The 72,089-nt window shown below is 37.3% G+C and overlaps 2 protein-coding genes across 2 annotated transcripts; one reads left to right on the top strand and one right to left on the bottom strand.

Annotated features, from left to right (window-relative positions):
* Positions 1-19,000: 19,000 nt before the first annotated feature.
* On the top strand, positions 19,001-21,345 carry LOC131178375 (uncharacterized). Its single transcript, XM_058143333.1, has 2 exons — positions 19,001-19,650; positions 21,329-21,345. Exons 1-2 carry the CDS (start codon positions 19,050-19,052, stop codon positions 21,343-21,345), a joined length of 618 nt encoding a protein of 205 aa, XP_057999316.1. The 5' UTR covers positions 19,001-19,049.
* Positions 21,346-52,963: 31,618 nt separating this feature from the next.
* LOC131178374 (uncharacterized) lies at positions 52,964-55,793 on the bottom strand. Its single transcript, XM_058143332.1, has 4 exons — positions 54,909-55,793; positions 54,527-54,611; positions 53,044-54,080; positions 52,964-52,987 (listed from the first exon to the last, which is right to left on the bottom strand). The coding sequence occupies exons 1-4, from the start codon at positions 55,791-55,793 to the stop codon at positions 52,964-52,966; spliced, it is 2,031 nt and encodes a 676-aa protein (XP_057999315.1).
* Positions 55,794-72,089: the final 16,296 nt, after the last annotated feature.

Below are 72,089 nucleotides of genomic sequence, written 5' to 3'. Positions count from 1 at the left end.
ACTAACCTTTGTGTGCAGAATTTTCTCTTAGCTACCTTCAATTTTTCCTTCACTTTCTTGGCAACCAATCACCTTAGAAAGACTCTAGGACAATTTTTAGCGTTGGGACTTAGAGTTTTTATGATGAAAACCTAAGGGAAATTGAGCTAAAGAAAAAAAAAATGGTGGATAGGAGAGAGGGATGAGTCTCGTCTAAAGAAAGAAGAAAGAAGGAAAGCAGAATTTTCTTTTGATTTTTCAGCTCTTTAACTCAATTTAAGTGGTTTATAATGAGGTGTCAAAATATGATTGGGTGGGAGTGCTTAGTGACATAAGCATAAGGTCAAAATTACAATTTTAATTTATTTTCTTTTATTTTCTTTTTTACTCATTTTCAATTTAATTTTTAGCAATATTTATTCACATTTTATGTCACATAAATTATTTATTTAATTGAACAAGTTGGCCAAAAATCATCTTTGAAGACGAAATGACTAAAATGCCCTCCGTTTGGCTTATTGAACCAAAATCGTCTGTACCGATTGAAAAAATTTTCTATGCCTTTTCTTGGCATTCTAATGCCATCGAAACCTCAATGACTCTTATCTGGAGTCTCAAAAATTATTTCATGAATTTTCTCCTGAGTTTAGGGCTCCTAGCTACGAATACCGCAACTTCCTACTTGGTTACCCATCGCTAAGGCACCAGCTCATTTAACTTGGTTGTATTTTATTTCTAAAATTTTTCCTAAATTTTCTTATTAATATTTGAGTTATTTATGACTCCTCACTCTAATCTAAATATTTTTCCAGATGTTCTAGCTATCCGGACCAACACCGATCAGCAGAACAGTAGAATGTACGGAATTGCTATAGTGAGTGTGTTACAATTCTTCCCCTCTAACTAAAAATTTCGTCCTCGAAATTTACTCAGTGTAAATAGTCGAGGAGCTGCTGCTTCCTTAGTTCTTTACCTTACCATAGAAAACGGATTTGCATTAGTGTCACCTCGACTCATATGAATCCAATGCATGTTATGCACACTATCCCTTTCCATTTATCTATGCCTTGGAACACCTAAATCGTGCTTTAATACCAATAAATGTGACACCCCTCAGCTAACTACAGTGTAGCCGAGCGAGGCGTGCTACATTCGGTGCCGGAGCACCCTATCTTATCTTAATTTATTTTTTTAATCATTTCAAGTTATTATCTTTTAATATCAATTATTTTTCGATGGAGAAACTAATAGAGTTTCCCCTATTTTATGATCGTTTGACGTGTTTCACTATTCACTTATTTGAATTTCAATAATATTTTCACAATAAAATCTTATCCATACTAATAATAATTATCTCATCAATCATTCTCATAGTCATCTCATATTTCAAATCTCATCCATATATTTCAATTTCATAATCATTTCCATATATTTCCATTCATACTCAAATCACATAAGCAAAATTTTTAAATTTCACTAATTTAAATAATTTACAAAATTATTACATAATCTCATAATTTAAATAATGTATAAATTGATTACATATGAAATAGCCAAACTAATGTGAGCCCTATTTACATGCATTGCTGAGGAGGTGACAACTTTGAATACTTCAGACACTTCTGCAAATCAGAACTTCAAAATCTCTGTTTAATATTCACTGGGCTTTACCTTCAATACCTGCGCAAAGGAAATAAATCCATCGCGCTCAGCATTTCTGCTTAGTGGTGCAATAATATAATAAGAAAATAATATACAAAATACAGATAAAAATAAAACATGGTTCAGATAATTTAGATCTAATTATGCTTCAATAAGATTTCTAAAATTTAATATCCCAGTAACATCCCCATTTTCATAGTCCGTACGTCCTACTGTTCCGACGGCTAATGCCTACCCCGGAAAGTCGGAATGTCTGGAACTACACTTAATTGACAGTGAGGAAGCATAAAATAATGAAATATGTGATGAGAAAAATTAAGGAAAAATAAAAGAGACAAAAATGTGACTAAGTTAAACGAGCCAAACCCGTAGCGATGGCTGACCGCATCGGGATGTTACGGCGAGGACCGTTGACTAGCCCTGGACGGCGGGAAACTCGGGGAAATATTTTCGGGACATAATTAAAGGTCTACTAAAGTGTAATTGACATTGGAAATGTCAAAGAAAAATTAATAAGTTAGTATAAATAAAAAATGAAAATTAAAGAAATCAGCGGTACAATGAGTAAATCAGTAGTACCAAAAAAGTCTGAATTTGACCCGAAGAGGGTATTTTAGTCATTTGACACCTAGAGTTGACTTTTGTTCTAAATGTCCATGAAAAATAAGTAGTATTATATTTTAAAAATTTAATGAAAAATGAAATTCAAGATAACATGTAATTTTAGGGAATTGGAGGGCATAATTGCAATTAAAGGAAATCTTGAATTAATCTAATTTTTAATTGTGATTAGTGGGGTATTAGTGGAGTATATAAGGACCATTAGGATAGATTTTTCGACTAAAAGATTGTAACACCCTGAACCTCCGAATTATGAATAGTATAATTTTTTGTCAGTGACTAGGATTATTCAAAGACACCTTGAGGATCAAAAATAAATAGAAAAAAAATTAATTGAGATAGACATAATAAAAATTCAAGTGACCCAAAAATATAAGGATTCACCGGGTATATTGAAAAAGAGGGATTATGACCCGATAAGGGGCATTTTGGTCAATTCACCTCAAGAGTTGACTTTTGACCAAAATGTAAATTAAATTAAATGAAAATAATATATTGAATTATTAAATAATTTTCTTAGGAAAAAAATTCAAGTATAAAGTGAAAAGAAAATAAAAGAAATAAAAATCTAGAATTTTAATTCCATTTTGACCCAATTAAAATTTTAGTATTAATGGGCTTTGGACAACTCAATTAAATAAATTAAATAAATAAAAAATGGAGATAAATATATAAAGGGAAAAACCCTCTTCTCTCCCCCATTTAGTTACCACCCACTCTCTCTCCTTCTCTCTTTCTTTCTTTCTTCTTCTTCCTTCTTTCTCCATTGACACCCATTCTCAAAACTCAATTCCTTACTTTTCCTCCATGGGTTTTCCATCTAATTGGTAGAGAGCATCAAATTAATCTTTGATTTAGAGATTAAAAGCAAGGGAAAATAAGAGATTAGGAGAAAATTGAAGATTTGGGGAGTTGGAAGGAAGTCATCAAGAGGTAAGTTCTTTAATGCTAATTTAGTTATACAAACCTTAAATTAAGTTAGATTATGATGAAATTTCATAAGAAAATGAAAGGAAACATGCATAGAACCTAAACTAAGGTTTTGGCCAAATTGGAGAAAAATTAGGGTTTGATGTATTTCAATGAAAATGATGATGAAATCAAGCTCTATGCATGATTAGAGTAAAGAAATTGCATGAAATGTGTATAAATTTAATTATGCGAGATTAGGTTCATGGGAAAATTAAAGCTTTGGAGCTAGAGGGTGAAATTTGAGTGTGTAGTATTAAATTATGATCATTTGAGGCTTATTTAGTTTAAATTGACATTGGGTTGATGAATCGAGGTAATGAAATGGTAGGATTAGGGAAAATTGTAAACTTTGGTGTTTGAAAATTGTGGGGTTTGTGTTAGGAAGTGCCATTGATGTGTCAATACTAAATTATAGTCATTTTGGGTGAATTAAATGTGAATTGAGGTTGATTAGAGGGAATAAGTGAAGAAATGAAAAAAATTGAACTTAGGGCAGAATTTTGCGTACTAAATTCAATGTATTTGGAAGCCCATAACTTGAGCTACACAATTCCAATTGGTATGAAATTAATTGGAAACAAAACTTAAAACATAGGGCTAGAATTTTCGTGAAGATACCCTGCCCTGAAAATGACCTTAAGCTATCCGAAATGAGCCTTGAACTTAGAGACAAAATTCTGGAACCTGTAGAATTTGACCATATGAATAGTAAACTTCGCATGGCCATAACTCTCTCTAGAAAACTCTGATTTAAGCGATTCTTGAACCGATGGAAACCTAAGACATAGTAGAACATTTCATATGGAGAACATGAGATCAAATTATGGACTTAACCCAATCAAATTGCTGAGCAAATTTGAATCACTGAATCTGCAGAATTGTAGATTTACCATATGAACAGTAAACTTTGCATGGCCATAACTCTCTTTAGAAAACTCTGATTTAGGTGATTCTTTAATCGATGGAAACCTAAGACATAGTAGAATATTTCGTATGAAGAACATTAGGCCAAATTATGGACTTAACTTGATCAAATTGCTGAACGAAGTTGAATTGATAAATCTGCCAGAACTAAATCTGCAGCATGAATAGTGACGTGAACAGTAACTGTATTTTGGTCATAACTTTAGCTACACAGCTCTGAATTAGGCGATTTAAAAAGAAAAATAAAGTTAGGACCTAAATGAACAATTTTCATGTAGAATATCTCACCAAATTATGATCGAAACTAGGTACAAATTGGGTTCAAAAATTGGGGCACCAAGTTGTCCTAAAACCAAAATATTCTAAAATTTTCAAGGCTAACTTGGGATGCATTAGACATGCATGTAATGAGTTCTTAGCAGCAATTGAGATTGGTATTGAGGTATTATATTTGTGTTTTTTCAGTAGAAAAAGAAGTTGGAACGGACAAGGAGAGTAGGTAACAAGGAAGGAGAATTATTGAAGGTTTGCGCACAACTAACCTTTTTCTTTGTTTTAGCTTCGTAAATTGATTTGAATGAGTTTATTTGAATGAGTTTGATTTGAAATGAGTTTATTTTGAATGAGGTATGTTTTTCTCTTGTATTTGAGGAATTTGTGCGTTGCCACCCCTTTTATGGGTTTTATGATGATTTGAATATATTATTGTTTTGCAAACGTGATTATTAATTTAGAAACTCTTGAAAGTTGTTTTGAAACTACAGTTAGCATGACAGTCCCTTCGGAACTCCCCAGTAGTAACAGCTACTTGGGGTTTTATAATTGATATTGATTGTCTCCTATTAATAACAGTTAGTGGGGTAAGACTACATGAGTACTCATTAGCTAGCTAGCCTTTCCCTCATTAATAACGGTTAGTGAGGTTGAGATTGCTTTGTCGTGGTGTACAACAAGGCACTGATCCTGAAATTTTGTGTCATGGCCTAAACTGTGTGTTGATGTTGGCAACACTAATGCTTTGTGAATTGTGATTTATGAAGTGTGATTTCTCATTTGAAATGTTATTCCAATAAATGGCTCTTAGGAACTTAGAACTATTGTGATATTTTCATGCTTAAGAAGGATGTGATTTATTATGCTTTGACAAATTGTGTTTTCCCTTAAGTTTTGAAATTTTAGTTGTGCACCACTGAGTGATATACTCAACGATAGCTTCTTTATGCTATCGCAGGTAAGGGAAAGGAGAAGACTACCGTGTGAGACACTTGGAAGCAGCATTTTGGTATTGTTTGTGGGTATTTACGTTAGGTATACACTTGTGATTCCTTTGGATGTATTTTGTACCTATATGTATAGATGTACGGATATTGAGCAGTTTGTATTAAAAAGTACTGCATTGCTATCACATTTTGAGTTTGTAACTATTTTGTATTTTTCCTTAAGACTTATAAAAATGTAACTTTTGCAATATTTAATCTATCCTTATTTCCAATGAATGTTTACATGGAATTTTAACTATTCTCATGCAGTTTTCCACAAAAGAATTGATAAGATAAAAAGCTATGGTTTGTTTTAAAATCCTTTGTAGCATAACTAATGGGTTATCAGTAGGTGGAGTTCGGTAATTCATTAGGTATGCTACGAGAACATGTCGTGCCTTACAAGGGATAAGGTGTGACATGTTTTAGTGGTATCAGAGCTTTGGTTTTTATACAAGTTTTGAATTTGCATGTTTGAAAAATTTTGATAAGTACAACTACTCAACTGTTATTAATTGATACATATAGTGCATTACATCATAAATATAGACTAATGAAGGGAAATCACCTTGTGTTGGTTGTGCAGGGAGTAGAATTCTTTGTGATTCAGTATGGAAGAGGAGGATCACACAGTAGAGCAATCAGTAGCAGCTGAGGTATAGGGGGAAGCCCCAGCTCCTCAGAATGCCAGTGGATCGGCTGCACCCGTCCCACCCATGCAGTTTCTTGCTTAGTTCGCTCAGCAGATGGCTGTACTATTTCAGCAAATGGCTAGCAATATATTAGTCCAAGCTCCTGTGCAAGCACCTCCAGTGCAACCACCACCTCCAGCCAGACAGTATGAAAAGTTAATAAAGTATGGGGCAACAGAGTTCAAGAGTACAGTGGACCCATTGAAAGCTGAGCAATGGTTAGAACGGATGGAGAGAATATTCAAGAAACTGCACTGCACCTCGAATACTCGATCTCTCTACTGTATGGAGATGCATATGAGTGGTGGAAGACCATTCCCCACAGTTTAGTTGAGCCCCCTGTGTTGACATGGGATGACTTTCTCAGAGAATTTAGATAGAAGTATGTTCCTGACACATATGTAGATATGAAGCTACAGGAGTTTCTCAGTTTGAAGCAAGGGAATAGGACTGTAGCCGAGTATGAGAGAGACTTTTCCCGCCTCAGCCACTATGCTAGAAGCCTACTCACTACCAGTAGAGACAGATGCAAACGGTTTGAGGCCGGTTTGAGGCCTAGTTTGAGATTGCAAGTGGTTGGGTTTTGACATGACAACTTCTCTATGTTGATATCACAGGCCCTTGAATTGGAAAGAATAGAACTGGAATGGGCATCTGAGAAGGTAACCACTAAAAAAGAGAAGAGTAGTAAGCCTACAGGACAGAGTCCAAGTAACAATTCGGGTAAGAGGAAGAGCTTTGGGGGACCAAGTAACAGAGGATTTAGTAGGGGAAGATTATCAGGGCAGAGGCCACCTAGATCCGGACAACAGACATCTAGCGGTTCCTTTCCTACACGTACTTGTGAGACTTATAGCAGGACTCATGGAAGAGTATGTTATAAGGCCATAGGAGCCTGTTACAACTGTGGTGGAAGTAGAGATTGCACTAGTGCCCGCAAATCTGGGCCGCCCACTACCACTGAGGGATCTGTTCAAGTTCTGCTTTTAGAGGACAATAGACAATTAGTAGAGGCAGAGGCAGGGGTAGAGGTAACACTTCTAGCAGCCAGGCCACAGTGAGCCAACCAGAGCAGAGTGGTGCACCAGTCAGGGTGTACACCATGCGCCAGAGGGATGAAGCTGAGACATCAGATGTTGTGGCTGGTACTTTCTCCATCTTTGATAGAGACGTATATGTGCTGTTTGACCCTAGTTCTACACATTCTTATGATAGTGCCAACATTGCATGTTCTGTTGCCATTTCTTGCTTGAAAATGGATTATGATGTGCTAGTGACTAGTCCTGATGTGAACCTTCAAGTAATTGGTAACTTGAAAACCCACATTCAAGAATTAAATGAACAATATGGAAAGCACCAAATCAAGATGTATGAATTTGAATCTTTGAACCAGCACAATCAGATTGTTGTGTAATTCAAAGAAAATATCAGAAATGGAATTCTTGACCTAATTCATATGGAGAATGAATAAACTAAGAATATTATGCACATTAAACCTTGCAAGATAGAATCTCAGCAAGTTAATGAGCTTCACAAGAACAAAGGCAACAGCCAATTACTCACTAGAGGAGCAGAAACAATCTCTCATTAATATTCAAGTGTGTCCTCCACTCTCTCATTACACTTGTATTTATAGCCTCTTGGCTTCAAAGCTAAAGACAAAAATATCCCTACTTTTGTAACAGCTGTAGGGAGCTTTAAGTCCAAACAAAAATTAGTCTATCAAAAGACTAAAAACTCCTTACAAAAAGTAAATTTAATGCAGCAGCAAATAAGGGCATTTAAGTCCAAAAGAGAAGTGGTTATAACAGATGGAATATTCCTTGAAAAAGGTGCCAGCAGATACATGTACATGGGTTGGATCTGGTGCATGCATGTCCACAGGTTATTCCATGTAATCTAATGCTCCATATGACACCTGGTCACTTCTAAGCATAATTTTCACCAAATTTAATCCTTTACATTTTTCTTCATGCCATTCCAACTTATAATCCTTGCTCCTTATGATTTCACAAATTAAATTCTGAAGTGATTTAGCTCTAGCCCTAGTAATTGGACCTTGGATGAAATCCTTTGTTGTGGATGTAGCTTGATTCTCATCATTCCCCTCCGCTTCAAAAGGATTCATCCTCGAATCTGTTCCTGCATCAACACAAGGAGATAAATCAGCAACATTGAAGGTGGCACTGACATTATACTCACCAGGCAGGTTTATTTTATAGGCATTATCATTAATTTTGGTAAGCACTTGGAAAGGTCCATCACATCTTGGTTGTAATTTTGATTTCCTTGAGAGAAACCTTTCTTTGCGCAAGTGAACCCATACCCAATCTCCAGGTTGAAATGTGACTTTCTTCCTTCCTTTGTTGGCTTGACTAGCATATTTTTCATTGTTCTTTTCAATTTGAAGCTTGGCTTGTTCATGGATTTTCTTCACCAATTCTGCTTTTCTTTTTCCATCTAAACTAGCAAGCTCGTTCATAGGCAAAGGTAAAAGATCCAAAGGAGTTGAAGGATTGAAACCATACACAATTTCAAATGGAGAATAGCCAGTAGAAGAATGCACATTTCTATTGTATGCAAATTCAACAAGTGGAATGCAATCTTCCCATGACTTCAAATTTTGCTTAACAACAGCACGCAAAAGAGTAGTTAGTGTCCTATTTACTACTTCAGTTTGACCATCGGTTTGTGGGTGACAAGTGGTGGAAAATAACAACTTGGTGCCCAATTTTCCCCACAAAACCTTCCAAAAGTGACTAAGGAATTTAACATCCTTATCACTAACTAAACTCTTAGGTATGCCATGCAACCTAACAATATCTCTAAAGAATAAATTTGCAACATTTGTAGCATCATCAGTTTTATGGCATGGAATAAAATGTGCCATTTTTGAAAACCTGTCAACAACAACAAAAATTGAATCATGGCCTTGTTTAGACCTAGGTAATCCCAACACAAAATCCATAGACAAATGAACCCAAGGATCACTAGGGGTAGGCAAAGGTGTATACAAACCTTGTGGCAAAACTCTAGATTTAGCCTTAGCACACACAATGCACCTAGCACATACTCTTTCAACATCTCTTTTCATATTCGGCCAGTAAAAATGTTCCTTCAATACATCTAAAGTTTTGGCAACACCAAAATGACCCATTAATCCACCAGCATGAGACTCATTCACAAGTAATTCACGCATGGAACTCTTAGGCACACACAATCTATTTTCTCTAAACAAATATCCATCATGCCTATAAAACTTCTCAAAAGCATTCTTTTCACAAGCTGCATACACTCTAGCAAAGTCATCATCTTAATCATATAATTCTTTCACATATTCGAATCCTAATAACTTTGCATCAAGAAGGGCAAGAAGGTTATACCTTCGAGATAAGGCATCAGCCACCACATTTTCTTTCCCATGTTTGTATTGAATCACATATGGGAAGGTCTCAAGGAACTCAACCCATTTTGCATGACGCCTACTCAACTTATTTTGCCCCTTGATATGCTTCAATGACTCATGATCTGTGTGGATGACAAATTGCTTTGGCCAAAGGTAATGTTGCCATGTTTCCAAGGCACGTACCAATGCATACAACTCCTTGTCATATGTAGAATAGTTTAAAGCTGCTCCATTAAGCTTCTCACTCAAGGATTCTCTGGGTGTCTTTTCCTGCTTTAAAGCGGCTCCAATACCTATTCTGATCGTCACACTCAATCTCAAAAGTTTTAGAAAAATCAGTAAAGCCAACACGAGCGAAACATAACATCTCTTTAATTTTGTGAAAAGCATCATCTTGTTTTTGTTCCCAAACAAAATTAACATTCTTTTTGACAAGATCATTCAATGGTGCTGCAATGGTACTGAAATTCTTAATAAATCTTCTATAGAAACTAGCTAGTCCATGAAAACTACGTACTTCAGATGCAGTCTTTGGAATGGGCCAGTCTCTAATAGCTCTAATTTTTTCATCATCAACTTCAACACCATTAGCACTAATGACAAATCCTAAAAAGACAACCTTTTCCATGCAAAATGAACATTTCTTCAAGTTAGCATATAATTTTTCCTTTCTTAACACATCGAATACAGCCCTTAAATGATGCATATGTTCATTCATGCCTCTCAGTAAACCAATATATCATCAAAATAAACAACAACAAATTTTCCAATAAAAGCACGCAACACATGATTTATCAATCTCATAAAAGTGCTAGGAGCATTAGTTAGCCCAAAAGGCATCACTAACCACTCATATAGTCCATGTTTTGTTTTAAATGCAGTCTTCCATTCATCACCTACTTTCATGCGAATTTGATGATATCCGCTTTTCAAGTCAATTTTGGTAAAAACACAAGCACCACAAAGTTCATCCAACATATCATCCAATCTAGGTATAGGATGGCGATACTTTCTGATGATTTTGTTGACCGCCCTACAATCCACACACATGCGCCATGTGCCATCTTTCTTTGGTACCAAAAGGACGGGTACAAGCACAAGGGCTCATACTTTCTCTCACATATCCCTTAGCTAGCAATTCCTCAACTTGCCTTTGTAATTCTTTGGTTTCTTGAGGTTACTTCTATAGGCTGGACGGTTGGGAATAAGCGCTCCAGTACAAAATCAATCTGTGCTCAATCCCTCGAATAGGTGGTAGTCCAGTGGCATCTCCTCGTAGTACATCCTCATATTCTGCAAAGGGAGACAACAACACTAGGCAAATTGGGGTCAAGGTCGGATGTGGATAAACAAGAGTCCTTAAACACAATTAATAACATTTGCTTGTTGGCAAACATGGCATTCCTCACATCTCTTCCTTTAGCATACAAGCTTAATTTTCTCTCCCCTCTTTCCATGACTCTCCTTTTGCGCCGAAGATTCACCTTTTTCAAGCACTCTTGGAATGTTTTCTTTACTCTCTTTTCTTTCCTCACAACCACCCTTGTCTTGCTCACTCACAACATTTTCACTCAATTTCTTTTCACTCCTTCTTTTCTTCTCTGCTCTCTTTTCGGCCACTCTTGATTTTTCCTCACCTATTGCTTGCTTAAGCCTTGTTTGGTCTTCATAAATCTGTTTTGGTGTCATAGGTGCCAAAATGATTTTCCTTCCATTCATTTCAAAAGAATACCTATTTTTATACCCATCGTGGATCACCTTTCTATCAAATTGCCATGGTCGGCCAAGTAATAAATGGCCAGCTTGCATTGGAACCACGTCACACATAACCTCATCTTGATACTTTCCTATTGCAAAGGAAATCAATACTCGTTTTGTTACTTTCACCTCACCACATTCATTCAACCACTGCAATTTATAGGGTCTAGGGTGTTTCGAAGTCCTCAACCTTAATCTCTGCACCAAAATAGTACTAGCAACATTGGCACAACTTCCCCCATCAATGATGACACTACAAGCTTTGTCTTGGATAAGACACCTTGTATGAAAAATTGTTTCTCTTTGCAATTCATCACCAACATCCTCCTTTACTTGAGTATTCAATGCTCTCATAATCACTAGAGCACTTCCTTCAGCAGCATATTCTACCTCTGCATCCACCTCCCCTGAAGATGTGGAATCACTCACAATTTCCTCCTCTGTTTCTATCTCACCATTTTCTCTCATGACCATGACTCTCTTGTTAGGGCATTGAGAAGCTATGTGTCCACTGCCCAAACACCTAAAACACTTCACGTCTCTATTTCGGGTAGTAGTTGCAACCTCCTTTCCTTTACTTTCTACAAATTTCTTCTCCGCCTTCTTTTCCTTATCCTTATCCTCATTTTTCTTATAGTTGCTAAAAGCCTTTTCCCTATCCTCCTTCTTCCAGTTAGACTTCCAAGATGAAGAAGTACCTGCATTTCCTCCAAATTTTGACTTGCTTTTAAGTTGCCTTTCTACCTTCATAGCCATGTGGACCATATCCTCCAACTCAACATAGTGATGTAACTCAACAATATGAGCAATCTCCTTGTTTAGCCCATTCAAGAATCTAGCCATGGTGGCTTCTCTATCCTCCTCCACATTTGCTCTAATCATAGCAATTTCCATTTCTTTATGATAATCTTCAACACTTTTAGAACCTTGAGTCAATCTTTGTAACCTCTGATGTAGCTCTCTATAGTAATGACTAGGAACAAATCTCTTCCTCATTATAGATTTCATCTCACCCCAGGTTGCAATTGATTGCTCATAATTCTCCTTCTACTAATCAACACTTGATCCCACCATACCAAAGCATAATCAGTAAATTCTACTGCTGCTAACTTTACTTTCTTTTCCTCTGAATAGTGATGACAATCAAACACAGCTTCTACCTTCCTTTCCCATTCAAGATACACATCCGGATCATTTTTCCCTTGGAAAGAAGGGATGCTCATTTTAATACTTTTGATATTGTCATCTACCCTATTCCTCTCTCTTTCTTCTCTTCTTATCCTCCTATCCCCATTCCTCCTATCTTCAGCTCTTCTCTCATATCTACCCCTCCTAGGTCTTTCAACCTCAAAATCATAGTTATCAACCTCAACTTCATCAGATTCAACTACTGGAGGTACAAGATCCCTCCTATTTGGCCTTCTCTCATTTTGCCTATCTCTTTGCTCCAATCTTTCCAACCTATCTATGATTTCATTGCACACAACATTCATTCTTTCAAATTGTTGTCTGACAGCCTGCATGTAGAATGGATTTTCACCTTCCCCCTCACTACCATCACCCCTTCTAAACATGTTTTCAGACCTGCAAGAAAATGGTTAGTGTAAAGAAAACACCTCACTCACTCCCTTACGTGTTTACACTCAACAGAGGACACTCCACTCGTGTTTAACTCAACAAGGCTTTTTCCCTCTTATGAACTCACCACTCTGTGCCTTTTACCTCTCTTGGCTATGTCCACAAGTTCTTATCAAATTCAAGTAACTCAAACCAAGACTGTACCCACAAAAATTTAACACACAATAAAATTCTTGAACGTGACGGATCAAAACGAGTAATCAAGAAAACAATAATGTGATTCAAGAAGTCAAGAAAAGAAAAGCTCAAGTATGGAAATGTAATGCAATAGGAATCAAGAAAGAAGACACCAAAATAAAAGAGCAGTAAGCTGGAAAAGAGACAACCTAAAGTAGAGATATTAAGCTTAAATATCCAAGTTTGCCACCATCTTATCACAATTACCAGCAATTCACACAATACACCAAGAATTGCATAAATTTAGGATCACCAAGCAAATGAGTGTATTTTGATCTGAAATTGAGTAGGAAAATGCAACCCAATACTGACTAATTGCTGCAAGAATTTCACGCTTTTCTTGACAGACTTACTATGTAAATCAAATATAATCGTGTCTGCCGCAAATTTTTTTGTTCCCCACACAAACGATTAAATTTTGAGCTGAAATTTAATTTGAGAATAGCTCAAATGTGGCACAAATGGCCTGTAAATTTTCAGGAATTTCAGGGCTGATTTGCTATGTGAACTTAATTTGATCGGGTCTGCCGCAAAATTTTGGTTCCCCACGGATGAATTTTAAGCTGAAATTTAATTTGGGAACTACTGATATGGGGTATAAACACTTGGTAAATTTTCAGAAATTTCTGGGCATATTTCCTATGTGAACTTATTTTGATCGATTCTGCCGCAAAATTTTGGTTCCCCACACAAACGGATGAATTTAAAGCTGAAATTTAATATGGGAACTACTGATATGGGGTATAAACACTTGGTAAATTTTTAGAAATTTCTGGGCATATTTCCTATGTGAACTTATTTTGATCGATTCTGCCGCAAAATTTTGGTTCCCCACACAAACGGATGAATTTAAAGCTGAAATTTAATATGGGAACTACTGATATGGGGTATAAACACCGTGTAAATTTTCAGGAATTTCTGGGTCTATTTGCTATGTGAACATAATTTGATCGGGTCTGCCGCAAAATTTTGGTTCAGCAGGCAAACGATATCAAACAACCCCCAAAATTTACACCCAACGTCTTAAACACACCCAAATAATGCTGGTACAGTTTCAGGCCAAATTGGTAAGTCGAACTCAATGAACCAGATAATCTCTCATGCTTAATATCAAAATGAAGGAAGCAAAATGGATGGCTAGAATAATCGCTTTAGCTTGATTAACCCAAAACCCTAAGACAAACCCAACAAAACAAATTTTTAAACAAACAGGTCCAACTAAACCCCAAGAGCCAAACAGCAAATATGAAGAAGGTAAGAAACACAAAGAATAAAAAGCAAATAGAGAATCTACCTTGTTTGGACGTCCCTTTGCTCTGATACCAAAACTGATGTGAACCTTCAAGTAATTGGTAACTTGAAAACCCACATTCAAGAATTAAATGAACAATATGGAAAGCACCAAATCAAGATGTATGAATTTGAATCTTTGAACCAGCACAATCAGATTGTTGTGTAATTCAAAGAAAATATCAGAAAGGAATTCTTGACCTAATTCATATGGAGAATGAATAAACCAAGAATATTATGCACATTAAACCTTGCAAGATAGAATCTCAGCAAGTTAATGAGCTTCACAAGAACAAAGGCAACAGCCAATTACTCACTAGAGGAGCAGAAACAATCTCTCATTAATATTCAAGTGTGTCCTCCACTCTCTCATTACACTTGTATTTATAGCCTCTTGGCTTCAAAGCTAAAGACAAAAATATCCCTACTTTTGTAACAGCTGTAGGGAGCTTTAAGTCCAAACAAAAATTAGTCTATCAAAAGACTAAAAACTCCTTACAAAAAGTAAATTTAATGCAGCAGCAAATAAGGGCATTTAAGTCCAAAAGAGAAATGGTTATAACAGATGGAATATTCCTTGAAAAAGGTGCCAGCAGATACATGTACATGGGTTGGATCTGGTGCATGCATGTCCACGGGTTATTCCATGTAATCTAATGCTCCATATGACACCTGGTCACTTCTAAGCATAATTTTCACCAAATTTAATCCTTTACATTTTTCTTCATGCCATTCCAGCTTATAATCCTTGCTCCTTATGATTTCACAAATTAAATTCTGAAGTGATTTAGCTCTAGCCCTAGTAATTGGACCTTGGATGAAATCCTTTGTTGTGGATGTAGCTTGATTCTCATCAAGTCCCTTAGGGCAAGAGGTTAGGGTGAACAAATTGTATAAGGATTGTCTTTTAGTGATCCAAGGACATACATTCCTTTCAGACTTAATTGGCATGCCCTTTCGAGATTATGATATCATCTTGGGCATGGATTGGTTAGCCAGGCATCACGACGTGGTTGACTGTAGGCTGAAGATAGTCAATTTTGGTCTTCCCGAGTATGCAGACGTAGTGATACACGAGGGTGCAGGAGCAAAGTATTCCCAAAACTGCCTTTAGGACTCGGTATGGCCACTATGAGTTCTTGGTAATGCCATTCGGGTTGACTAATGTTCCAGCTGCTTTTATGGGCCTGATGAACACTATCTTCAGGCCATATTTGGACCAGTTTGTTGTGGTGTTCATTGATGACATTTTGGTGTACTCAAAGAATGCAGAGGAACCCGATAAGCACTTAAGGATAGTATTGCAGACTTTGAGGGAGAAGCAGTTGTATGCCAAACTGTCAAAATGTGCGTTTTGGCTAAAGGAGATTACTTTTGGGGCATATTGTATATGCAGAGGGTATCTAGGTGGATCCTAGCAAAGTAGAAGCCATTCTTAATTGGAAGCCACCTAGAGATGTCACGAAAGTTCGAAGTTTCTTTGGTTTAGCCGGGTATAACCGAAGGTTTGTGAAGGGATTCTCCATGCTAGCATCTCCACTGACCAAGCTACTTAGGAAGGATGTAAAATTTCAGTGGACTGATCGGTGCCAGGAAAGTTTTGATGAGTTAAAAAGGCATTTAACTGAAGCTCCAATCTTAACCTTGCCCACTTTGGGTAAAGAGTATACCATATACAGTGATGCTTCTCATAACGGATTAGGCTGTGTGTTGATGCAAGATAGGAATGTCATTACCTATGCTTCATGCCAGCTTAAACCGCATGAGAGGAATTATCCTACGCATGACTTGGAGCTGGCAGCCATTGTCTTTTTCTTGAAGATTTGGAGACATTGCTTGTATGGGGAGAGATGTTATATATACATAGATCATAAAAGTTTGAAGTACTTGGGCACACAAAAGGAGTTAAATTTGAGGCAGAGGAGATGGTTAGAGCTGATAAAAGATTATAATTGTTTGATAGACTATCAGCCTAGAAAAGCTAATGTTGTAACTGATGCTTTAAGTCGCAAGACTATGGCTGGTTTGAGGGTTTCTCCATTGTCCATGGTGCATGAGTTAAGGGCATTGCATGCTAATTTGGAGATTAATGAAGATGGGCAAATGGTAGCTACTTGGCAAGTAAAGCCAATGCTGGCAGAACAAATTAAAGCGGTTGCACAGAAGGATGATAAGTATGTGAGGTTAATGGAAGAGGCTTGGGATGACAAGAAACCAGAATTATCAGTAAATGATGAGGGCTTGTTGTTATATAAGGGTAGAATGTGCATTCCTGAGAATATTGAACTGAGGCAGACCATTTTAAAGGAAGCACATGATTCACCTTTTGCAATGCACCTTTTTCAAGGAATATTTCATCTGTTATAACCACCTCTCTTTTGGACTTATATGCTCTTAATTGCTGCTTTATTAAATTTACTTTTTGTATGGAGTTTTTAGTCTTTTGATAGATTAATTTTTGTTTGGACTTAAAGCCCCTTACAGCTGTTACTAAAGTAGGGATATTTTTGTCTTTAGCTTTGAAGTCAAGAGGCTATAAATATAAGTGTAATGAGAGAGTGGAGGACACACTTTGAATATTAATGAAATATTGTTTCTGCTCATTTAGTGAGTAAATTGACTGTTGCCTTTGTTCTTGTGAAGCTCATTAACTTGCTGAGATTTCTATCTTGCAAGGTTTAATGTGCATAATATTCTTGGTTTATTCATTCTCCAGATGAATTAGGTCAAGAATCTTATTTCTGATATTTTCTTTGAATTACACAACAATCTGATTGTGCTGGTTCAAAGAATCAAATTCATACATCGTGATTTGGTGCTTTCCATATTGTTCATTTAATTCTTGAATGTGGGTTTTCAAGTTACCAATTACTTGAAGGTTCACATCAGTTTTGGTATCAGAGCAAAGGGACGCCCAAACAAGGTAGATTCTCTATTTGCTTCTTATTCTTTGTGTTTCTTACCTTCTTCATATTTGCTGTTTGGCTCTTGAGGTTTAGTTGGACCTGTTTGTTTAAAAATTTGTTTTGTTCGGTTTGTCTTAGGGTTTTGGGTTAATCAAGCCAAAGCCATTATTCTAGCTATCCATTTTGCTTCCTTCATTTTGATATCAAGCATGAGAGATTACTTGGGTCATTGAGTTCGACTTACCAATTTGGCCTGAAACTGTACCAGCATTATTTGAGTGTGTTTAAGACGTTGGGTGTAAATTTTGGGGGTTGTTTGATATCATTTGCCAGCTGAACCAAAATTTTGCGGCAGACCCAATCAAATTATGTTCACATAGTAAATAGACCCAGAAATTCCTGAAAATTTACAGGGTGTTTATACCCCATATCAGTAGTTTCCAAATTAAATTTCAGCTTAAAATTCAACCATTTGTGTTGGGAACCAAAATTTTGTGGCAGAATCGATCAAAATAAGTTCACATAGGAAATATACCCAGAAATTTCTGAAAATTTACCGAGTGTTTATACCCCATATCAGTAGTTCCCAAATTAAATTTCAGCTTAAAATTCATCCGTTTGTGTGGGGAACCAAAATTTTGCGGCAGACGCGATCAAATTAAGTTCACATAGCAAATCAGCCCAGAAATTCCTGAAAATTTACAGGCTGTTTGTGCCACATTTGAGCTACTCTCAAATTAAATTTCAGCTCAAAATTTAATCGTTTGTGTGGGGAACCAAAATTTTGTGGCAGAGACAATTACATTTGATTTACATAGTAAGTCTGTCAAGAAAAGCCTGAAATTCTAGCAGCAATTAGTCAGTATTGGGTTGCATTTGCCTACTCAATTTCAGATCAAAATACACTCGTTTGCTTGGTGATCCTAAATTTATGCAATTCTTGGTGTATTGTGTGAACTGCTGGTAATTGTGATAAGTTGGTGGCAAACTTGGATATTTAAGCTTGATATCACTTCTTTAGGTTGTCACTTTTCCAGCTTATTACTCTTTTATTTTGGTGTCTTCTTTCTTGATTCCTTATTGCATTACATTTCCATACTTGAGCTTTTCTTTTCTTGACTTCTTGAGTCACATTATTGTTTTTTTTTATTACTCGTTTTGATCCGTCACGTTCAAGAATTTTATTGTGTGTTAAATTTTTGTGAGTACAGTCTTGGTTTGAGTTACTTGAGTTTGATAAGAACTTGTGGACATAGCCAAGAGAGGTAAAAGGCACAGAGTGGTGAGTTCATAAGAGGGGAAAAGCCTTGTTGAGTTAAACACGAGTGGAGTGTCCCTTGTTGAGTGTAAACACGTAAGGGAGTGAGTGAGGTGTTTTTCTTTGCACTAACCATTTTCTTGCAGGTCTGAAAACATGTCTAGAAGGGGTGATGGTAGTGAGGGGGAAGGTGAAAATCCATTCTACATGCAGGCTGTCAGACAACAATTTGAAAGAATGAATGTTGTGTGTAATGGAATCATAGATAGGTTGGAAAGATTGGAGCAAAGAGATAGACAAAATGAGAGAAGGCCAAATAGGAGGGATCTTGTACCTCCAGTAGTTGAATCTGATGAAGATGAGGTTGATAACTACGATTTTGAGGTTGAAAGACCTAGGAGGGGTAGATATGAGAGAAGAGCTGAAGATAGGAGGAATGGAGATAGGATAATAAGAAGAGAGGAAAGAGAGAGGAATAGGGTAGATGACAATATCAAAAGTATTAAAATGAGCATCCCTTCTTTCCAAGGGAAAAATGATCCGGATGTGTATCTTGAATGGGAAAGGAAGGTAGAAGCTGTGTTTGATTGTCATCACTATTCAGAGGAAAAGAAAGTAAAGTTAGCAGCAGTAGAATTTACTGATTATGCTTTGGTATGGTGGGATCAAGTGTTGATTAGTAGAAGGAGAAATTATGAGCAATCAATTGCAACCTGGGGTGAGATGAAAACTATAATGAGGAAGAGATTTGTTCCTAGTCATTACTATAGAGAGCTACATCAGAGGTTACAAAGATTGACTCAAGGTTCTAAAAGTGTTGAAGATTATCATAAAGAAATGGAAATTGCTATGATTAGAGCAAATGTGGAGGAGGATAGAGAAGCCACCATGGCTAGATTCTTGAATGGGCTAAACAAGGAGATTGCTCATATTGTTGAGTTACATCACTATGTTGAGTTGGAGGATATGGTCCACATGGCTATGAAGGTAGAAAGGCAACTTAAAAGCAAGTCAAAATTTGGAGGAAATGCAGGTACTTCTTCATCTTGGAAGTCTAACTGGAAGAAGGAGGATAGGGAAAATGCTGTTAGCAAATATAAGAGAAATGAGGAAAAGGAAAAAAAGGTGGAGAAGAAATTTGTAGAAAGTAAAGGAAAGGAGGTTGAAACTACTACCCGAAATAGAGATGTGAAGTGTTTTAGGTGTTTGGGCAGTGGACACAGCTTCTCAATGCCCTAACAAGAGAGTCCTGGTCATGAGAGAAAATGGTGAGATAGAAACGGAGGAGGAAATTGTTAGTGATTCCAGATCTTCAGGGGAGGAGGATGCAGAGGTGGAATATGCTGCTGAAGGAAGTGCTCTGGTGATTATGAGAGCATTAAATACTCAAGTAAAGGAGGACGTTGGTGATGAATTGCAAAGAGAAACAATTTTCCATACAAGGTGTCTTATCCAAGACAAAGCTTGTAGTGTCATCACTGATGGGGGAAGTTGTGCCAATGTTGCTAGTACTATTTTGGTGCAGAGATTGGGGTTGAGGACTTTGAAACACCCTAGACCCTATAAATTGCAGTGGTTGAATGAATGCGGTGAGGTGAAAGTATCAAGATGAGGTTATGTGTGACGTGGTTCCAATGCAAGTTGGCCATTTATTACTTGGCCGACCATGGCAATTTGATAGAAAGGTGATCCACGATGGGTATAAAAATAGGTATTCTTTTGAAATGAATGGAAGGAAAATCATTTTGGCACCTATGACACCAAAACAGATTTATGAAGACCAAACAAGGCATAACCAAGCAATGGGTGAGGTAAAATCAAGAGAGGTCGAAAAGAGAGCAGAGAAGAAAAGAAGGGGTGAAAAGAAATTGACTGAAAATGTTGCGAGTGAGCAAGACAAGGGTGGTTGTGAGGAAAGAAAAGAGAGTAAAGAAAACACTCCAAGAGTGCTTGAAAAATGTGACTCTTCGGCGCAAAAGGAGAGCTGTGCGGAAAGAGGGGGGAGAAAATTAAGCTTGTATGCTAAAGGAAGAGATGTAAGGAATGCCATATTTGCCAACAAGCAAATGTTATTAATTGTGTTTAAGGACTCTTGTTTATCCACATCTGACCTTGACCCCAATTTGCCTAGTGTTGTTGTCTCCCTTTTGCAGGAATATGAGGATGTACTACCTGAGGAGATGCCAGCTGGACTACCACCTATTCGAGGGATTGAGCACAAGATTGATTTTGTACCTAGAGCAGTTATTCCCAATCGTCCAGCCTATAGAAGTAACCCTGACGAAACCAAAGAATTACAAAGGCAAGTTGAGGAATTGCTAGCTAAGGGTTATGTGAGAGAAAGTATGAGCCCTTGTGCTGTACTCGTCCTTTTGGTACCAAAGAAAGATGGCACATGGCACATGTGTGTGGATTGTAGGGTGGTCAACAAAATCACTGTAAAGTATCGCCACCCTATACCTAGATTGGATGATATGTTGGATGAACTTTGTGGTGCTTGTGTGTTTACCAAAATTGACTTGAAAAGCGGATATCATCAAATTTGCATGAAAGTAGGTGATGAATGGAAGACTGCATTTAAAACAAAGCATGGACTATATGAGTGGTTAGTGATGCCTTTTGGGCTAACTAATGCTCCTAGCACTTTTATGAGATTGATAAATCATGTGTTGCGTGCTTTTATTGGAAAATTTGTTGTTGTTTATTTTGATGATATATTGGTTTACAGTAGAGGCATGAATGAACATATGCATCATTTAAGAGCTGTATTCGATGTGTTGAGAAAGGCAAAATTATATGCTAACTTGAAGAAATGTTCATTTTGCATGGAAAAGGTTGTCTTTTTAGGATTTGTCATTAGTGCTAATGGTGTTGAAGTCGATGATAAAAAAATTAGAGCTATTAGAGACTGGCCCACTCCAAAGTCTGCATCTGAAGTGCGTAGTTTCCATGGACTAGCTAGTTTCTATAGAAGATTTATTAAGAATTTCAAAACCATTGCAGCACCATTGAATGATCTTGTCAAAAAGAATGTTAATTTTGTTTGGGAACAGAAACAAGACGATGCTTTTCACAAAATTAAAGACATGTTATGTTCCGCTCCTGTGTTGGCTTTACTTGATCTTTCTAAAACTTTTGAGATTGAGTGTGACGCATCAGGTATAGGTATTGGAGCCGTTTTAATGCAGGATAAGGGACCAATAGCATACTTTAGTGAGAAGCTTAATGGAGCAGCTTTAAACTATTCTACATATGACAAGGAGTTGTATGCATTGGTACGTGCCTTGGAAACATGGCAACATTACCTTTGGCCAAAGCAATTTGTCATCCACACAGATCATGAGTCATTGAAGCATATCAAGGGGCAAAATAAGTTGAGTAGGCGTCATGCAAAATGGGTTGAGTTCCTTGAGACCTTCCCATATGTGATTCAATACAAACATGGGAAAGAAAATGTGGTGGCTGATGCCTTATCTCGAAGGTATAACCTTATTGCCCTTCTTGATGCAAAGTTATTAGGATTCGAATATGTGAAAGAATTATATGCTGAAGATGATGACTTTGCTAGAGTGTATGCAGCTTGTGAAAAGAATGCTTTTGAGAAGTTTTATAGGCATGATGGATATTTTTTTAGAGAAAATAGATTGTGTGTGCCTAAGAGTTCAATGCGTGAATTACTTGTGAATGAGTCTCATGCTGGTGGATTAATGGGTCATTTTGGTGTTGCCAAAACATTAGATGTATTGAAGGAACATTTTTATTGGCCGAATATGAAAAGAGATGTTGAAAGAGTATGTATTAGGTGCATTGTGTGTGCTAAGGCTAAATCTAGAGTTTTGCCAAAAGGTTTGTATACACCTTTGCCTACCCCTAGTGATCCTTGGGTTCATTTCTCTATGGATTTTGTGTTGGGATTACCTAGGTCTAAACAAGGCCATGATTCAATTTTTGTTGTTGTTGACAGGTTTTCAAAAATGGCACATTTTATTCCATGCCATAAAACTGATGATGCTACAAATGTTGCAAATTTATTCTTTAGAGATATTGTTAGGTTGCATGGCATACCTAAGAGTTTAGTTAGTGATAGGGATGTTAAATTCCTTAGTCACTTTTGGAAGGTTTTGTGGGGAAAATTGGGCACCAAGTTGTTATTTTCCACCACTTGTCACCCACAAACCGATGGTCAAACTGAAGTAGTAAATAGGACACTAACTACTCTTTTGCGTGCTGTGGTTAAGCAAAATTTGAAGTCATGGGAAGATTGCATTCCACTTATTGAATTTGCATACAATAGAAATGTGCATTCTTCTACTGGCTATTCTCCATTCGAAATTGTGTATAGTTTTAATCCTTCAACTCCTTTGGATCTTTTACCTTTGCCTGTGAACGAGCTTGCTAGTTTAGATGGAAAAAGAAAAGCAGAATTGGTGAAGAAAATCCATGAACAAGCCAAGTTTCAAATTGAAAAGAAAAATGAAAAATATGCTAGTCAAGCCAACAAAGGAAGGAAGAAAGTCACATTTCAACCTGGAGATTGGGTATGGGTTCACTTGAGCAAAGAAAGGTTTCCCTCTCGAAGGAAATCAAAATTACAACTAAGATGTGATGGACCTTTCCAAGCGCTGGCTAAAATTAATGATAACGCCTATAAAATATACCTGCCTGGTGAGTATAATGTCAGTGCCACCTTCAATGTTGCTGATTTATCTCCCTGTGTTGATGCAGGAACAGATTTGAGGACGAATCCTTTTGAAGCGGAGGGGAATGATGAGAATCAAGCTACATCCACGCCAAAGGATTTCATCCGAGGACCAATTACTAGAGCTAGAGCTAAATTACTTCAGAATTTAATTTGTGAAATCATAAGAAGCAAGGATTATAAGCTGGAATGGCTTGAAGAAAAATATAAAGGATTAAATTTGGTGAAAATTATGCTTGGAAGTGACCAGGTGTCATGTGGAGCATTAGATTACATGGAATAACTTGTGGACATGCATGCACCAGATCCAATCCATGTACATGTATCTGCTGGCACCCTTTTCAAGGAATATTCCATCTGTTATAACCACCTCTCTTTTGGACTTAAATGCCCTTACTTGCTACTGTATTAAATTTACTTTTTGTATGGAGTTTTTAGTCTTTTGATAGATTAATTTTTGTTTGGACTTAAAGCCCCTTACAGCTGTTACTAAAGTAGGGATATTTTTATCTTTAGCTTTGAAGCCAAGAGGCTATAAATATAAGTGTAATGAGAGAGTGGAGGACACACTTTGAATATTAATGAAATATTGTTTCTGCTCATTTAGTGAGTAAATTGGCTGTTGCCTTTGTTCTTGTGAAACCCATTAACTTGCTGAGATTTCTATCTTGCAAGGTTTAATGTGCATAATATTCTTGGTTTATTCATTCTCCATATGAATTAGGTCAAGAATCCCATTTCTGATATTTTCTTTGAATTACACAACAATCTGATTGTGCTGGTTCAAAGAATCAAATTCATACATCGTGATTTGGTGCTTTCCATATTGTTCATTTAATTCTTGAATGTGTGATAAGCACCCAAATGAACATTGCCTAAGGATGCAGACCTCTAATGGAACCCAAGGATCATGAACACCAAAACAAGTTTTCTTTGAACAAAATAAGATGCAATCTCTATGGAAAAAGAAGCACCAGAATATATATTTCAAAGAGGAACAGATCAAGTGTCAACACAATAACCCAACTTGTGGGAGATTACATTGATCATCAAGTAAAATAGGCAAGTGATCAAGTTGCCTAAGTTCTAGTTCTTCCAGAAACTAGCAAGAAAGAAGACTCAAACTCTCTCCAAGGGAGGTTCTCATGTACAGCAGCAATCAAAAACTGAAGGAAGAAGATGGTATTCTCTTCCTTATAAACCTAAAACATAAGCTAAATTTGTTTAGACAAAAGTTACAAATAATTGTGCTATGTTGGCTATCCTAACAAGAATAGAAAGTGCATTAATTATAAAGACAAAAGATGGCAGCAGCATTTATTGCAAAAGGGCAAAAGGTGGCAGCAATTAATCCCTCTTTGTGGCAGAATATTGGGGCCCACTTGGTCAAAAAGTAGCTCTCTTTAATTCAAATGAACCAATGAGCTCCCTCCACATGGCATGAACCCTACAAACACCTAGGTGGCTGCCAAGTTGACTCAAGTGTGGCATGAGGCATGAACAAAGTGTCTGGATACGTGGTCTATGACGTGTCAATGGAATCTGACGTGGCAATGCAATGGAAGCTCCAACTTGGCACATGGTGAGATTCTTAGAGCAAGCAAGCTAGGTCTTCCTTATGCAGCTCCCCTCCTAAGCCGAAAATCCTTTTATGGTCCATGAGCATGCTTTGAAGTTGCTTAGCTCTCGCCCTAGTGATTGCCCCTTTGAAGGGTGGTGGTGCTCCTTGATGATCCTCATCATCCTCTCCCACTTGAAAAGAATTCGTCCTCGAATTTGTTTCTGCACCAAGGAAAGGAGTTAGATCAGTTACATTAAAAGTATTACTAACACCATAATCACTAGGCAATTCTATCTTATAAGCATTATTGTTAATTCTTTCAAGCACTTGAAAAGGGCCATCACTTCTAGGATGCAACTTAGATTTCCTTTGGTTAGGAAACCTTTCCTTTCTTAAATGGATCCATACCAAGTCACCAGGTTCAAAAATCATAGGCTTTCGCCCCTTATTAGCATGAGATGCATATTGCTCATTTTTCTTTTCTAGATGCAACCTAGCTTGTTCATGCATCTTTTTAACCATTTCAGCCTTTTTCTCACCATCCAATGAAGCAACATGATCAATAGGCAATGGTAACAAATCCAAGGGAGTAAGTGGATTAAAACCATAAACAAGCTCAAAAGGAGAGTATCCACTAGATGAATGCACAACCCTATTATATGCAAATTCTATGTATGGTATGCATTCCTCCCAAGACTTTAAATTTTGTTTTACTAAGGCTCTCAAAAGTGTGACTAAGGTTCTATTCACTACTTCTGTTTGGCCATCAGTTTGGGGATGGCAAGTAGTAGAGAAAAGTAGCTTAGTTCCCATTTTTCCCCAAAGAACCTTCCAAAAATGACTCAAGAACTTGACATCCCTATCACTCACAATGGTTCTAGGTATACCATGTAACCTAACAACCTCCCTGAAGAATAGATTAGCAACATATGTAGCATCATCATTTTTGTGACATGGGATAAAATGAGCCATTTTTGAAAACCTATCCACAACAACAAAAATTGAATCATGACCCCTTTGTGACCTAGGCAATCCCAAGACAAAGTCCATGGACAAATCAACCCAAGGATGCTTAGGTACAGGTAAAGGTGTGTATAGCCCATGAGGCATCACCTTAGACTTTGCTCTCTTGCAAGTCTCACATCTAGCACATAGTCTCTCAACATCTTTTCTCATGTGGGGCCAAAAGAAATGCTCCCTAAGGACGTCTAGTGTTTTGGCAGCACCAAAATGCCCCATAAGGCCTCCACTATGACTCTCATTTACAAGCAATTCCCTCAAAGAACTTTTAGGCACACAGTCTATTTTCTTTAAACAAATATCCATCATGCCTAAAGTACTTTTGGAATGCAGATTTCTCACATGCATGGAATATGGCAGCAAAGTCATCATCATGCTCATATAATTCTTTAGCATACTCAAATCCTAATAATTTAGAATCAAGAGTAGTAAGAAGATTATACCTGCGGGAGAGTGCATCAGCTACCACATTCTCTTTGCCCTGCTTATATTTCACAACATAAGGAAAAGACTCTATAAATTCTACCCATTTAGCATGTCTCCTACTCAACTTATGTTGGCTTTTGATATACTTCAAAGACTCATGATCCGAATGTATGACAAATTCCTTAGGCCATAGATAATGTTGCCATGTCTCTAATGCCCTAACTAATGCATACAATTCTTTGTCATATGTAGAATAATTCAATGTGGCACCATGCAACTTTTCACTAAAGTAAGCAATTGGACGTTTCTCTTGCATGAGAACAGCTCCAATCCCTATACCTGATGCATCACATTCAATCTCAAATGTCTTGTCAAAATTAGGCAAAATTAATAAAGGTGCAGAACACAATTTCTCTTTAAGCATGGCAAATGCATGTTCATGTTCTTTACCCCAAACAAATGTCACATTCTTTTTGACAAGTTCATTTAATGGAGCAGCCAATGAACTAAAGTTAGGTACAAATCTCCTATAAAAACTTGCTAATCCATGAAAGCTCCTAACTTCAGATGCATTTTTAGGTGTTGGCCATTCTCTAATTGCCTTAACCTTTTCACCATCTACTTCAACACCTTTGCTACTCACAACAAATCCCAAAAACACAATTCTTTCTAAGCAAAAGAACACTTTTTCACATTTGCATATAATTTTTCTTTTCTCAACACATCAAACACAAGTTTCAAATGATGCAAATGATCATCAATGTTTTTGCTATAGACAAGAATATCATCAAAGTAGACAACAACAAACTGTCCAATAAAAGCTCTCAAAACATGATTCATAAGCCTCATGAAAGTACTAGGGGCATTAGAGAGACCAAAAGGCATCACTAGCCACTCATATAAGCCATGTTTTGTTTTGAAGGCAGTTTTCCATTCATCACCAACTCTCATTCTAATTTGATGGTAACCGCTCTTCAAATCAATCTTACTAAAAAAACAAGAACCATGCAATTCATCCAACAAATCATCCAATCTAGGAATAGGGTGGCGATACTTTACAGTGATTTTATTCACAGCTCTACAATCCACGCACATCCTATATGTTCCATCCTTCTTTGGCACAAGCAAAACAGGAACCGCACAAGGACTCATGCTCTCACGGACATGTCCCTTAGCCAAAAGCTCATCTACCTGTCTTTGAAGCTCCTTAGTCTCAGCTGGACTACTCCTATAGGCTGGTCTATTAGGAATTTGAGCACCAGGAATGAAATCTATTTGGTGTTCAATACCCCTAATAGGTGGTAAATCCGAAGGTATCTCATCCGGAAACACATCCTGGTATTCCTGCAAAAGAGACACAACAGAAGAAGGAAGATTGGGGTCAAGGTCAGAAACATTTAAATAATTCTCCCTATACATGAGAATGCACAATGGCATCCCACCCCTCAAAGCTCTTCTCAACTCCCTTCCCCCAACATACAAGCTCATCTTTTTCTCTCTTCTCTCCTTTTGTCCCGAGCCCTCTCCCTTTTCCATTACACTCACTTTCTTTTCTTTCACTTCTTTCTTTTTCTCTTTCCCATCACTATTTTCTTTACTTTCTTCACTCTTGTGCTCGGCCTCTCTTAACTTTTCACTGCAACTCTCTTTTCTCCCCTGAACAGCCCTCAATATTCTCATTTGGTCCTCATGTGCTTGTGTTGGTGACAAGGGCACCAAGGCATGTGTGCGGCCATCTTTCTTCAAATTGTAATGATTCTTCCTGCCATCATGAATCACATACCTATCATACTGCCATGGCCTACCTAGCAAGATATGTGTAGCTATCATGGGCACTACATCACATAAGACCTCATCATGGTAGCTCCCTATAGTGAAAGGTACCACTACTTGCTTAGTTACCTTCACTTTGTTGCAATCATTTAGCCATTGTAACCCATAAGGTTTAGGATGCTTAAGGGTAGGCAATCCTAATTTCTCCACAAGTAAGGAACTAGCCACATTGCAACAACTACCCCCATCTATAATCATGCTGCACAATTTCTCCTTCACCACACACCTAGTATGAAAGATGTTTTCCCTTTGCAACTCATCACTATCCACAATAGGTTGAGCACTCAAGGTCCTCATGGTAACCAATGCAAAGTCATACCCATCGGATGGCTCTTCAACGTGCACATCATCTTCATTTTCATTCCCCTCAACTAACATCAATCGTTCGGATTCATTCTCTTCCTCACTCTCTACCTCCCCATCTTCCCTAATCACCATGACTCTCTTGTTAGAACATTGGGAAGCATAATGCCCATATCCCAAACACTTGAAACACTTCACATCTCTAGTCCTAGTAGTGGCAGTACCCCCCTTCTCTTTATCTTTACTTTCTACCTTTTCTTTCCCTTCCACTCTTCTTTCCTAAACTTAGGAATTTCTTTCTCACCCTTAGAAGTCTTATCTACATTTGGTTTCCAAGGGGCCTTTGGAGCTGAATGGACACCACTACCATACTTCAAAGCTCTCTTCATCTTCAATTGTTTTTCTACTTTAATGGCTATGTGCACCAACTCAATCAAATTAGTGTAAGAGTGCAACTCAACAACATGTGCAATCTCTATGTTAAGACCAGCTAGGAAACGTGCCATAGTAGCCTCTGGAGGTTCATCTAATTGTGCCCTTGCTAAGGCTATCTCCATTGCCTTATAGTACTCCTCTACACTCTTCCCTCCTTGTGTCATCCTTTGCAACCTTTGGTGGAGTTCCCTAAAGTAGTGTTGGGGAACAAATCTCTCCCTCATTGCTTCTTTCATAGCCTCCCAAGAAGCAATGGGTCTAAGACCTAAAGTCCTTCTCCTAACCATTAACTGGTCCCACCACACTATAGCATACTCCTTAAACTCTACAGCTGCAAGCTTCACCTTCTTTTCTTCACTATAGTTATGACACTCAAAAATTAGCTCAACTTGCCTTTCCCATTCCATGTAAGCATCCGGATTCTCCTTCCCATGAAAGGGAGGAATTTTCATCTTAATACTGCCCACATTAGTGTCTACCCTCTCTTCTGGTCCCCCATATCCATAATCACCATATCTATACTCCCCAAATCTAGGCAACCTACCTCCTCTTCTACCTCTAGCTCCCCTGGCCCTAGGTGGTCTATAACCCCTACCACCATAGTTATAGTTCCCAACCTCAAATTCTTCTTCTATTGCTTCCTCAAACTCTTCCTCAACATGCAATTCACCCTCAAGGTTCTCCACCCTTGGTTCCCCTATATTTCTCACTTCTTGCCTTCTGTCCCTAGCATCATCTCTACCCCTTGCTCTCTCTTCCCTATCCCTTCTCATCTCCTCCAAAATCCTATTCATGTCATCCCTCAACGTATTCATGCCCAAGGTCAACCTCTCAAATTGTGCAGCCACGGCGTCCCTATACATAGCTTCATCAACTAGGACTCTCTCCCCACTACTACCAGTTTCATTAGACATGATTTTGAGCTGCAAGAAAACAAGTTAGTAGGAAATGACTAACCCTCTCTAGGTGTTTCACACAAACAGGTGGCTTTTACCCTCTAATGCACTCACACCCTCAAGCCTTTTACCACTCACTTCTTGTTGCTTGGTTCCCTTGGAACTAAGATACCAATGGCAATTCAAAAACTCACAAATTTTAAACAAAATGATCAAGAACGACAAGGAACAAGACGTGACACAAGAACAAGCAATGTGACACTGGGGTCAAAATAAGATATAGACACCAAATGAACAGTTAGTAAACTGGAATGAAGACAACCTAATGAAATGATATCAAGCTTAAATATCAAATTTCATAATCAATGCAGCACAGATATCAGCAGTTCACATAATTTACCAAAAATATGCTCCAATTTTGGTTCACCACACAAACGACTCTATTTTGATCTGAAATTTGGTACACACTGGAAACCCAATACGGACTAACTACTGGTAAAATTTCAGGAGCTTCTGAGGGGTTTTACTATGTAAACTAAATTTAACAATTTTGGTTCAGCAAGAGAACAGTGTCAAACGACCCCCAAAATTGACATGAGAACTACTGAAATGGGGTATAAATAGCCTATAAATTTTCAGAGTTTTCTGAATTGTTTTCTTATGCCAACTAAGTTTGGACAGCTTTGCCGCAAAATTTTGGTTTGCTAGGCAAACAATGTCAAACAACTCCGAAAATTGACACAGGAACTAGTGAAATGAGGTATAAAGAGCCTGTAAATTTTCAGAGTTTTCTGGGTTGGTTTGATATGTGAACTAAAAATAGTCCAGTTTCTCCGCAAAATTTGGTTCAGTAGGCAAACAGTGGTATTTTCACCCCAAATTTGGTATGAAGCACAATAATTATACCCAAATGATTCTGGTGAAATTTCAAAGCCAAATTCAAGCTTTAACCCCACGTTTCTATAATTTCCCCCAATTCAATAATGGTAAGAAATCACAATTTCCAGCTCAAACACCACAAACTCCAATAGTGCAGTAGATATATCATCAAAATTACACTGCTAACAGTTACTAATCATGTCAATTCCCAATTTCAGTCATCAACTCATCAATCTCTGATAAATCAAAATTACTGCAGTAGGCTCAACATGCTTGATATTATGCAAGAGTTCAAAGAAATTAGCTAGCACAAAGATGGTATAAGCTAGAATATAGATTAAACCCTAAGACAAAACTGGAATCAAAGACAGATCTAAAGAAACTTCTCTAAAATCCTAGATGAAGATTTCAGCAGCAAGTATTAGAAACAAAAATGAAAAGCATGGAAGATGAAGAAAAAGAAAAACCCTAGAAATGTCCTCTTTGGCAGAATGCCTTAGAAGCTTAAACCAAACAGAAAAATCAACTAAAGGAAGATAAGGAATGAAGGACACTTACTTGATTTGATGCCCTAATGCTCTGATACCAATATGATAAGCACCCAAATGAACATTGCCTAAGGATGCAGACCTCTAATGGAACCCAAGGATCATGAACACCAAAACAAGTTTTCTTTGAACAAAATAAGATGCAATCTCTATGGAAAAAGAAGCACCAGAATATATATTTCAAAGAGGAACAGATCAAGTGTCAACACAATAACCCAACTTGTGGGAGATTACATTGATCATCAAGTAAAATAGGCAAGTGATCAAGTTGCCTAAGTTCTAGTTCTTCCAGAAACTAGCAAGAAAGAAGACTCAAACTCTCTCCAAGGGAGGTTCTCATGTACAGCAGCAATCAAAAACTGAAGGAAGAAGATGGTATTCTCTTCCTTATAAACCTAGGGTTACAGAAACATAAGCTAAATTTGTTTAGACAAAAGTTACAAATAATTGTGCTATGTTGGCTATCCTAACAAGAATAGAAAGTGCATTAATTATAAAGACAAAAGATGGCAGCAGCATTTATTGCAAAAAGGGCAAAAGGTGGCAGCAATTAATCCCTCTTTGTGGCAGAATATTGGGGCCCACTTGGTCAAAAAGTAGCTCTCTTTAATTCAAATGAACCAATGAGCTCCCTCCACATGGCATGAACCCTACAAACACCTAGGTGGCTGCCAAGTGGACTCCAGGGTGGCATGAGGCATGTCCAAAGTGGCTGGTGACGTGGTCGATGACGTGGCAATGGAATCGTGGCAATGGAAGCTCCAACTTGGCACATGGTGATCCACTTAGATTCTTGGAGCAAGCAAGCTAGGTCTTCCTTATGCAGCTCCCCTCCTAAGCCGAAAATCCTTTTATGGTCCATGAGCATGCTTTGAAGTTGCTTAGCTCTCGCCCTAGTGATTGCCCCTTTGAAGGGTGGTGGTGCTCCTTGATGATCCTCATCAATGTGGGTTTTCAAGTTACCAATTACTTGAAGGTTCACATCACAATGTTAGTGTGCCTAATGTGCTCATGGAATGTGGGATTATTGCCAATATGGATTGCTGTCATGTTTCATAATGTAAGGGAATGGGAAGATGAAGAGGGATGCAGAAGTCTTGCAGTAAGAAGATATCCATTTTAACTCACAAGCATTGCTAGTCATACTTCGGTATTCAACTTTGACAGAAGAGCAGCTCGATGTTTGTTGTCTCTTGGATTTCTAAAAGATGAGTGTTGAGCTGAGAAAAATGCAAAATTGAGAGATAGAATAGTGACTGTTAGGACAAGCAATCTAATCACGTCACAATAGCATCTGAGATTAAATTATAAAGAAGTAGGTAAGTAATTTCTTTTTGATGGGCAGCCTTTTAGACACAATAGGACTTGAAAAATTGCATTCCAATGAGGCATGCAAGATTGTTGGAGAAATTGACTTAGTTGAATTGGGTAAATAATATCTGGGCAAGTGAGCCCAAGATATAAAAGCTTCCTAACAATACGACGCTATCTCTCAAGGTCTAGCGTGAGATCACCAAAGTCAGTGGTAAGGTGTAACACCCCTCATCCGTCTACAGTGTAACCGAGCAAGGTGTGTCACACGAAGTGCGGGAGCACCTGATCTTATCTGATTTCATTATAGTTCTAGATTTACTTGTTCAAAAACTTTATCTGAGGTTTAGGCTATTTTTACTATTTATCAAAATATGACTAATTTGGAAAATTCAAAAATTATAATGACAATCCAGCCGAGTGCCGGCAGTAATTTGGATTAACAGTTCTTCTGAACCTGCTAAAAATGATTTCAATATATACTCAAATTCAAAACTCAGAATCAATCTCAAAATTTCTCATACTCAATCTCGATCAGAATCATCATGATCAGATACTTATCTCATATATCAGAATTCTTACATTTCATTAACTTACATAATTTGCCAACTAATTAAATAAGTTTGTTAAGTACAGGATATACAAATAATTTACAATATACTTAGAATGAACAAAATACATAACATGTGTAAATATGAGCCCTATCTACATGCATTGCTGAGGAGGTGACAACCTTGTACACCTCTGACACTTCTGCAGATCTGGACTCCAAAAATCTCAGTCAACTGTCTACTGGTTTTACCTTCAGTACCTGCACGAGGAAACAATCCATCGCACTAAGCATTTCTACTTAGTGGTGCAATAGCATAACAAGAAATAATATATACAAATAAAGAAAGAAATAAATCATAATTTGGATACTCAGGAATCAACTATCTTATATACTAGTTTGTTCCTCTTTGGAAGTACTTAATTTATAACCTTTCAGTAAATATACTTAGTATACAATTTATTCTAACTATATTGTATTTTAAGTCTCTAGGGTTCTGCAAATTGTATTTTTGTTATGTTTCTATTGCTAATCTCTTTTCCTTATTTCATTCAATACTTAATTTAATTGTACTGAAATTTCATTATACTTAATTGGGTAAATAATATCTGGGCAAGTGAGCCCAAGATATAAAAGCTTCCTAACAATACGACGGTATCTCTCAAGGTCTAGCGTGAGATCACCAAAGTCAGTGGTAAGGTGTAACACCCCTCACCCGTATACAGTGTAGCCGAGCAAGGTGTGTCACACGGAGTGCGGAAGCACCTGATCTTATCTGATTTCATTATAGTTCTAGATTTACTTGTTCAAAAACTTTATCTGAGGTTTAGGCTATTTTTACTATTTATCAAAATCTGACTAATTTGGAAAATTCAAAAATTTTAATGATAATCCAGCCGAGTGCCGACAGTAATTTGGATTAATAGTTCTTCTGAACCTGCCAAAAATGATTTCAATATATACTCAAATTCACAACTCAGAATCAGTCTCAAAATTTCTCATACTCAATCTCGATCAGAATCATCATGATCAGATACTTAACTCATATATCAGAATTCTAACATTTCATTAACTTACATAATTTGCCAACTAATTAAATAAGTTTGTCAAGTACAGGATATACAAATAATTTACAATATACTTAGAATGAACAAAATACATAACATGTGTAAATATGAGCCCTATCTACATGCATTGCTGAGGAGGTGATAACCTTGTACACCTCTGACACTTCTGCAGATCTGGACTCCAAAAATTTCAGTCAACTGTCTACTGGTTTTACCTTCAGTACCTGCGCGAGGAAACAATTCCATCGCACTAAGCATTTCTACTTAGTGGTGCAATAGCATAACAAGAAATAATATATACAAATAAAGAAAGAAATAAATCATAATTTGGATACTCAGGAATCAACTATCTTATATACTAGTTTGTTCCTCTTTGGAAGTGCTTAGTTTATAACCTTTTAGTAAATATACTTAGTATACAAATTTTTCCAACTATATTGTATTTTAAGTCTCTATGGTTCTGCAAATTGTATTTTTGTTATGTTTCTATTGCTAATCTCTTTTCCTCATTTCATTCAATACTTAATTTAATTGTACTGAAATTTCATTATACTTAACCGCTTGAATTGAATAATATTTTAATTGACTGCTCATGTATACACTGACCAGACTGGATAAACGGATATACTAGCACTGGGTACCTATTACCTCGGGCTGTCACACTATCAGTCACAAAGTATCTCTCAGTGTGCAAACAATGTGGCTAAAAAGCCATATAATCAATCAGGCATTAAGTCGAGTATAATAACACAATCCGTATAGCCATTGGCTATTAAAATCATAGTACGGCATAATAAGCCAGAAAACACAGTACGGCATGAAGCCATTTACAGAACAGCTGTAAGAATCATATTGGCATGCCAACCTATCCAAACTAGTCAACTAGGCAAACTAGAGCATATTACAAGATTAAATATTTATTTTTAGGGTTTACTGGTCATTATACAATTCACTGGTCAATGAAAATGTTAACCTTTTCATACATCATGCATAAGTTGATTCTAGTATCAACATGTCACAATTCGCATTTTAATATGCTGCCAGTATAGTGCAATTTATAATTCTCACAAGTTGGCATTTATTACTTAATTATTTCTAGGCTTCATTGCATATTATTGTCAATTTTTCAGTTTTAGTGTGCTAGATTGATCTAGCTAAATGTCCTCTTTCCATTAGTTTTTAGCTTCTGGTCAAGGAAGCAAATTTGTAGCTCTATGTCTTATTGAACTTTTAGCATAGATTTTAGGTCATTCTGAGCTGTATAGACCAAGATATGGTCAATTTACTAAAGCTGGACAGATTGCATATTCAATGCAACTTTAGGTCATTTTTAGGTCAAGTTCAATTCTGGCAGATTTGGTACCCTAACTTGGGCAATCAATTTGACTTGGTTCTGGTCATTTTTGGGCTTTGGTGTCTTCATAAGAGTTGTAACTCTATGTCTAATCTTTCCATTGATATAAATTTAGGTCATTTGGACCTGTTTTGAATGAGTTATGGTCAAATTCTTGGTTGCAATGGTTCTGGACAGTTTTGGTACCTCAACTAGTGCAAGCCATTTGAATTAGTAAATGGCATTTCTGGGTTTTATATTTTCACCAAAGTTGTAGCCCTATGTCTAAGCTTTCCGTCGGTATAGATTTCAGGTCATTTGGAGTTGTGTAGACAAAGATATGGTCATTTTACTATAGCTGGTTAAGTTGTACTTATATTGCACAATTAGGTCATTTTTAAGTCAAAGTCAATTCGACCAGTTTTTGTAACCCAACTTGAGCAATCAATTTGACTTGCTTAATGGCATTTCTGGACTTGATGGTCCGTACCAGAGTACAAGCCCTATGTCTAAGCTTTCCAATGATATAAATTTCAGGTCATTTGGACCTGTTTTGAGTGAGTTATGGCCAATTGAATGGCTACTGTTCATATGGTCAATTTCTGGGTTTGGAAAGTTGCCATTTTCGGATTTGGTCATTTTTAAGGTCAGTTTCTAGGCAGAATTTTAGCAACATTTTTACATGAAAGTTGGCCTATTTTATGTCTAGTTTTGCCTTCAATTGGCCTCATACTAATTGAGGTCACAATTTTGCACTTATAACCTAATTTAGGTACTGCCAATAATACACAACCTGCACATGAAAATCACACTCCCAATTTGACAATTCTCCTCCTCCCAATGCTTCAATATTTATTCATGGCACTTCTATATATATTCAACGCAATTCCAGCAAAGAAATTTTCGGCAGAATATATCAAGAGTTCAAGGTAAACAATACACCATTAATGTTCAACATCTAATTCAATCCAAGTTCAATATACATCAACACTTAACTTACACATACACTTCCATATCAATTTGACCTAGTGCCCCCAATTCAACACCACCATAATTCATCAACAATTTCATAAAATCATACACAATTTCATGAGTTTAAGGGTTGCCAACAATGGCAGTTTGCTATGGTATTAAATTCCCCTTTCAAACCCCTAAATTCAACACTAACACTAACATACACATAAAATTTACTTGCTAGCACTTCTAATTACTTCATTTAACATCAATTCCCATTAACTTCATGTGAGAATAAATCAAACACCTTTCATCACCATGGCTGCCAAATTTATGGTTTGCCAAAACTTAATCATTTCTTCAATTTTTCTTAACCATTTAACTTATCTCAACCTCAACACTACTTTTACTTAAGAAAATTAAGGAAACTAGCACTAACCTCAACTTGAGCTTGATCAAACTTTACTAAACTTCATTCTTTTTTGCTCCCAATATGCTGCTCAAGTTGAGTGTGCAAGCTTTAGTGAAGAAATTTGTGTGAAAAGTGGCTTGAAGTGGAGTGCATGGAGGTTCCTTCCATGGCCGGCTATGGAGGAGCAATGGAGAAATTAATTTTGGCCAAATGAAAATGTGAGGAAGAAGAAGGTGAAAGTGGAGAAATCTGTCCACTTTGGGGTTTATATCGGTCCATTAAATAATACTTAGTGGAGCACTAATGATAAATAAAAGATTAATTAATCCAAGATTCCTAAAATTGCAATTATGCCCTTGATCTTCCACTATTTATATTATATACCCAATTTCTTATTTTCATGGCATTTTCAAAATTTAATACCACTTATTTCTCATGGAAATTTAGTCAAAAGTCAACTCTATGTGTCAATTGACCAAAATGCCCATCTTCAGGTTATATTTCTAATTTTTCGATACTACCGATTTACTCCTTATACCGCCGATTTCTTTAATTTTCGTTTTTCGTTTATACTAACTTCGTAATTTTTCTTAGACATTTTCATTGTCAATTACACTTCAGTAGACCTTTATTTATGTCTCGAAAATATTTCCCCGAGTTTCCCGCGGTCCAGGGCTAGTCAACGGTCCTCGTCGTAACTTCCTGGTGCGGTCACCCATTGCTACGGGTTCGGCTCGTTTAACTTAGTCACATTTTATCTCTTTTATTTTTCCTTAATTTTTCTCATCACATATTTCATTATTTTATGCTTTCTCATTGTCAATTAAGTGTAGTTCCAGACATTTTGACTTTCCGGAGTAGGCATTAGCCGTCAGAATAGTAGAACATATGGACTACGAAAATAAGGATGTTACATAACATGATGACCTTTGGCCATAGGAAAAAGGACTAGCTTAGCATGTAAAAGGCCAACATCCTATATCACATTCCTGATATATTTATGTTGGCCAAGAAACTTTCCATTCGAAGAATGATCCAATTCAATGCCTAAGAAAATTTTAGCATAACCAAGATCATTTACGGTGAATGCTTCATCGAAAAACTTCTTTGTATCAAGTATGGAGGATTCATGTGTGCCAGTAATTAATACGTCATTGACGTAAACAAGCAATGCCTAGAAATCTTCACTACTAGTATTAGTAAATAATAAATGATCTGAGGATGACTGCACGAACCCAAATTCTTTTAATTTGCAATTGAATTGTTCATTCCATTATCGTTCGACTTGCTTTAAGCCATACAATGACTTAATCAACTTGTAGACTTGCCCATTCTTAGCTTTGGTATAACCCTTTGGTGGTGATAAATAAAGATCTTTATCTAAAAATCCATAGAGATAAGAATTATTTATATCAATAAAATAAGCAATGTTTCTATCAATCTGATGTATGGGTCACTGTTTTACTGAAGCAATAGTAAGGTATAGGCGCACACCATCCATATAATTGATGCGCACTTTCTGGTTATATCCTTTGGCCACAAGTTTGGTCTTGTAGCGGTCATCAATGCCATCTTGATTATATTTGATAAAATATACCCATTTTGATGAAATAAGTTTCTTGCCTATAGGGATTTGAGGATGTTGGTTAAGGCTCAGATGATGAAGGGACAAGGGGTAAATTTGATATAGTAATAATTATGGTGTAGCAAGACTGGGATCAAGTGCAGTTATAAGTATGCATGGTAGAGGGGCATTAGACACTGGTGGAAAAATAGAGGTCTCACAAATGGAAAATATTTGTAAGGAAAAATGGACTCATAGAAGATTACATCTCTGAACATAAGAATTTTATAAGACTTCAAGTCATAAACTTTATAAGCATTTTGGCCATAGACTTATCCAAGAAAATGCATTTTAAAGTTCAGGGCTCAAGGTTGGTTCTATGGGATTTTGTGTTTGTTGTGAAACATAAGCAACCAAAGGTGCGCAAATGGTGGTAGTCAGCTTGTTTGTTATAAAGTATTTTGAAAGGAGTTTTCCATTTGAGGATTTACACCCTATTTGGATTGAGTGCAGTATGGTTTATTAATGTATTGTATCATATGGTGTTGTATTATATTGTATGGATTTTATTGTTAACATGTTTGGAGAGATGGTATGGTACAGTATAATTTAATAACCTTTTCTTGTTTGGTTAAACGGCATAGTATAGTATAATAAATATAAAGATCACTAAAATACCCTTATTGCTATTTTAAATATATAAAGAATTATTTTAAACTTTGCTTGTACTACAGCATGTATAGTTTCTATTATAAAGTGTCACACCTTATCCTTTCATAAGATATAACATGATCCCGTAATATGTCTAATAAATTATCGAACATACTACAAGGGATTTAAATGATTTCAAATTCATTTTTAAATTAAACTTGGTGATAAAATATTTAATAGTGATTCTTTAATTTAGAAAATACTATGAAATGAATTAAGAAAGGAAATAAGCATTTTTAAATCTTAAAGAAATTTTGATGAAAAACCGGCGTGGTGACGGCTAAAAAGTCAAGTAACTAAAAATTTAAACCTGTAGCAATATATGTATTTATCACAAATCATCAAATCAATATTTCATCAAAGGCTGTTCTTCATTAACAACCAAAGAAATAAATATTTACAAATTTACATTCAGTTGATGTTACAAAAAGAATATTACAACACTTTTGTAAAACTGCTCAAACTTTTCCTTACATACACATAGCCATAATTTACATCAAAACAAAATTCAAAAGGGTATACCTAGATTATACCCACTTGTCAAACAGAATACAGCTTCTACTATGGTCACTCAATTGCCTTTTCTTTTCCTTTATTTGCGACAGCATAAAAATAGCTATCACTGAGTATATAACTCAGTGGTGCATAACTATCAATTTATAAAATCATCATAGAACATAATTTATCAAACCATGATAAAGTATTCAAGATGTTCAAATTTCTATGAAATATGAAAACAGTAATAATGCTCTCAATCATCAACAAATCATCATCCACAAATCATTTATTTTCACAGCACATTTATTAAAACAATTAAAAATCATTTGTGTTGCCAACATCACACAATTTAAGTCATGACACAAAATTTCACAATCAATGCTGTGTTGTACACCACGACAAAGCTATCTCAACCCCAAATAGCCATTACTAATGGGGTAAGCAAAGCTAACTAGCAAATATGAGTGCACTCATCCGATCTCAACCTCAACTGGCAAGCCATAGAGGGAAGGTAGCACAATCAATCTCAACCTCACTAGCCATTACTAATAAGGGATGTAATTAAAGTCTGTAATGCCAACTATGGTTTTAAAACAATATTGAGACAACTCCCATTCAAATAACAACATTTAAAATCATCACAAATCAGCATATGGGGTTGACAACATATTAATTTCACAAAGCACTTCTAAATCACATTCAATCCAGCCACCCCCTTGCTATAATAAAACCAATGGCCAACATCTGCCTTTTTAACAAAATAATACATTCTTTTCAACATTCAAAATATTCACAAAATAATGTAAAAAATTCTCAAAGACAAAGTAAATTAACATTTGATTTGTAGCAAATCCGTTCTTTTCATAAGCAAAATTTAGAACACAAGCATGTTTGGGTTATGCACAAACCTTACCTTAAACTCCTTTCTTTAACTTAATTCTCCCTTTACTCCAAAGTTCTCTTTTCCACTAAAAATACACAATTTCAAAAGCTTTAATACTCATTCTAACTTCTACTAATAGCTAACTAGTTAAATTCCTAGTGAATTCCTAAGATAACCACACATTCTAATTATTCCAAATTGTAGGTCAGCATTTGAACTTGTCCTTAGAACTCAATTTCAGTCCATTTCCAGTCATAATTTGTCAATTTGGTCTTCATGAAAGTTTTTCCTCTATGTCTTATCTTTAATTATCAATTTGAATCATTCAATTTGGAGATCTAGATCATTAATTCTAGCCAAAATACCAAGTATTGTTCCTCGGTGTCTTATCCTGCAATTCCAAGTTTTCCAGATTTTCACTTCAAATTTACATTCAATATCCAAGCACTTTATATCAGAATTTGTACTAGGTCTCTAAAGTAAAATTATAGTCCTTTGTCTTAAGCTTCCAAAAAATTTTGTAGCACCTCAATTGGAGATATACAAAGGAAGATATGTTCTGATTACCACATGGAGGTAATAAGGCATAATTGCTGAGTTGCAGGAATTTCATTTTTGAAATTCTGACTTTCTCTAAAATTTCAGCTACTTTGCCCTAAGAATTTGGTCTAGCTCAAAATATGAAAGTTTTAGTTCTATAATAATGTTTATTTTGGCTTTGGAATTACTTAATTTGCTTGAGTTATGGTCATTTTACTAAAACTGTTCAGGTGATAATTTTCTCAGGTTTTAGGTCTGTTCCAGAATCAGGGCAGATTTCTAGACTCACTTTGTCAAGGAATTTTGGATAGGTTACAACCATAATTTTGCATCATGATGTTGTTAGTAGTATGCCCTAGAGCATATCATTTAGTATGCATGTTGTACATGTTTTTATTAATAAAAGGCATTACCACTTTTACATTTACATAATATATATATGTGTAATAGAAAAGGTCCATTGATATTTTGTTAGAAATTCTATTCTTAAGTTGTTAAGAATATGAGTGACAGTATTTCTAGTACAAAGTATCATAAATAGGTTTACAATCGAGGATACTTCATAATAAGGACATGACTTATCCAGAAAAATTGTATTCATGTTTATTTCCAAGTTATTTATATGAGATATAAATAAGATGGAATGGTGAGTCTCATGCCATATAACAAACATGATAGGCACTTATACATGATAAGTAGGCCGAACCAGTGACACTTATGACAAGCACATGGAGTTTACTCTTGTCAATGCATTGTCATAAATCATATCAGTGCATATAATCTTTAGACCTGAGATAACACAATTATCTTGTATATAGGTAGTTTGAGTTTGATACTGCTTTCATACTTGCACTATGTATGGGTATATGGGCATGTGTTGGCTCCTACTAGTTATATATGGAGATAGGTGTTGATCAAGATGGAATCTGTTCCTCTAAGTAAATAGAAATAAAATCCTATATTCATTTAATTGTTCTTGATGTTTCAAGTTCCTGGCCAGGACAGATAGATTTAATCAGAAAAGAGTTTCTGATGAGAAAATCTTTTTAATCAAGAACTAGAATTAAAAGAGAACATAATATTCGTAGCAAATGGGGTTTGACATAAACCATGACTCCAGCTTGAGTTGGGATTTTGTAACAGAGAGATTCTAGTGCATGGTAACATATGATTATAAGTTCATTTAAGGTAAACCTTATTACTAATTGGGTGGCCATGGCATGCTATGCTAGGTGTTAACCATGGTCTATGAGATGCATAAAATGATTTAGAGAAATCATTTATGGTAAGAAAGAGATCTCATTGCCAATTAGTGATGAGCCTAGTAAGTCACAAACATACACAAGTTATCACCTAATTAAATATGATTTAATTAATTAATTAAAGAGTTTAATTGATTAATTAAATAGGTTTGGTTTACAATTAGATTTCAAAGTCCCTAGCATGACTTGAAACCAAATCTAGATTATTAGATGTATATGGGTAAGTTAAATTTATATTTAAAGTGTTTAAATATAAATTTAATTAATGAGAAATTAATTAATAAAGATTAATTAATTAATTAATTTAAATTTGATATAAATTGATTAGAAGAAGAGAAATAATTATTTTGGGTTGAGAACTCAAAATTAAGACACAGGGGCATTTTGGTTATTTCACAGGGTAACATGTGGCACCATGTGATGGTGACACATGGCATTTTACATAAGCTTGCCAAATGTTTTTTAATCATGTAAAATGATTAAAATTAAGATTAAATATAGGTTTGACACTTGGCACAATGTGATTGGGTCAATTAAACCTAGAACTAATCAGAGGGTGACATGTGGTAAGGGTTTTAATGTGTTGATCTGGCTATATAAGTGTTGTTATGAAAAAAAAACAATGCAACCAGCAGCCTCTTTCTTTGGTGCTGCCACCCAAGAAGGTTTCTCTCCTCTTCATCTTCTTCTCTCATCTATTCTAAGAGATTAGCTGATGTGAACCTTCAAGTAATTGGTAACTTGAAAACCCACATTCAAGAATTAAAGGAACAATATGGAAAGCACCAAATCAAGATGTATGAATTTGATTCTTTGAATCAACATAATCAGATTGCTGTGTAATTCAAAGAAAATATCAGAAATGGGATTCTTGACCTAATTCATATGGAGAATGAATAAACCAAGAATATTATGCACATTAAACCTTGCAAGATAGAAATCTCAGCAAGTTAATGAGCTTCACAAGAACAAAGGCAATAACCAATTTACTCATTAATGGAGCAGAAACAATCTTTCATTAATATTCAAAGTGTGTCCTCCACTCTCCATTACACTTGTATTTATAGTCTCTTGGCTCCAAAGCTAAAGACAAAAATATCCCTACTTTAATAACAACTGCAAGGAGCTTTAAGTCCAAACAAAAATTAATCTATCAAAAGACTAAAAACTCCTTACAAAAAGTAAATTTAATACAGCAGCAAATAAGGGCATTTAAGTCCAAAAGAGAGGTGGTTATAACAACAAGGAATATTCTTTCAAAAAGGTGCCAGCAGATGCATGTACATGGGTTGGATCTGGTACATGCATGTTCACAATTTATTTCATGTAACCTAATGCTCCACATGACACCTGGTCACTTCCAAGCTTAATTTTCACCAAATTTAATCATTTATAATTTTCTTCATGCCATTCCAGCTTATAATCCTTGCTCCTTAAGATTTCACAAATTAAACTCTGAAGTAATTTAGCTCTAGCTCTAGTAATTGGACCTTGGATGAAATCCTTTGGCGTGATGTAGCTTGATTCTCATCATTCCGCTTCAAAAGGATTCGTCCTCGAATCTATTCTTGCATCAACACAAGGAGATAAATCAGCAACATTGAAGGTGGCACTGACATTATACTCACCGGGCAGGTTTATTTTGTAGGCATTATCATTAATTTTGGTCAGCACTTGGAAAGGTCCATCTGATGAGAATCAAGCTACATCCACGACAAAGGAGATCCAAGGTCCAATTACTAGAGCTAGAGCTAAATCACTTCAGAATTTAATTTGTGAAATCATAAGGAGCACGGATTATAAGCTGGAATGGCATGAAGAAAAAAGTGAAAGATTAAATTTGGTGAAAATTATGCTTAGAAGTGACCAGGTGTCATGTGGAGCATTAGATTACATGGAATAACCTGTGGACATGCATGCACTAGATCCAACCCATGTACATGTATCTGCTGGCACCTTTTGCAAGGAATATTCCATCTGTTATAACCACCTCTCTTTTGGACTTAAATGCCCTTATTTGCTGCTGTATTAAATTTACTTTTTGTAAGGAGTTTTTAGTCTTTTGATAGATTAATTTTTGTTTGGACTTAAAGCTCCTTACAGCTGTTACTAAAGTAGGAATATTTTTGTCTTTAGCTTTGAAGCCAAGAGGCTATAAATACAAGTGTAATGAGAGAGTGGAGGACACACTTTGAATATTAATGAGAGATTGTTTCTGCTCCTTTAGTGAGTAAATTGGCTGTTGCCTTTGTTCTTGTGAAGCTCATTAACTTGCTGAGATTTTATCTTGCAAGGTTTAATGTGCATAATATTTTTGGTTTATTCATTCTCCATATGAATTAGGTCAAGAATCCCATTTCTGATATTTTCTTTGAATTACACAACATCTGATTGTGCTGGTTCAAAGATTCAAATTCATACATCTTGATTTGGTGCTTTCCATATTGTTCATTTAATTCTTGAATGTGGGTTTTCAAGTTACCAATTACTTGAAGGTTCACATCAGTTTTCGCCACAACGCACCTAGATTTAGCCTTAGCACACACAACGCACCTAACACATACTCTTTCAACATCTCCTTTCATATTCGGCCAATGAAAATGTTCCTTCAACACATCTAAAGTTTTGGCAACACTAAAATGACCCATTAATCCACCAGCATGAGACTCATTCACAAGTAATTCGCGCATGGAACTTTTAGGCACACACAATCTATTTTCTCTAAATAAATATCCATCATGCCTATAAAACTTCTCAAAAGCATTCTTTTCACAAGCTACATACACTCTAGCAAAGTCATTATCTTCAGCATATAATTCTTTCACATATTCAAATCCCAATAACTTTGCATCAAGAAGGGCAAGAAGGTTATACCTTCGAGATAAGGCATCAGCAACCACATTTTCTTTCACATGTTTGTATTGAATCACATATGGGAAGGTCTCAAGGAACTCAACCCATTTTGCATGATGCCTACTCAACTTATTTTGCCCCTTATACTTTAATGACTCATGATTTGTGTGGATGACAAATTGCTTTGGCCAAAGGTAATGTTGCCATGTTTCCAAGGCACGTACCAATGCATAAAACTCTTTGTCATATGTAGAATAGTTCAAAGTTGCTCCATTAAGCTTCTCACTAAAGTATGCTATTGGTCTCTTATCCTATATTAAAACGGCTCCAATACCTATTCCTGATGCATCACACTCAATCTCAAAAGTCTTAGAAAAATCAGGTAAAGCTAATATAGAAGCGGAACATAACATGCCTGGTCACTTCTAAGCATAATTTTCACCAAATTTAATCCTTTACATTTTTCTTCATGCCATTCCAGCTTATAATCCTTGCTCCTTATGATTTCACAAATTAAATTCTGAAGTGATTTAGCTCTAGCCCTAGTAATTGGACCTTGGATGAAATCCTTTGTTGTGGATGTAGCTTGATTCTCATCATTCCCCTCCGCTTCAAAACGATTCGTCCTCGAATCTGTTCCTTCGAGATAAGGCATCAGCCACCACATTTTCTTTCCCATGTTTGTATTGAATCACATATGGGAAGGTCTCAAGGAACTCAACCCATTTTGCATGACGCCTACTCAACTTATTTTGCCCCTTGATATGCTTCAATGACTCATGATCTGTGTGGATGACAAATTGAATTGGCCAAAGGTAATGTTGCCATGTTTCCAAGGCACGTACCAATGCATACAACTCCTTGTCATATGTAGAATAGTTTAAAGTTGCTCCATTAAGTTCTCACTAAAGTATGCTATTGGTCTCTTTTCCTGCATTAAAACGGCTCCAATACTTATTCCTGATGCGTCACACTCAATCTCAAAAGTTTTAGAAAAATCAGGTAAAGCCAACACAGGAGCGGAACATAACATCTCTTTAATTTTGTGGAAAGCATCATCTTGTTTCTGTTCCCAAACAAAATTAACATTCTTTTTGACAAGATCATTCCATGGTGCTGCAATGGTACTGAAATTCTTAATAAATCTTCTATAGAAACTAGCTAGTCCATGAAAACTACGTACTTCAGATGCAGTCTTTGGAATGGGCCAGTCTCTAATAGCTCTAATTTTTTCATCATCAACTTCAACACCATTAGCACTAATGACAAATCCTAAAAAGACAACCTTTTCCATGCAAAATGAACATTTCTTCAAGTTAGCATATAATTTTTCCTTTCTTAACACATCGAATACAGCCCTTAAATGATGCATATGTTCATTCATGCCTCTACTGTAAACCAATATATCATCAAAATAAACAACAACAAATTTTCCAATAAAAGCACGCAACACATGATTCATCAATCTCATAAAAATGCTAGGAGCATTAGTTAGCCCAAAAGGCATCACTAACCACTCATATAGTCCATGTTTTGTTTTAAATGCAGTCTTCCATTCATCACCTACTTTCATGCGAATTTGATGATATCCGCTTTTTAAGTAAATTTTGGTAAAAACGCAAGCACCACAAAGTTCATCCAACATATCATCCAATCTAGGTATAGGATGGCGATACTTTACAGTGATTTTGTTGACCGCCCTACAATCCACACACATGCGCCATGTGCCATCTTTCTTTGGTACCAAAAGGACGGGTACAGCACAAGGGCTCATACTTTCTCTCACATATCCCTTAGCTAGCAATTCCTCAACTTGCCTTTGTAATTCTTTGGTTTCTTCAGGGTTACTTCTATAGGCTGGACGGTTGGGAATAACTGCTCCATGTACAAAATCAATCTGGTGCTCAATACCTCGAATAGGTGGTAGTCCAGCTGGCATCTCCTCAGGTAGTACATCCTCATATTCCTGCAAAAGGGAGACAACAACACTAGGCAAATTGGGGTCAAGGTCAGATATAGATAAACAAGAGTCCTTAAACACAATTAATAACATTTGCTTGTTGGCAAACATGGCATTTCTCACATCTCTTCCTTTAGCATACAAGCTTAATTTTCTCTCCCCTCTTTCCATGACTCTCCTTTTTTGCTAGAAGATTCACCTTTTTCAAGCACTCTTGGAATGTTTTCTTTACTCTCTTTTCTTTCCTTAGAACCACCCTTGTCTTGCTCACTCACAACATTTTCACTCAATTTCTTTTCACTCCTTTAATTCTCTGCTCTCTTTTCGGCCACTATGGATTTTTCCTCACCCATTGCTTGCTTAAGCCTTGTTTGGTCTTCATAAATCTGTTTTGGTGTCATAGGTGCCAAAATGATTTTCCTTCCATTCATTTCAAAAGAATACCTATTTTTATACCCATCGTGGATCACCTTTCTATCAAATTGCCATGGTCGGCCAAGTAATAAATGGCCAGCTTGCATTGGAACCACGTCACACATAACCTCATCTTGATACTTTCCTATTGCAAAGGAAATCAATACTCGTTTTGTTACTTTCGCCTCACCACATTCATTCAACCACTGCAATTTATAGGGTCTAGGGTGTTTTGAAGTCCTCAACCTTAATCTCTGCACCAAAATAGTACTAGCAACATTGGCACAACTTCCCCCATCAATGATGACACTACAAGCTTTGTCTTGGATAAGTCACCTTGTATGCAAAATTGTTTCTCTTTGCAATTCATCACCAACATCCTCCTTTACTCGAGTATTTAATGCTCTCATAATCACTAGAGCACTTCCTTCAGCAGCATATTCTACCTCTGCATCCTCCTCCCCTGAAGATGTGGAATCACTCACAATTTCCTCCTCTGTTTCTATCTTACCATTTTCTCTCATGACCAAACACCTAAAACACTGCCCAAACACCTAAAACACTTCACGTCTCTGATTCGGGTAGTAGTTGCAACCTCCTTTCCTTTACTTTCTACAAATTTCTTCTCCGCCTTCTTTTCCTTATCCTTATCCTCATTTTTCTTATAGTTGCTAAAAGCCTTTTCCCTATCCTCCTTCTTCCAGTTAGACTTCCAAGATGAAGAAGTACCTGCATTTCCTCCAAATTTTGACTTGCTTTTAAGTTGCCTTTCTACCTTCATAGCCATGTGGACCATATCCTCCAACTCAACATAGTGATGTAACTCAACAATATGAGCAATCTCCTTGTTTAGCCCATTCAAGAATCTAGCCATGGTGGCTTCTCTATCCTCCTCCACATTTGCTCTAATCATAGCAATTTCCATTTCTTTATGATAATCTTCAACACTTTTAGAACCTTGAGTCAATTTTTGTAACCTCTGATGTAGCTCTCCCAAAATTTACACCCAACGTCTTAAACACAACCAAATAATGCTGGTACAGTTTCAGGCCAAATTGGTAAGTCGAACTCAATGAACCAGATAATCTCTCATGCTTAATATCAAAATGAAGGAAGCAAAATGGATGGCTAGAATAATCGCTTTAGCTTGATTAACCCAAAACCCTAAGACAAACCCAACAAAACAAATTTTTAAACAAACAGGTCCAACTAAACCCCAAGAGCCAAACAGCAAATATGAAGAAGGTAAGAAACACAAAGAATAAAAGGCAAATAGAGAATCTACCTTGTTTGGACGTTCCTTTGCTCTGATACCAAAACTGATGTGAACCTTCAAGTAATTGGTAACTTGAAAACCCACATTCAAGAATTAAATGAACAATATGGAAAGCACCAAATCAAGATGTATGAATTTGAATCTTTGAACCATAAAAATCATATTGTTGTGTAATTCAAAGAAAATATCAGAAATGGGATTCTTGACCTAATTCATATGGAGAATGAATAAACTAAGAATATTATGCACATTAAACCTTGCAAGATAGAATCTCAGCAAGTTAATGAGCTTCACAAGAACAAAGGCAACAGCCAATTTACTCACTAGAGGAGCAGAAACAATCTCTCATTAATATTCAAGTGTGTCCTCCACTCTCTCATTACACTTGTATTTATAGCCTCTTGGCTTCAAAGCTAAAGACAAAAATATCCCTACTTTTGTAACAGCTGTAGGGAGCTTTAAGTCCAAACAAAAATTAATCTATCAAAAGACTAAAAACTCCTTACAAAAAGTAAATTTAATGCAGCAGCAAATAAGGGCATTTAAGTCCAAAAGAAAAGTGGTTATAACAGATGGAATATTCCTTGAAAAAGGTGCCAGCAAGTGATGTTGGCTTTTTCTATTGGAAGGTATAAGGATGAGGTGTTGTGTGATGTGGTGCCAATGCATGCTGGATATATTTTGCTAGGGAGACCATGGCAATATGATAGGAAGGTAGTGCATGATGGATTTAGGAATAGGTACTCATTTGATCATGATGGACGAAGGGTTACTTGAGCAGCATTATCACCCGCCCAAGCTTTTGAAGATTAATTAAGGATAAAACAGACCATGAATGAGCAACAACAAAGAGAGGCCGAGCTAAGAGTTCAAAAAGAGAAAGAAAGAAAAGAAAGAGAGGAAAAAGTGAGAGGGGAAAATGAGGAAGAGAAAGAGAAGAGAGAAAATTCCAAAAGAGTGAAACCAAAAGGAAAGGGCTCGGGGCAAAAGGAGAGTTGTGAGAAGAGTGGAGAGAATAAAGTCAGTTTGCTAGCAAAAGCCAAGGATGTGAGGACTGCATATTTTTCTAGTATGCCAATGGCTTTGCTAATTTGTAAGGGAGCTTACACCAATGTTTCTAACCTTGACCAATCCATTCCTAGTTGTGCTTTGCCCTTGTTGCAGGAGTTTGAGATTGTCTTCCCTGAAGAAATACCTCATGGGCTACCACCCATTAGAGGCATAGAGCACCAAATAGATTTTGTGCCTGGAGCTGTAATCCCAAATAGGCCAGCCTATAGGACCAATCCGGAAGAGGCTAAGGAACTTCAAAGACAAGTGGAGGAGCTTCTAGCAAAAGGCCATGTTAGGGAGAGCATGAGCCCATGTGCCGTACCTGTTCTTTTGGTGCCAAAAAAAGATGGGAGCATGCGCATGTGTGTGGATTGTAGAGCAATCAACAAAATTACTGTAAAGTATAGACATCCCATACCCAGACTTGATGATATGCTTGATGAGTTGCATGGTGCATGCATATTTTCTAAAATTGACTTAAAGAGTGGTTATCACCAAATTCGCATGAAATTAGGAGATGAATGGAAAACTGCCTTTAAGACTCAATATGGACTATATGAATGGTTAGTCATGCCATTTGGTTTGACCAATGCACCTAGTACATTTATGAGGCTTATGAACCATGTGTTGCGTGCTTTCCTAGGAAAATTTGTTGTAGTGTATTTTGATGATATCCTAGTATATAGCCAAAATATGCATGATTATTTGCTGCACTTGAGACAAGTCTTTGAGGTGTTGAGAAAAGAGCACTTGTATGCCAATCTTAAGAAATGCACTTTCTGTATGGACAAAGTTATTTTCTTAGGATTTGTGGTGAGTGGCAAGGGAATTGAGGTTGATGAGGACAAGGTAAGAGCCATTAGAGAGTGGCCTACACCTAAGTCCGTGAGTGATGTGAGGAGCTTCCATGGGTTGGCTAGTTTTTATAGGAGATTTGTAAAGGACTTCAGTACCATAGCCTCACCCTTGAATGAAGTTGTAAAAAAGAATGTGGGATTCAAGTGGGGGGAAGAACAAGAGCATGCATTTAATTCACTCAAGGAGAAATTGTGTTCTGCACCTTTACTTGCTTTACCTGATTTTTCTAAAACTTTTGAGATTGAATGTGATGCCTCTGGAGTGGGTATTGGAGCTGTTTTGAAGCAGGAAAGGAGACCGATAGCCTACTTCAGTGAGAAGCTAAGTGGGGCTACATTGAACTACTCCACTTATGACAAAGAGATGTATGCTCTGGTGCGTGCACTTGAGACTTGGCAACACTACTTGTGGCCGAAGGAGTTTGTGATACGGATTCTACCCTTAGTAACTGATTCAACTAAGAAGAATGACCAAAGGACCGTCTTCAAAACAAGCCAAGAAACTCCCTTGAACCTTCAACCCTTCACCTTGAAGATGGAGAACTGAAAATATAATTCCCAAAAAAGACAGCCAAGAACAAGACCAATTCACCTATGCTGATGAACAACCTTGAACATATAATAAAACTTAACAAATCAAGGCAAGAATTTGCTAAGAAAAATAGAGAGAGTTCTAAGAAGAACTTTGAAGCAAGCTCCAGCAATTTTGCTCAAAAATTTACCATATGAATTCTGATACCAAAATGAAACAAAAGAAGGCAGAAATATGGGTTGGTGTTGTCAAGACATTTCAACAACCATGGGACATGTGCAAGTCTTGGTTAATAGACCAATCTCTCCTAAAAATAGATACAAAGTTCAAACATTAATAGGAAGGTCAGATTTGGCAGCTACAATTGAAAGACAATCTGAAAATAGATGTTTTGTCTTGAAGCTGAAAGTAGTAACTTTGCTTTTCCTATAAAAGGTTGAAGCATGGCTGGAGCTCTTGGACAAAGTTATGGCTTCCAATCTTTGCAAAATGGACAAAAGCATCCTCAAAAGGTAGGTGGAGATGGGCTGCCAATTGTGCTGCCACCTAGGACTCCACTTGGACGCCACATTGGATGCCAACTAGGATGGACTTGCTGACGTGGCTGCCACATGTATGCCAACTTGGACGGATGCCACTTGGTCTCTTGGCTCCTCAAATATGCAAAGAAATGTACAGCAAGGTTGGCTTCTCTCTTCCATGTCCCAACCGAATACTTGCAAGAGGTTGGACTTGGTGATGTGCTTATGCACCAAGCCTTGAAGCTTCTTAGCCATTGCTCTAGTTATTGGCCCTTGATGTGCAATTGGTGTAACCGGTTCCTCATCATCCTCTCCCTCTTCGAAAGAATTCGTCCTCGAATTGTCATCATCTGCATAGAAAGGAGCAAGATCAGTCACATTAAATGTAGAACTTACACCATACTCACCTGGAAGGTTTATCTTGTATGCATTGTCATTAATTATCTCTAGCACTTCAAAAGGTCCATCACTCCTAGGCTGAAGTTTTGATTTCCTTTGTGTAGGAAACCTCTCCTTTCTCAAATGAACCCATACAAGATCACCAGGTTGGAACACCATCTTCTTTCTTCCCTTGTTAGCTTGGGCTGCCCTCCTCTCATTCACTTTCTCCATTTGTTGCTTTGCTTTTTGATGCATTTGTTTCACCATTTCAGCTTTCCTTTTGCCATCTAAACTAGCAAGCTCATTAGTAGGCAAAGGCAACAAATCTAAAGGAGTTAGTGGATTAAAACCATATACAAGTTCAAAGGGTGAATAACCAGTAGATGAATGCATAGACCTGTTGTATGCAAATTCTATGAATGGTATGCACTCCTCCCAAGCTTTCAAGTTTTGTTTAATCATTGCATGTAGAAGAGTGCCCACGGTCCTATTGACAACTTCTGTTTGCCCATCCGTTTGTGGATGGCAAGTGGTGGAGAAACAAAGTTTTGTTCCTAATTTTCCCCACAAGACTTTCCAAAAATGACTTAGAAATTTCACATCCCTACCACTAACAATTGTTCTAGGAATGCCATGCAATCTAACTATCTCCCTAAAGAACAAAGAAGCAATGTAAGATGCATCCTCAGTCTTGTGACATGGTATGAAATGAGCCATCTTGGAAAAACGATCAACAACAACAAAAATACTATCATGGCCTTTCTTTGTCCTAGGTAAACCCAAAATGAAATCCATGGATAAATCTACCCAAGGTTCACTAGGAACACTCAATGGCATGTATAGACCATGCGGCCTTACTTTGGACTTTGCCTTCATGCAAGCCACACATCTAGCACACACTCTCTCTACATCCCTCTTCATGTGTGGCAAATAAAAATGTTCCTTTAAAATTTCTAAGGTCTTTGCAACCCCAAAATGTCCCATTAAACCACCAGCATGTGATTCTTTAACAAGCAACTCTCTAATTGAGCATTTAGGCACACATAATTTATTTTCTCTAAACAAGAAACCATTATGCCTATAGAATTTATCATATGCAGCATGTTCACGAAAGGCAAACACTTTCCCAAAGTCATCATCATTAGCATACATTTCTTTCACATGTTCGAAGCCTAAAAGTCTAGCGTCAAGCATGGAAAGTAAAGTGTACCTCCTTGAAAGTGCATCAGCCACCACATTCTCTTTGCCTTGCTTGTATTGAATCACATATGGGAAACCTTCAATGAATTCACTCCACTTGGCATGGCGCTTGTTGAGCTTGTTCTGCCCCTTTAAGTACTTGAGTGACTCATGGTTACTATGAATGACAAACTCCTTCGGCCACAAGTAGTGTTGCCAAGTCTCAAGTGCACGCACTAGAGCATACAACTCTTTGTCATAAGTGGAGTAGTTCAATGTAGCCCCACTTAGCTTCTCACTGAAGTAGGCAATCGGTCTCCTTTCCTGCTTCAAAACAGCTCCAATACCCACTCCAGAGGCATCACATTCAATCTCAAAAGTTTTAGAAAAATCAGGTAAAGCAAGTAAAGGTGCAGAACACAATTTCTCCTTAAGTGAATTAAATGCATGCTCTTGTTCTTCCCCCCACTTGAATCCCACATTTTTTTTTACAACTTCATTCAAGGGTGAGGCTATGGTACTGAAGTCCTTTACAAATCTCCTATAAAAACTAGCCAACCCATGGAAGCTCCTCACATCACTCACAGACTTAGGTGTAGGCCACTCTCTGATGGCTCTTACCTTGTCCTCATCAACCTCAATTCCCTTGCCACTCACCACAAATCCTAAGAAAATAACTTTGTCCATACAAAAAGTGCATTTCTTAAGATTGGCATACAAGTGCTCTTTTCTCAACACCTCAAAGACTTGTCTCAAGTGCAGCAAATGATCATGCATATTTTGGCTATATACTAGGATATCATCAAAATACACTACAACAAATTTTCCTAGGAAAGCACGCAACACATGGTTCATAAGCCTCATAAATGTACTAGGTGCATTGGTCAAGCCAAAAGGCATGACTAACCATTCATATAGTCCATATTGAGTCTTAAAGGCAGTTTTCCATTCATCTCCTAATTTCATGCGAATTTGGTGATAACCACTCTTTAAGTCAATTTTAGAAAATATGCATGCACCATGCAACTCATCAAGCATATCATCAAGTCTAGGTATGGGATGTCTATACTTTCTGATGATTTTGTTGATTGCTCTATAATCCACACACATGCGCATGCTCCCATATTTCTTAGGCACCAAAAGAACGGGTACGGCACATGGGCTCATGCTCTCCCTAACATGGCCTTTTGCTAGAAGCTCCTCCACTTGTCTTTGAAGTTCCTTAGCCTCTTCCGGATTGGTTCTATAGGCTGGCCTATTTGGGATTACAGACTCAGCACAAAATCTATTTGGTGCTCTATGCCTCTAATTGGTGGTAGCCCATTAGGTATTTCTTCAGGGAAGACATCCTCAAACTCCTGCAACAAGGGCAAAGCACAACTAGGAATGGATTGGTCAAGGTTAGAAACATTGGTGTAAGCTCCCTTACAAATTAGCAAAGCCATTGGCATACTAGAAAAATATGCAGTCCTCACATCCTTGGCTTTTGCTAGCAAACTGACTTTATTCTCTCCACTCTTCTCACAACTCTACTTTTGCCCCGAGCCCTTTCCTTTTGGTTTCACTCTTTTGGAATTTTCTCTCTTCTCTTTCTCTTCCTCATTTTTCCCTCTTACTTTTTCCTCTCTTTCTTTTCTTTCTTTCTCTTTTTGCACTCTTAGCTCAGCCTCTCTTTGTTGTTGCTCATTCATGGACTGTCTTATCCTTAATTGATCTTCAAAAGCTTGTGCGGGTGATAATGCTGCTAAAGTAACCCTTCGTCCATCATGATCAAAGGAGTACCTATTCCTAAATCCATCATGCACTACCTTCCTATCATATTGCCATGGTCTCCCTAGCAAAATATGTCCAGCATGCATTGGCACCACATCACACAACACCTCATCCTTATACCTTCCAATAGAAAAAGCCAACATCACTTGCTTGTTCACCTTAATTTCCCCACAGTCATTCAGCCATTGCAACTTGTATGGTCTAGGATGCTTGATGGTGCGCATGCCAAGCTTCGCAACCATGAGTGTGCTGGCAACATTCACACAACTACCACTATCTACAATCATGCTACAAGTTTTACCATTCACCAAGCAACTAGTGTGGAAAATATTTTCCCTTTGCAGTGCATCTCCCTCTTCTTCCTTTGCTTGTGCACTTAGTGCACGCCTAACCACCAGAATATTTCCTCCCACGGCATGCTCTACATCACTAGCTTCCTCCAAAGGAGGCATACTCTCACTAGCATCATCATCATCAACATCATCATCTTCTGATTCGATCTCTCCATTCGGCCTCATCACCATCACCCTCTTGTTAAGACATTGAGATGCATAATGTCCCTTCCCTAGGCACCTAAAACATTTGATATCCCTAGTTCTCCCACTAGAGGTATTCTGTCCATTGCCTTTCTCAGTCACACTAGGCTTTTCTCCACCCCTAGTCTCCTCTTTCTTTTCCTTAGAAACAGCCTTGGAATCACTAGTTTCACCCTTCTTCCAATTCGGTTTCCATGAAGCATTGTTGCCCAAATTCATACCTACACCCATTTTGAATGCTTTCTTCTTCTTTAGTTATTTTTCTATCTTGATTGCCATATTTAACATGTCATCAAGCTCTACATAGTGTTGTAGCTCCACTATGTTGGCAATATCAAGATTCAGCCCCTTTAGGAACCTAGCCATAGTGGCTTCCCTATCCTCCTCTACATTGGTCTTATCATAGCCATCTCCATCTCCTTGAAATATTCTTCCACACTTTTGTTTCCCTGCACCAGCCCTTGCAACCTTTGGTGCAACTCCCTATAGTAATGTTGAGGTACAAATCTGTCCCTCATGATTTGCTTCATCTCATCCCAAGTTTCAACACCTCTCATCCCATTTCTCCTTCTTTTAGTGAGCAATTGATTCCACCAAACTATGGCATAATCTGTAAACTCAACTGCTGCAAGCTTCACCTTCTTTTCCTCGCTATAATTGTGACAATCAAAAATAAGATCCACCTTCCTCTCCCACTCCAAATATGCATCCGGATTGGCTTTGCCTTGGAATGGCGGAGTTTTCATTTTGATCCCACTAATGTTACCATCCACTCTCCCTCTCCCTCTTGCTTCCTCCATATTACCTCTTCTCAAGTTTCTGCCTCCACCTCTTCCACCCCTATTACCTCTCATCCCTCTCGGTCTATGGTGGTCATCATGTGCAGCAGAGTGCTGGTCATCCTCTTCATCAGAATCATCATCATTTTCATCCCCCCAATCATCTATAGGTGGTGCATTGTTCACTCTAGATCCCCTAGCCCTATTCTGCCCCTCATTTGTGTTTTGTCTACCATTCCCACTATTCTGCTCAATTCTTTCAATTCGGTCAGCTAGGTTGCTCAATTGTCTACCAATTCTTTCCAAATGTTGAACAAGTGCTTGTTGGTAAAAAGGATTATCCATATTAAGTCCACTAGTTTGTTCTTGTGACATTTTTAATACCTGCACAAAAAAATTAGTAAAACAGAAAACCTCACAAATTCACTCAATTTTTGGTCACTCAAGTGTTTGTACTCAGTTTATAGGCTTTTACCCTCTTGGAGTTCTTGCCACTCAATGCCTTTTTCCACTCAAGCTTGCTTACCAAGTTCTTGTCAGAACTAATGCAATTCCAGCAAGTTTAAATCAAGTTTTAATATATGTTCAAGCACAAACTCAAGCAAAACGTGTGGAATAAGGGTTTGTTATGACACTTGAAGCAAGAAATGAAGACACCAAGCTCTAGAGCAATGAAGTGAAATAGAAGTCGAAATTAGCTTGCTATTTTTGCCTCTCCCCGAAAAAAAAAAAAAAAAGGCAAAGTTGGAATTTTGTAAAACTGTTTTAAGGACAGCAACAAGACATAATTTTTGTAGGGAAAATCAAGTCTAGAGGTTCCAGAAATCACCTTGGAGTTTTGGACTCCAAATTGGCCTAATAGGTGCTAAATTTGGTTCACTAAGTAAACGGTAGAATTTTTACACCAAATTTGATTTCTAGGCTTAATTTCGCCTACAAAGCACCCCTATGAAGTTTTAGAATTTTCTGGGTTGGTTTGGCTATACCTCCCCCAAAACAGGCACCAAATAGAAATATTGAACTTAAATATTCCAGTACTCAAACATACACTTTAACACCTTTTTTTTTTTCTTCTTTCTTTTTGTTCTTTTTTTTTTTATATCATGTAACCACACAACAGATACATCCAACACTAAACACTTCAACAACACACTTCACAAGACAAAAAGATGCAAATAACCAGGTTGTGAGGAAAAGGCTTAAGGTAGGAAACAACAAAAATGTGACAAAACTGGGGAAACAAGGACAGATGCAAGAAAGCCTCTAATATACCCTAAGATTAGTAGTATTGAGTGTAAACTCACCACTAAGCCCAGAAAGCCTCTTACAAACACCAGAAAACATTTGAAGAACCTTCAAGGCTAAAACACAAGGAAGAAAAAAAACAGGAGAAAGGAAAAACAAGAACACAACAAAATGGATGACCAACCTGTTTTGAAGAGAGCCTAATTTCTGATACCAAATGATACGGATTCTACCCTTAGTAACTGATTCAACTAAGAAGAAAGACCAAAGGACCGTCTTCAAAACAAGCCAAGAAACTCCCTTGAACCTTCAACCCTTCACCTTGAAGATGGAGAACTGAAAATATAATTCCCAAGAAAGATAGCCAAGAACAAGACCAATTCACCTATGCTGATGAACAACCTTGAACATATAATAAAACTTAACAAATCAAGGTAAGAATTTGCTAAGAAAAATAGAGAGAGTTCTAAGAAGAACTTTGAAGCAAGCTCCAGCAATTTTGCTCAAAATTTTACCATATGAATTCTGATACCAAAATGAAACAAAAGAAGGCAGAAATATGGGTTGGTGTTGTCAAGACATTTCAACAACCATGGGACATGTGCAAGTCTTGGTTAATAGACCAATCTCTCCTAAAAATAGATACAAAGTTCAAACATTAATAGGAAGGTCAGATTTGGCAGCTACAATTGAAAGACAATCTGAAAATAGATGTTTTGTCTTGAAGCTGAAAGTAGTAACTTTGCTTTTCCTATAAAAGGTTGAAGCATGGCTGGAGCTCTTGGACAAAGTTATGGCTTCCAATCTTTACAAAATGGACAAAAGCATCCTCAAAAGGTAGGTGGACATGGGCTGCCAATTGTGCTGCCACCTAGGACTCCACTTGGACGCCACATTGGATGCCAACTAGGATGGACTTGCTGACGTGGCTGCCACATGTATGCCAACTTGGACGGATGCCACTTGGTCTCTTGGCTCCTCAAATATGCAAAGAAATGTACAGCAAGGTTGGCTTCTCTCTTCCATGTCCCAACCGAATACTTGCAAGAGGTTGGACTTGGTGATGTGCTTATGCACCAAGCCTTGAAGCTTCTTAGCCATTGCTCTAGTTATTGGCCCTTGATGTGCAATTGGTGTAACCGATTCCTCATCAGTTTGTCATTCATAGTGACCATGAGTCACTCAAGTACTTAAAGGGGCAGAACAAGCTCAACAAGCGCCATGCCAAGTGGAGTGAATTCATTGAAGGTTTCCCATATGTGATTCAATACAAGCAAGGCAAAGAGAATGTGGTGGCTGATGCACTTTCAAGGAGGTACACTTTACTTTCCATGCTTGAAAACTAAGAACACTATATAGATACAGTGAACATACATTACAATGTAAAATGCAGAATATGGTATACTTAATATACCCGATGATTTCTTGCTGAATGTACTAGCAGTCTAGTCTGCTGCCCTGTCAGTCTGTCTACCTGCGACAGCAATGAAAAGCTATCGCTGTGTAAAATTTACTTAGTGGTGCACAATAACAATTTGAAATGCGATATATAAATCTTTTATTGACAGTTCACAAATCAAATGATTCACAATTCCATTTCACAATTTACAAAATTCACCTAACACAAATTTGATCAAGTAATTGAATAATACCGTTTTGCAAATCAATAACACAATTTGATCAAATAACTGAATAATACCGTTTTGCAAATCAATAACACAATATTGCCAATCGATAACTTAATTTAGGCCATGACACAATTTTTCCACACATGCCGTGTTGTATACGTGACAAGACACACTCACCCCAATCATCGAAATCAATGAGGGAGAAAGCTAGCTGAATAATCACACTCACCCCAGACTGATAAGTCAAAGAGGGAGGAATATATCACACTCACCCCATAAATGGAGGAGGAACATAGTAACAATGTCATGCCAAGTGTGAATCAAAACAATTTTAAATCACAATATTTCATACAAACCATAAATCACATTTTATCTCAAAATTTCCATTTGCAAAGTTGGCAATACAATAAGTTCCAAATAATATTCCCAAAACCAAAGCAATCAAAAATTATTCACAACTCATTTCTCCACATAAATTTGCTAGTAAAAGCAGTGAATATAAAAGTATTGTGCACGGACACAATTTAAAACTATAATGTTGAATTAAATTTTTAAGTAGAAAATGAGAAGTCAAACTTATTGTGCACAAACACAATTTAAAATAATAACATAGAAATAATCATAATTTATTTCAATTGAAAAATTCAAAAGAAATAAATATTGTGCACAAACACAATTTAAAACAATAACATATAAATAATCATAATTTATTTCAATTGAAAAATTCAAAAGAAATACTATTGTGCACAAACACAATTTAAAAAAATAACATATAAGTAATCGTAATTTTTTTCAATTGAAAAATTCAAAAAAAATACTATTGTGCATAAACCTCTGATAACTGTCTCTTGGCTCTGACTCAGTGTTTCCTTCCCCTCCCTGAGTCTTTGCTAACTGAGAAACACAATTTGAAGTGTTTCAGTACTCATTTAAACTGTCTCTAACGATAATGCTTGATAATTAATTCACTGAATTCATTTATTCGCTTAGTCAACCTACTATGTCTACCCTTGGTACATTCTAGGTAATTTAGGTTTTAATGTCATTAATATGTCACATTCGATAGTCTTTTCGGGTTGGTACATGTTACCAAATTCATTTCCATGTATACTGCATTTTCTTGCGATTTGCTGGATTCCGGGATACTAGTTTGACCTAGCCGGGCGACCTACAAACTTGCAGATCTATGTCTTATAAAACGCGGGGCAAAATTTTAGGTCATTCTGAGTTATGTAGACCAAGTTATGGTCATTTTACTATTGCTGGTCAAATTGCACCAAAATTGGTCATTTTATGTCACTTTAAGTCATTTTAGGTTCGGCCAGTTTTTGGACCCGAACTTGTGCAAGCTGTTTGACTTGCTTATGGTCATTTCTGGGCTTTGGTGTCCTCATAAGACTTGTAGATATGGGTCTTAACTATTCATGGTTAAAATTTCAGGTCAATTGGACCTGTTTTGAGTGAGTTATGGCCTAAACACTAACTGCTGCCCAAATGGTCAATTTTCAGGCCTTATTTGCACTTAATCCGGATTTGGTCATTTTTCAAGCTACCTTGCAAGTAGAATTTTGGCAAGCTTTCTTCCTGAAAGTTGGCACATTTTGTGCCTAGTTTCACCTCCAATTGGTCCCATACCAATTGGAGTCACACACTTAAAGTTATAGGCCTAAAACTCAAACTGCCTTATTGAAATTCTTGCATACACATCAAGCATCACTTTTAACACTCACTAAACTTAACCTTCAAACCAATTCTGGTTGTACCACAACCTAAACATAATTTATAACATATTATAGGTCATTTTGGCAACTTACAATTGCATTCAATGTGCACCAACAAGTGCAGAATTTGTCCAACTCAATTTACAACAATTCAATCACCAATTCATGCCCATTTACATGTCCCACTTTACACCACCATACATACACTCAAACTGCCATAACAACCAACACATTTCAACACCATTATTTCATAAACCAAGCATGAATTCCAGCATTCCTCAAGAGTTAACAAACTGCCACCATGGTACACTTACATTCCATTACTTTCCAAGCTTTAAATTTCATTTTACATTTACATATACTAAGTATACATCACCCAAACAATTTCCTACACAATATATATTTAATCAATCATTTAATTCACCATTTACAAGCACAATTAAACTGCCTTCAAGGTGTTCCCATGGCTGCCAAAGGTGCACATTCCCATTCAACATCAAAACTCAAAATTTCCTCCATAAATCAAACACCCATAACACCCTTACAAACTTTAACAAAGCAACATTCAAAAACACAAACTTACCTATGGATGAGACTTCTTAAATCTTCACCAAAGCTTGGTCTTCTTGCTGCCAATCTACTGCCCAAGTGGTGTAGACTAACTTTGATGAAGGAAGGTAGAAGGAAAGAAGCTTGAATCTCATATGCATGGAGCTTCAACCATGCGTCAATGGAGTTTTTTTGGGAGCAAATTTTCTGCTGGTTCTAAGGTTGAAGATGAAGATGTATATTCTACCCAAATGAAGCTTTAGTGGTCCACTTAAATGAGTTAGTGGACCACTATGTAAGAATTAAATCATTGTTTATTCTAAGGTTTCATTTTTCCACATTTAACTCCCAATTTTTGCTATTTACATTAGGTACCACCAATTTAATTTTTCATGACATTTTCCAAGTGTATTATTATTTATTTTTAATGGACATTTAGGTCAAAAGACAACTCGGTGTGTCAAATAACCACAATCCCCTATTCGGGTTGCATTCCCGATTTTTCGGTAACACCGGGTTTTGTCAGTTTTTCGATTTCTCACTTTTCCTTGTACTAATTATTTAATTTTTATTTAATATTTCTAATGATATTTATACTTCAATAGGGGTCTATTTAAGTTCTAAAAATATTTCCCAGGGTTCCCCGCGGTCCAGGGCTAGTCAACGGTCCACGCCGTGACTTCCCGGTGCGGTCACCCATCGCTAAGGTTCTCGGCTCGCTTAAATTAGTTGCATTTATTTACTATTATTTTTCCTTTATTTTTCTTGTATTTTCTTTTCTTGTATTTCATTATTTAATGTCTCCTCACTCATATCGAAGTGTAGTTCTAGGCATTCTAGCTGTTCGGACAACATTGGTCACCGGAATAGTAGAACGCACTACCGAACATAGGGGTGTTACAGGGAAAAGGCTGTTAGCAAATATAAGAAAAATGAGGAAAAGGAAAAGAAGGTGGAGAAGAAATTTGTAGAAAGTAAAGGAAAGGAGGTTGCAACTACTACTCGAAATAGAGATGTGAAGTGTTTTAGGTGTTTGGGCAGTGGACACATAGCCTGTCAATGCCCTAACAAGAGAGTCATGGTCATGAGAGAAAATGGTGAGATAGAAACGGAGGAGGAAATTGTTAGTGATTCCACATCTTTAGGGGAGGAGGATGCAGAGGTGGAATATGCTGCTGAAGGAAGTGCTCTAGTGATTATGAGAGCATTAAATACTCAAGCAAAGGAGAACGTTGGTGATGAATTGCAAAGAGAAACAATTTTCCATACAAGGTGTCTTATCCAAGACAAAGCTTGTAGTGTCATCATTGATGGGGGAAGTTGTGCCAATGTTGCTAGTACTATTTTGGTGCAGAGATTAGGTTTGAGGACTTTGAAACACCCTAGACCCTATAAGTTGCAGTGGTTGAATGAATGCGGTGAGGTGAAAGTAACAAAGCGAGTGCTGATTTCCTTTGCAATAGGAAAGTATCAAGATGAGATTGTGTGTGACGTGGTTCCAATGCAAGCTGGCCATTTATTACTTAGCCGACCATGGCAATTTGATAGGAAGGTGATCCACGATGGGTATAAAAATAGGTATTCTTTTGAAATGAATGGAAGGAAAATCATTTTGGCACCTATGACACCAAATCAGATTTATGAAGACCAAACAAGGCTTAAGCAAGCAATGGGTGAGGTAAAATCAAGAGTGGCCGAAAAGAGAGCAAAGAAGAAAAGAAGGAGTGAAAAGAAATTGAGTGAAAATGTTGTGAGTGAGCAAGACAAGGGTGGTTGTGAGGAAAGAAAAGAGTGTAAAGAAAACATTCCAAGAGTGCATGAAAAATGTGAAACTTCGGCGCAAAAGGAGAGCTGTGCGGAAAGAGGGGAGAGAAAATTAAGCTTGTATGCTAAAGGAAGAGATGTGAGGAATGCCATGTTTGCCAACAAGCAAATGTTATTAATTGTGTTTAAGGACTCTTGTTTATCCACATCTGACCTTGACCCCAATTTGCCTAGTGTTGTTGTCTCCCTTTTGCAGGAATATGAGGATGCGCTACCTGAGGAGATGCCAACTGGACTACCACCTATTCGAGGGATTGAGCACCAGATTGATTTTGTACCTGGAGCGGTTATTCCCAACCGTCCAACCTATAGAACTAATCCTGAAGAAACCAAAGAATTACAAAGGCAAGTTGAAGAATTGCTAGCTAAGGGTTACGTGAGAGAAAGTATGAGCCCTTGTGCTGTACCCGTCCTTTTGGTACCAAAGAAAGATGGCACATGGCGCATTTGTGTGGATTGTAGGGCGGTCAACAAAATCACTGTAAAGTATCGCCACCCTATACCTAGATTGGATGACATGTTGGATGAACTTTGTGGTGCTTGTGTTTTTACCAAAATTGACTTGAAAAGCGGATATCATCAAATTTGCATGAAAGTAGGCGATGAATGGAACACTACATTTAAAACAAAACATGGACTATATGAGTGATTAGTGATGCCTTTTGGGCTAACTAATGCTCCTAGCACTTTTATGAGATTGATAAATCATGTGTTGCGTGCTTTTATTGGAAAATTTGTTGTTCTTTATTTTGATGATATATTGGTTTATAGTAGAGACATGAATGAACATATGCATCATTTAAGAGCTGTATTTGATGTGTTAAGAAAGGAAAAATTATATGCTAACTTGAAGAAATGTTCATTTTGCATGGAAAAGGTTGTCTTTTTAGGATTTGTCATTAGTGCTAATGGCGTAGACATGAATGCACCAGATCCAACCCTTGTACATGCATCTGCTAGCGCCTTTTTCATCGTATTTTCCTTGCTGTTATAAGCACCTCTCTTTTGGACTTAAATGCCCTTACTTGCTGCTGTATTAAATTTACTTTTTGTAAGGAGTTTTTAGTCTTTTGATAGATTAATTTTTGTTTGGACTTAAAGCTCCTTACAACTGTTACTAAAGTAGGGATATTTTTGTCTTTAGCTTTGAAGCCAAGAGGCTATAAATACAAGTGTAATGAGAGAGTGGAGGACACACTTTGAATATGAATGAAAGATTGTTTCTGCTCCATTAGTGAGTGAATTGGCTGTTGCCTTTGTTCTTGTGAAGCTCATTAACTTGCTGAGATTTCTATCTTGTAAGGTTTAATGTGCATAATATTCTTGGTTTATTCATTCTCCATATGAATTAGGTCAAGAATCCCATTTCTGATATTTTCTTTGAATTACACAACAATCTGATTGTGCTGGTTCAAAGAATCAAATTCATACATCTTGATTTGGTGCTTTCCATATTGTTCCTTAATTCTTGAATGTGGGTTTTCAAGTTACTAATTACTTGAAGGTTCACATCACCTTAACTTACCCTTTCTCCCAAACCTTAGTACTTTCTTCCACGGTGAGACTGGGAGAAACACTTTATCACCAACTGCATACTCTATCTCTTTTCTCTTCAAGTCGGCATATGATTTTTGTCTATCTGAGGCAACCTTCAGGTTAGCTTTGATTATCTTCACGTTTTCCTCAGTCTGTTTCACCAAGTCTGGTCCTACCAGCTTATCTTCGCCCAATTCAGTCCAACACACTGGGGTTCTACATTTTCTCTCATACAGTGCTTCATACGGAGCCATTTGAATGCTAGCTTGGTAGCTATTATTTTACGCGAATTCTGCCAGTGGAAGGTATCTATCCCAACTCCCCTCAAACTCAATGACACAACTCCTTAGCACATCCTCCAGGATCTATCACATAATTCACATTGTTACTATCATTTCAATTTATTATTTGTGAATTACTCGTTTTGACTGTCTATCCGTTTGAGGATGAAAAGCTGTGCTAAAGCGGAGTTGTGTGCCCAAGACTTCCTACAACTTTTTCCAGTATCTCAATGTGAACCTTGGGTCTCGATCAGATATGATGGAAAGTGGGATTCCATGTAGGCTAACTATCTCACTGATGTACAATTTTGCTAGCTTCTCCAGTGAGTAGTCAGTTCTAACTGGCAGAAAATGCGCTGACTTCGTCAATCTATCCACTATCACCCACACTGCATCATGCTTCTTTTGGGTGAGAGGTAGACCACTAATAAAATCCATAGTGACCCGGTCCCATTTCCATTCAGGTATGCTTATAGGCTGTAGCAATCCTGATGGAACTTTGATGTTCTGCTTTAACTTGCTGACATGTCAAACACTTAGTCACATAGTCAGCTATATCCCTTTTCACACCAGGCCACCAATAATGAGGCTTCAAGTCATTATACATTTTCGTGCTGCCCGGGTGCATAGCATAAACACTAGTGTGTGCTTCTTTTAGAATACTAGTCTTCAATTCCCCATCATCTGGTACACACACTCTTCCTCTGTATTACAGACACTCATCTGCTTTTACCTCATACTCAATTTCCTTTCCCTCTGGAATTTTATCCACAATGGCTATTAATTTTTCATCTGCGCTCTGCCCATCTTTTATATGCTATAGAAGGTTTGGCCTCACTTGTAACTTAGCCAAAATAGCTCCATCTTGAGCTAAGGACAGACAGGCATTGAGTGATCTTAAAACTGTGATGGACTTCCTGCTTAAAGTATCAGCAACTACATTTGCCTTCCCAGGATGATAATCTATCATACAATCATAGTCCTTTAGGACCTCAATCCATCGCCTCTGTCTAAGATTGAGCTCCTTCTGAGTTGGCAAATATTTTAGACTCTTGTGGTCTGTATAGATGTAACATTTTTCACCATATAAATAATGCCTCCATATCTTCAGTGTGAAGATAATTGCTGCTAACTCCAGGTCATGAGTAGGGCAGTTCTGTTCATGTAGCCTTAACTGCCTAGAAGCATAGGCAACCACTTTCCCCTCTTGCATCAATACACACCCTAGCCCATTATGAGAGGCATCACTGTAGACCATAAAGTCTTTTCCTGACACTGGCTGTGTTAACACTGGTGCTTCTGTCAACATAGCCTTTAGCCTTTCAAAACTGGCTTGGCACTTGTCGTTCCAGCCAAATTTCACATTCTTGTACAACAACTTGGTCATTGGAGCAGCTATAAGAGAGAACCCCTTCACAAATTTTCTGTAATACCCAGCTAGCCCCAAGAAACTACTGATCTCAGTTGTATTTCTAGGAGGCTTCCATTCCATCACTGCTTCTACCTTTTTGGGATCTACTCTAATCCTCTCTGCTGATACTATGTGTCCAAGGAAAAAGATCTCACTCATCCATAAGTCACATTTGGACAGCTTAGCATACAGCTTCTTTTCTTGCAGGGTTTGCAGAATAATCCTCAAATGTTCATCATGTTCTTCCCTGGTCCTGGAATATACCAGAATATCATCAATAAATACCACTATAAACCGATCTAAATATGGATGGAAGATACGGTTCATAAGGTCCATAAATGCTGCTGGTGAACCCAAACGGCATCACTAGAAATTCATAGTGCCCATACCGGGTTCTGAATGTAGTTTTTGACACATCTGCATCCTTTACCCTCAACTGATGATACCCTGATCTGAGATCAATTTTTGAAAATACACCGGCTCCCTTCAACTGATCAAACAGATCGTCAATTTTGGGCAATGGATATTTATTCTTCACAGTTACTTTGTTCAACTGCCGATAATCAATACACAATCTCAAAGTTCCATCCTTCTTCTTCACAAACAGCACCGGAGCTCCCCATGGTGACACACTGGGGCGTATGAACCCCTTATCGAGTAACTCCTGCAGCTGAGTTTTCAACTCCTTCAATTCAGTGGGTGCCATCCTATAAGGAGCAATTGAAATGGGTGCTATACCCGGCATTACCTCAATAGCAAACTCAACTTCCCTTTCTAGTGGTAAACTCGGCAACTCTTCAGGAAATACATCTGGGAAGTCTCTTACTGTGGGTATATCACCCAGGTTTGGCTTAGCCTGCCTAGTATCAACCACGTGTGCTAGGTAAGCTTCACAGCCTTTTCTCATCAGTCTTCTTGCAACTGTGGCTGAGATAATATTGGACAGGAAATCTGTCCTTTCACGCATAACAGTAATCTCATTACCCTTAGACGTTTTCAGAGAAATCCTCTTCAATTTGCAATCAACTATTGCCTGATGACATGACAACCAATCCATTCCCAAAATCACGTCAAACTCGTGGAAGGGAAATTTAATTAGGTATGCCGAGAATTCATACCCTTGAATCCTCAACGGGCAACCTTTATACACCTTATTCACTACCACACTGTGGCCTAGTGGATTTGTGACCAGAATGTCTTGATCACTCTCCTCTACTGGAACTCTCATCTCTATGGGTAGTTTGATGCACAGTAATGCATGCACAGTAATGTTGTAGAGGGAAAACGTACCCCTGATGACATCCAGGGCATCTTGCTCCTCCTGAGCTCTGATGGCATAGGCCCTGGCAGGAACTCTAGTCTCTAGCCTCTCAACTAACTCGGATGCAAGCCTCAGTGATGGACTAACTGCCTCAGATTTACCGAGCTTCCTACCCCTTTATGGTGCAGAAACAGGTTTGTCTGCTTGTGTTGGAGCAACTGTAGTAGTCCTCTTCGGACAATTCTTGATTTGATGTTTTTGTCGATCCACACCGTAAGCATGCACCGGTCACTCGCCAACAGTCTCCCTTATACCACTTCTGACAGTACGGACAAGCAGAAGATGCTGGGGCTAGTCCCCTAAACACCGTCCCTGGAGAGCTGCCCACTGATGGTGTGGACTGGCCTCTCCTAGGTGTGAACTGTGTTCTGGGCCCCTGAGACTGACCCTGAGCCTGTGGTGGTCCTGAACTCTGAGCAGGAGGACCCTTACTCTTCTTACTAGGAGCAGAAAATGCACTGGACTGACCCAGAGCCCTCTTCTACTGTCTTTCCCTTCTATTTTGTTCATTTATTTGGACCGTTTCCACTTTTGATGCAGCATCTACTAGTTTAGCAAAATCCGTGATCTCCAATGCTGTGATCATGACTTTGATGTTGTCATTGAGCCCTTCTTCAAACCGTCTGCACCTCTCTGCCTCAGTAGGAACTATCTCCCTCCCATGTCGGCTCAGTCTCACAAACTCACGCTCATATTCCACCATTGACAATTGCCTCTGTCTCGGACCGATAAATTCTCTTCTTCGCTCTTCTAGATACACTTTGCTAACATATTTCTTCATGAACTCTATAAGGAAGAATTCGAAGGTATTCCGTTCTAGTTGCACCTCACTGGTTACTGTGTCCCACCACTAATATGCTTCATCCTGAAGTAGGGACACAGCACCCACCAGGTTCTCGCTCGAGTGCGCTTTAGGCTTTGATACTCTGATGGTTCTATCCAACTAGTTTTCTGCAGCCATGGGATCATCCTCCCTCTTCCCAAAGAAGTCTACAGCCCCATGCATTCGCAGTTTCTCCAGATGGGCCTTCTGTGGTGCTGGTGGAGGTTATGGCTGTGGTTGTGGTGGTGGAATTGCCCCCATCATTTGCCAGTAGAATTCAGTCATTTGCTAAAATAGAGCAAACTGAGGTTGGGCAGGTGCCTCAGCTGCTGGTGGAGCAGATTCTCCCCTGCCCCCAGATTCAGCCCTTGGAGCACGACTCTCCACCTCTTCATCAACTGCTCTTTGCGAAGCAGGATCCATATCCTATTTAAAATAAGAAAAACAAACAGATCTGCATCAGTGCCACCTCAACACTTACAAAATGATATGCACTCTATCTAGGCCCAGAAATGCCTAAACCGATGCTCTGATACCACTAAATGTGACACCCCTTACCCGTCTACAGTTTAGCCGAGCAAGTTATGCCACTCAGTGTGCCGGAGCTCCAATTCATGTTTCTATTACAATTTATCCCTTTTAATTCATTTATTTTCAATTTTTGATAAATCTTGATTTTTTGCAAATTTTATAGAAAATCCGGTAGAGTGCCAGCTATAAATTGGAAAAACAGTTCTTCTGAACCTGCTTAAAAACACTTCCAATATAATTTCCAAATCTAAACTCCATTATACACATTTCAAATCAATCTCAAATTCAAATCACAACACTATTTTTAGAAATTTTTCTTTTCACTTCATTACTGGAAGCACATTCATAAATATTTCTCAACATTTCTTTTATCAGCATACATTATATAGAAAATTTTGATAACATGAAATTTCATATATTTACATTATTACATGATTACAAGAGTTGATAGTTACAATCCCAAAACTAATACATAATACAAAATGCAAAATACGAAATGCTACCCAAAATCCTAATGTCCTACCATATGCAGTGCAGATGTGAGGTGACTCTGGACCCCAGATGCAGCTATGAAGGCTCACCCTGTCTGATGTCCGCTAGGCTCCCCAGCTAGGTCTCCAGTACCTGCGAGTGGCAAAAGCGACACGCTAAGCAATTCTGCTTAGTGGTGACAATATAAAATAAAATAAAATATAATAAAAATAAGTATGCAGAATGTATGTTTACATTTTTTAGTAGACTTAATTTCTGATATTATTTGCAGTATTATTCAATTAAAATTTGGTAAGGTTTATTATCATTGCCCGAGCAACCTATGTTAGTCGACTGGACTGGATAAACGGGTAAACTGGCACTGGATACTAAATACCTCGGACCATCACACCATCGGTCACATTGTGTCTCCCGGTGTGCAACAGAATAGCTAATAAGCTGTAATAATTATCAGGGTTAAAACCCAAGTATATCAACTCAAATAACATAGCCAAAGGCTATTATGTCACAGAATGGCATGGGAAGCCGTGAAACACAGAATGGCATGAAGCCATATGCAGTACTTCTAACAGAACCCTATTGGCATACCAACCTATCCAAACCAATCACATTAGGCCTATTAGGGCATTTAACATTTTTAAGTTTCACAATTTTTGAAATTTAAGTTTTAGTGTTACTATTCATTCATTAGTCAACAAAAATGTTGACTTTTGTATAGGCAATAGGTACATTGGTTCTAACACTCCCAACATACCACATTTTACATTCTAAACTTGTTGGTATTGATTGCCAATACCATTTCTAAACTTAATGTTAATAGGATAGAATTTTCAGTTTTCATGCTTTGTATTTACTGTTCCATTAGTCATTTTTATAGTGGGAATTTGGCAAAATGATCAACATGAAAGTTGTTCGTTATGTTGTCTAGTTGCATTTCCTTTTTTGAATCACTCCATTTGGAGTTTTGTAACTCAAGTTATGGCTCAAAAACCGCAACTTGCCGGATTGAAAATTTTCCAGAATTTCTGGACTGACCAAATCTACAGTGTTAGGAACAGTGATTGCAACTCACTTTTTGCATATGTTCTGGTCATAATTTGGGCTAGGTTTCTTATGAAAGTTGTAGATCTATGTCTCAGCTTATTGCTGGTAAAATTTCAGGTCAATTGGATCTTTCTATACTGAGTTATGGCCAAATGACCAAACACTGTTCTTTTGGTCATTTTGCCTAGGCAGACTGCAGGTCACCCGGATTAGGGCAAACTTTTGGTTAAGTTGGTTTAGTTTTCTGGGCATGGTTTCTTCACCAAAATTGTGCCATTATGTGTCTATTTTCATGTCCAATTGGCCTTGTACCAATTGAACATCTACAATTCAAGTTACTGCTGCCCAAACCTGCTGGACTCATGTCCAATCCTGCAGGTCACCAAGGGCGGCCACACCAAACCCAAATCCCACTACACAATTCAATTTATTTTTTATTCAAACCAAACCAAATGGTCGCTAATTGACCATTAAAACCTACTTCCATCATCACATAGTCAAAGTCTCATTTTTCCACCCCTAACCCTAACTCAACATTACAAAACCATGCATTATCATTGCATTTCATCACTTCACTTACAAGATACATATTGTGGGCAGCCATACTATCCTTTTAACTTCATTAAAATCATCACAATCTTGCCCTAACCATGGCTGCCGAAAATTATGGGTTGGCATACAAATGGTATTCAACAAATTTTCTTTATAAATTGTACTCATACATAGTTCTTAACATGAATTTAAGGTGAAAACTAAAGTTAGGTCACTAACCTCTAGTCATACATACTCATCATTATGATGTCATAAGTCCATTTTCTTTAATTTTCTCATCTTTTCTTGTCTATTTAATTGCAATTAAATTTTTAACAACATTTATTCATATTTTATATTATATAAATTATTTATTTAACTTGACAAGTTGGCAAAAAATCATCTTTGAAGATGAAATGACCAAAATGTCCTTCATTTGGCTTAACGAGCCAAAATTGTCTGTACCGATTGAAAAATTTTTCTAAGCATTTTCTTGGTATTCTAATGCCATAAGAACCTCAATGACCCTTCTCTGGAGTCTCAAAAATTATTTTATAATTTTTTCCCCAGGTCTAGGGCTCCTAGTTGCGAGAACCACAACTTCTCACTAGGTTACCCATCGCTCGGGCACCGGCTCATTTAACTTGGTTGTATTTTATTTTTAAAATTTTTTCTAAATTTTTTTTATTAATATTTGAGTTAATTATGGTTCCTCACTTTAGTTTAAATATTTTTTCGGACGTTCTACTGTCCGTACCGACATTGGTCACTGGAACAGTAGACTGTACGGACTAGCTAAAGTGAGGATGTT

This window comes from Hevea brasiliensis, chromosome 3 (genome assembly GCF_030052815.1).
Source record: "Hevea brasiliensis isolate MT/VB/25A 57/8 chromosome 3, ASM3005281v1, whole genome shotgun sequence".
Lineage (NCBI taxonomy): Eukaryota > Viridiplantae > Streptophyta > Magnoliopsida > Malpighiales > Euphorbiaceae > Hevea > Hevea brasiliensis.
The sequence above is the reverse complement of the archived record's forward strand: the minus strand, read 5'-3'. Positions and strand labels throughout refer to the sequence as shown.

Excerpts from the sequence above, each read along its gene's own strand:
- LOC131178375 (XM_058143333.1), top strand. The coding sequence starts at position 19,050 with ATGAGCATCCCTTCTTTCCAAGGGAAAAATGATCCGGATGTGTATCTT.
- LOC131178374 (XM_058143332.1), bottom strand. The coding sequence starts at position 55,793 with ATGGGTGTAGGTATGAATTTGGGCAACAATGCTTCATGGAAACCGAAT. Across the intron at positions 54,612-54,908 it reads AAAGAGAGGCTGAGCTAAGA|GAGTTTGAGGATGTCTTCCC; the intron begins GTGCAAAAAGAG and ends CCCTTGTTGCAG. Across the intron at positions 52,988-53,043 it reads GTTTAATGGGACATTTTGGG|GGATGTAGAGAGAGTGTGTG; the intron begins GTTGCAAAGACC and ends ACACATGAAGAG.